At 51.4% G+C, this 63,349-nt stretch overlaps 7 protein-coding genes across 19 annotated transcripts; 3 read left to right on the plus strand and 4 right to left on the minus strand.

The window, feature by feature from the left end:
• Positions 1-6,405: 6,405 nt before the first annotated feature.
• Positions 6,406-9,348, plus strand: ZFAND2B (zinc finger AN1-type containing 2B). 4 transcript variants are annotated; one of them, XM_061205110.1, is made up of 10 exons: positions 6,406-6,484; positions 6,610-6,682; positions 6,953-7,047; positions 7,275-7,406; positions 7,535-7,686; positions 7,939-8,034; positions 8,110-8,170; positions 8,256-8,323; positions 8,657-8,729; positions 8,950-9,348. In XM_061205110.1, the coding sequence occupies exons 2-10, from the start codon at positions 6,628-6,630 to the stop codon at positions 8,992-8,994; spliced, it is 777 nt and encodes a 258-aa protein (XP_061061093.1). In that variant the 5' UTR covers positions 6,406-6,484; positions 6,610-6,627; the 3' UTR covers positions 8,995-9,348. The 4 variants fall into 4 exon arrangements, with proteins under 4 accessions (XP_061061093.1, XP_061061103.1, XP_061061119.1 ...); XM_061205120.1 differs by having other exon boundaries at positions 9,054-9,348; XM_061205136.1 differs by having other exon boundaries at positions 7,328-7,406.
• A 120-nt stretch (positions 9,349-9,468) lies between these two features.
• Positions 9,469-16,753, minus strand: ABCB6 (ATP binding cassette subfamily B member 6 (Langereis blood group)). Its single transcript, XM_061205148.1, has 19 exons — positions 15,894-16,753; positions 15,433-15,570; positions 14,987-15,173; positions 14,690-14,791; positions 14,339-14,522; positions 13,605-13,726; positions 12,971-13,080; positions 12,723-12,788; positions 12,425-12,550; positions 12,192-12,268; positions 12,040-12,103; positions 11,843-11,928; positions 11,573-11,630; positions 11,253-11,357; positions 10,653-10,827; positions 10,397-10,509; positions 10,061-10,155; positions 9,921-9,989; positions 9,469-9,731 (listed from the first exon to the last, which is right to left on the minus strand). Exons 1-19 carry the CDS (start codon positions 16,440-16,442, stop codon positions 9,623-9,625), a joined length of 2,535 nt encoding a protein of 844 aa, XP_061061131.1. The 5' UTR covers positions 16,443-16,753; the 3' UTR covers positions 9,469-9,622.
• A 369-nt stretch (positions 16,754-17,122) lies between these two features.
• ATG9A (autophagy related 9A) lies at positions 17,123-26,814 on the minus strand. 4 transcript variants are annotated; one of them, XM_061187576.1, is made up of 17 exons: positions 26,644-26,814; positions 26,298-26,366; positions 25,601-25,658; positions 25,054-25,185; positions 24,889-24,932; positions 23,971-24,035; positions 23,011-23,172; positions 22,678-22,819; positions 21,695-22,443; positions 21,461-21,614; positions 21,176-21,355; positions 20,523-20,771; positions 20,143-20,321; positions 19,924-20,041; positions 18,821-19,043; positions 18,478-18,623; positions 17,123-18,193 (listed from the first exon to the last, which is right to left on the minus strand). In XM_061187576.1, the coding sequence occupies exons 4-17, from the start codon at positions 25,154-25,156 to the stop codon at positions 18,188-18,190; spliced, it is 2,520 nt and encodes an 839-aa protein (XP_061043559.1). In that variant the 5' UTR covers positions 25,157-25,185; positions 25,601-25,658; positions 26,298-26,366; positions 26,644-26,814; the 3' UTR covers positions 17,123-18,187. The 4 variants fall into 4 exon arrangements, with proteins under 4 accessions (XP_061043559.1, XP_061043558.1, XP_061043557.1 ...); XM_061187575.1 differs by lacking the exon at positions 26,298-26,366 and having other exon boundaries at positions 25,601-25,655; XM_061187574.1 differs by lacking the exon at positions 26,298-26,366 and having other exon boundaries at positions 26,644-26,813.
• ANKZF1 (ankyrin repeat and zinc finger peptidyl tRNA hydrolase 1) lies at positions 26,793-33,575 on the plus strand. The gene is given in 15 exon segments (XM_061187582.1): positions 26,793-26,844; positions 27,020-27,554; positions 28,457-28,569; positions 28,791-28,893; positions 29,015-29,208; positions 29,604-29,713; positions 29,807-29,954; positions 30,564-30,834; positions 30,999-31,124; positions 31,804-32,100; positions 32,103-32,234; positions 32,343-32,491; positions 32,623-32,784; positions 32,913-32,998; positions 33,226-33,575. Coding segments are annotated over 14 exon segments (2,163 nt in total). The 5' UTR covers positions 26,793-26,844; positions 27,020-27,406; the 3' UTR covers positions 33,350-33,575.
• On the minus strand, positions 31,671-44,080 carry GLB1L (galactosidase beta 1 like). 3 transcript variants are annotated; one of them, XM_061187578.1, is made up of 18 exons: positions 43,860-44,080; positions 42,364-42,490; positions 42,016-42,182; positions 41,610-41,760; positions 41,055-41,115; positions 37,175-37,269; positions 36,902-37,076; positions 36,755-36,813; positions 36,530-36,651; positions 36,380-36,420; positions 36,064-36,182; positions 35,674-35,748; positions 35,465-35,554; positions 35,221-35,334; positions 34,801-34,932; positions 34,098-34,313; positions 32,597-33,934; positions 31,672-32,496 (listed from the first exon to the last, which is right to left on the minus strand). In XM_061187578.1, the coding sequence occupies exons 2-17, from the start codon at positions 42,430-42,432 to the stop codon at positions 33,671-33,673; spliced, it is 1,950 nt and encodes a 649-aa protein (XP_061043561.1). In that variant the 5' UTR covers positions 42,433-42,490; positions 43,860-44,080; the 3' UTR covers positions 31,672-32,496; positions 32,597-33,670. The 3 variants fall into 3 exon arrangements, with proteins under 3 accessions (XP_061043564.1, XP_061043561.1, XP_061043562.1); XM_061187579.1 differs by having other exon boundaries at positions 42,364-42,502; XM_061187581.1 differs by lacking the exon at positions 35,221-35,334 and having other exon boundaries at positions 31,671-32,496.
• Positions 44,081-44,105: 25 nt separating this feature from the next.
• STK16 (serine/threonine kinase 16) lies at positions 44,106-47,548 on the plus strand. Of its 4 annotated transcripts, none has more exons than XM_061187584.1 (8): positions 44,106-44,154; positions 44,521-44,709; positions 45,290-45,509; positions 45,760-45,893; positions 46,067-46,187; positions 46,313-46,408; positions 46,817-46,938; positions 47,052-47,548. In XM_061187584.1, exons 2-8 carry the CDS (start codon positions 44,624-44,626, stop codon positions 47,188-47,190), a joined length of 918 nt encoding a protein of 305 aa, XP_061043567.1. In that variant the 5' UTR covers positions 44,106-44,154; positions 44,521-44,623; the 3' UTR covers positions 47,191-47,548. The 4 variants fall into 4 exon arrangements, with proteins under 4 accessions (XP_061043567.1, XP_061043569.1, XP_061043566.1 ...); XM_061187586.1 differs by lacking the exon at positions 44,106-44,154 and adding an exon at positions 44,201-44,223; XM_061187583.1 differs by lacking the exon at positions 44,106-44,154 and adding an exon at positions 44,248-44,315.
• A 1,455-nt stretch (positions 47,549-49,003) lies between these two features.
• On the minus strand, positions 49,004-52,819 carry LOC133089500 (tubulin alpha-4A chain). 2 transcript variants are annotated; one of them, XM_061187589.1, is made up of 4 exons: positions 52,736-52,819; positions 50,755-50,977; positions 50,295-50,443; positions 49,004-50,048 (listed from the first exon to the last, which is right to left on the minus strand). In XM_061187589.1, exons 1-4 carry the CDS (start codon positions 52,736-52,738, stop codon positions 49,077-49,079), a joined length of 1,347 nt encoding a protein of 448 aa, XP_061043572.1. In that variant the 5' UTR covers positions 52,739-52,819; the 3' UTR covers positions 49,004-49,076. The 2 variants fall into 2 exon arrangements, with proteins under 2 accessions (XP_061043572.1, XP_061043573.1); XM_061187590.1 differs by lacking the exon at positions 52,736-52,819 and adding an exon at positions 51,064-51,084.
• Between the last annotated feature and the right edge of the window lie 10,530 nt (positions 52,820-63,349).

A 63,349-nucleotide genomic window follows, 5' to 3' on the forward strand; every position in this document is an offset into this window, starting at 1 on the left:
AACATTCTGGCTCATGCTCAAGAGAGAACTTCCAAGATTTTATTTTTAGGGTTCTCTAAGCTTTTGGTTATCTGAGCATTTGTGGAGTGGGAGCGGGGAAAGAGGCAGTGTTTCTCTTTGTGTAGTCTGTTCCACACAAGGTTCCAAAAAACTGGAAGCCTACCACTCTAAAGCCATGAATGTAGAGAGGAAAAAAATGAATAAATAAAATTCTTAAAATGAAATGATTATAGTTTAACATGAAAAAATATTTAAAATCAGACAGCTATATATTAAAACAAAATAAAAGGATTTATAAAGCCCTGGAAGTAATTTAAAATTAAAAGCAAGTAAACAAAAATAAATAAAGATAAAAACAAGTAAACAGAATATTAATGCGCAGAATATAATATCACCGTATCAGGAGTCTTTCCAGAGCTGTGAGGGGAGGATCTCTAAAGTTGATTGGGAAACTCAGTGATCATTCCACTGCTACCACCAGAGCCACCATCATATGTTGACGATACACCAGCAAAAAGTTCCATCTGGGTGAATCAAATGTTCACTTTTATTAAGATGAGCTGCCACAACAGGTGTATCACAAAGGAAGCTTTGGGTTGCAAAATGTAGAAAACATTGCTAACAAGGACATTTACTCTCTTACATAACAAGAAGCCAGATGTGGTATCCCCGGGTTGGTTAATTTATCAGTGACCCTGGACCTTTTCCATCTTTCTTCTCTGCCATCTTCAGCATGTTGGCTCTGCTTGGCTCCACTCATGGTCACAAAATAGCTGCCTGAGTGCTAGATGTCACAGGTAATTTCCAGAGCAGAAATATTATAAATTCTCATCCAAATAGACTATATGCACATATAAATCATTCATGAGGGAACTGATAAAGGATACAAAAAATTGGTTCTCTGAGTGTTTTCAGGAAAAAAATGTATACATATCAGAATGAAAAAAATTACTAGGTTAGATACTAAACTGATTAACATTCCACAGGGCTAAAAAATAACTTTTAGGTTAATGTTTCTTCAAGGCTATACAAGAACACCTTATCAATTTCTACAGGTTAATGTTACAGAACTGTAACCTCTGTGCTTTTATCAGTAGTGGATTGTTAATCAAATATACTGTGACAACAGTTATATTCCCAGGAGTATCAGGTGAAGGTCAAGTTGGATTATTAGGAAAACTCTAGCATTATATTAAAAAAAGAATGATCGTCATTTTTTGTCTTATTTATTTTTTAAAAGTCTTTATCTTTTTAGCTCTAATTTATTTATTTATTTTTGGCCACGTGGCTTGTGGGATCTTAGTTTGGGCCCTCGGCAGTGAAAGCCCAGAGTCCTGACTACTGGACCGCTAGAGAATTCCCCATTTTTGTCTTCTTTAAACTTTGGGATAAATTTTTCTTTCAGATACAAATTGTTTTACATGCCTCAACAAAGGGGAAGTTTTGTTGGCTTAGAGAATTTGGTTTTTTTCCCAAACTGAAGGTTGTAGCCCCTTAATGGGATGGTGGATGGAAATCAATGTAGTGTATGGCAACCAGCATTTTTTTAAAATGAAATATAATAGAATATCAAAGTGTATCAAAAATAATAAGGTCAATTCCCTGGTGGCGCAGAGGTTAAGAATCCGCCTGCCAATGCAGGGTACACAGGTTCGAGCCCTGGTCCATGAAGATCCCACATGCCGCGGAGCAACTAAGCCCGTGCGCCACAACTACTGAGCCTGTGCTCTAGAGCCCGCGAGCCACAACTACTGAAGCCCTTGCGCCTAGAGCCCGTGCTCCGCAACAAGAGAAGCCACCGCAATGAGAAGCCCGCGCACCGCAAGGAAGGGTAGCCCCCGCTCGCCACAACTAAAGAAAGCCTGAGCCCAGCAACAAAGACCCAACGCAGCCAAAGATAAATAATAGATAAATTAATTTAAAAAAAAATAAGGTCAAGTATCAGGCATGTATGTGTGTGTTTGCGTGTGTGTGTGTTGGGTTATGAAATGTATTTCCTATTGTGAGTAATGGTTAAAAAGTTTGAAAAACATTGACTTAGACCATTTAAGACTCATCCTAGGAGCTGCAAAGGGACCTATGCAAAAAAAACTACTTGGAAAAAGATGATTAAAATCAGAGTTTTGTCCTCAAGGAGGGAGCTGGGGAATGGCTATTGGGTAGAGTGGGCTACAATCGAAGACTGACCAGGTGGTGCTTGGTCCTGTTGTTCTCATCCTCCAACCCCCTGAGCTAAGAGACATGCCGTACACCATTCTGGCTGCTGTGTGCCTTTAAGTGACCCACCACCTGCTTCATTACTTCAAGCTCAGGACGGCCCAAATACCATAAAAGTCATCCTTTATTTCCTTTTGTGACACTAGTTGTCCCCCAAATATCTGTTCTCCTTCACTGACATAATAATTGAAATTTTATCTGGACACAGAGCCACCCAGCTAAAGACTACATTTCCCAGCTTCCCTGGAGTTGGGTATGATCATGTGACTAAGTTAATGATTTATACAATTATAGCTGGTCTATACAATGTTCACAGAAGTGATGTATGCAAATTCACTGAATGGCGGGGGTGGGGTGGGTGGAGGGTGGAGGGGATGCCTTCTTTTTCTTCTCCCTCATTCTGCTGCCTAGAACAAGGACTCATTTGGTACCACGTAGACAAAGGCAACACCTTAATGATGGTGAAGCAACAAAATAGGAGGTGTCCAAGTCCCCGACAGGTGCTATCATACCAGCCAGCCCTGGATAATTACATAAGCAAGAAATTAAACTTCTTTCTTGTTTATGCCACTGTTTCTGAGTCACTGTTATGGCAGCTTAACCTATATCCTACCCAATACCCTCTCCTTATACATTGTTAGTAGAAAATGGTGCAAGTTTGAAGTGCTAAGGTACATAGACATTTGACACATCTGATTTTAAGGTGTGTGGACTTTAAACCATACTCCCAGACAGTGCCTGTTTGTCTTCATATCTGGGCTCCAAAACCCAGCAGGGTGAGGATTAGATTGAAGGTCAGAGGGAAAACAGTTCTTGCCTGTGACCTGTGCTGCTTAGATTAAACCATATGAAATTGCTGTTTTTGTAAATTAAAAAAAAAAAGTCAACTATTAGCAATTTCATATGTTTAAATCTGACAGAACTGATGCTGGATTCCACAGATATGGAGTCTTGGAACTCACAAATAGCAAGCTCTTCAACAACTGTCCTTTCTGAAGGGCCTAGGCCAAAAGCTGAATCCCTATGGCAGAGGACGCTTAGGTGCATACCCGGATCAAGAGTCTCCTGCATGTCAATAGCCTGACTTCCGGGTGTGATAAGAGAGTCTGACAAAGCCTTGGGAAATATCCTGAATCTAATGGGATAACTTATAACTATCTTAAAAGGGACAAAGTGAAACTAATGAAATAAAGGCAGTAAGCCACAGTTTTGTTGGGGGGTGTAGACTTTGGGAAGAGGCAAAAGAGGTAATGATATGATTTAAACCCATGTGTGTAAGCTACAAAATCAATCTCTTTTTATGGGGCTGGGTCCCATCAGTCATAGTATTGCAGATAACAATCTCTTCCTGTCCCTCAGTCAGTATGACAGTATGGTAGTATGGCAGATGGCAAGCCCATAGCTTGTATGTTACAGATCCAATGGTCTTATGAACACTGATTTTTTTGGCCTCGATTCCAAATTCCCAGGAAAGAATCTGATTGGCCAAATATAGCAGATGCTCCTGGTGCCCTGTGCCTCGTCTGCATGGCACATCTTGGACTTCAGCTGTCGCTGTGGACAGCTCCTATGAGCCCAGATGCCTTCCCACCTCCAAGCTGAGCCAGCTTCAGTATTTCTGCGTCAGGGCTTTTCCCAAAGCCCCTCGTAGCTCAATCAGCTTGCACACAGGTACGGGTTGGCTGTGCAAGGTGGACATGGGGGACTTATCACTCCCAGGAGAAACCCCCAACTTACAGAAGACAGGAGTCAGCCCAGCCTCCTGTCCTTTAGAAGGATGATTCTGAGGTGTATTTTACATGCTTCCTCCTAGGGCTCCCAGTGGAATTGGGAACCACAGTAGTAACCAGTTCAATAACACACTTTATTAGTTTTCCTTCCTTCCCTGTCTCCCTCCTTCCTGCTCTCTTACTCTGGCTAGGATTACCTCCTACATGAATTATCTGCACCCAAATCCTTGTCTCAGGTTATGCTTTTGGGAAACACAAACTTAGATACCCAGTGTGGGTCAGATGACCACTCCCAGACCAATCATCTTTTGCAGAAACATGGCTGCCCAGGGCCTACCCCAGGGTGTGAGGATGGGTGGAGGGAAGGAGCTGACAAAATTTCCCTGCAAGATTGGCCAAAGGTGTCCCATACACTCACTGAATGTTGGGCTGAACTTTTGCATAGAGGTAGGTCGAGGTGTTTCCCACAGATAAAGTCACAATTTTTTCTCTGAGGAAATTTCCTGGTGGTCCAGTGGTTAGGACTCAGTGCTCTCACTACTGAGGGCCTGGGTTCAATCCCTGGTTGGGGAACTAAGATCCCACAAGCCGCATGGCATGTGCAAAAAAAAAAAAAAATTTGTTCTGTGTACTTTATGGTTGCTCTGGGAACAGAATTTCTTTCTTTTCTTTTCTTTTTTTTTTTTTTTACCATTTTATTCTTTCAGTGATATATTGGAAAGTTACTTATTTTAAAATATCTATCTCATATCTAACCTCTATACTGAGCTTTCATTAATTCTAAGCATCATCCCTAGTTCACGCCATCATCTCTTGTCTCTATTATAGCAACAGCCTTCTACCTAGTCTCCCTTCTTCCAATCTGTTCCCCACTGTGAAGCCAGAGTGACTTTCCCAAAATACAAATTGGATCATGTTACTCTTCTGCTTAAAGCTATCTACAGTTTCCTATTATGTTCATGTTAAAATTCTCAACACTAATGTGGCCTCCATGACCTGAGATTTGACCCCAGCTAACTCGCCAGCTTTATCTTCTGCTAAGCTGTCTCTTACACTCTAAGATCCCGATGCTATAAGCTTTTAAAAAGCTCATCTAAAGGATCTTGTTCCCTCTTATCTCCAGGTTTTTGTCCTTGCTGTTTCCTCTGGAATACCATCTCCTTCCACCCCACTCCTTTCTCCCTTGGCCTTCACCTAGCCAACATCTACTCACTCTTCAGGTTTTGGCTTGAATAACACTTGTCAACTCCAGAATGGGTGTACCTGAAATGCACTGCCGTATTGCCTAGTAGATCCTAATCTACGCATGTATCATCCCGTGACAGGCACGTGGGAGGACACTCAGTATATTGTTGAAGGAAGGAAGGAATTGAATGGACTCTCTTGGGTTTTCTGGAAGGACTGTCCAAGCCAGCTTGGTGATTTTCACTCTAGGTGAAGCTGACTCACTTCCCCCAAACATGAGACTCAGGCCTGGCCCATCAGAACAACACATACCCTGGCCCCTGCGCCACAGGTCAGGACTTAGCAGGTAATCCAAGTCAAGGCAATCAGGCCCAGTCAGAGCTGAAATTAGGCCTTCTGCTTGAGGAACCAGGAAAAAATAGTTTTAATTTTCACTAGCCTTAGAGCTGTAAGGATGTAAGAAGCAGACACAGAGGGAAACAGAGCCAAAAGTTGGAGAGGGAGAGGGAGAAGAGAAGAAGGCTAGCTCCTCCTTTCCAGCCGTAGCCTGATTCTATCTCCATTTTGGAGAACACTGTTCAACTCTAAGTTTATTTCACCTGTTTACTTGTCCCCATGCCCAAACTTTTGGGAAAATAAGAGTGCAACCAAGCCCACGCATGAGAGGCCAGAGAGGCATGTGAGAAACAAAATGTGCTGAAACGGAAGGTCTCAACCTGGGGCTCCCTAAGGTAAAGCAGGACATCAATTCAGTGACTCTCTAGCTTCATTCAAGAAATATTTAATAAGCATTCAGCATATTCTAGGCATGTGTTTTTCAAAGTGTAGTACATGGATAATCTGTCAGAATTCTCTCCTACACTTCCTACTAAATCAGAAGCCCTGGGGGCTCAGGAATCTGCATTTTAAAGCAGCTCTGTAGGTGATGTGGATTCACACTTAAGTCTGAAAACCACAGGCACTGAGCTGGGTGCTGGGGCCTAACATTGTCAGCTCGTGGAGAGTAAGTACAGCAGTGGCTGCGAACGAAACGGCTAGTGGGAGAGTGTAGAGTGAGAAGCGGACGAAGGACCCAATTGTGAAAGACCCCAAACCACCCCAGCCCTCCAAGATGTCATCTGTCCTTGCCTTCGCCGGCCCTTTCGCCCTTCGTGGAGGCAGGCCCGCGCCCAAGGGAAACCATCCAGCTCCCAGCCTAACGCAACAGGAGGGGCGGGGCTCGGCTCTTCCGGGACGCTCCCACGCCCCCCGGGGACTGCGCGGGACGTGCCCGCCCTGCGCGACGACGTCAGCGCGCCCGCGCGCGCCAGGGGAGGAGTGGGAGCTGCGGGCCGGGAGGCGCTGACGCTCCGGTAAGCCGGGCTGGGCAGGGGGGGAGGAAGGGGCGGGACAGCGAGTCCCCCGAGAGTGCGGGGTCGCGGTTTGGACCCGGAGCGGGAACCCTAGAGGAGCTCAGCATCGCTTCCTCTCCCACCAGGCCCCGTCCGGTCCGGCGATGGAGTTTCCGGACCTTGGGGCTCACTGTTCGGAGCCGAGCTGTCAGCGCTTGGGTGAGGGGGTGAGGGGGTGAGGGGGTGAGGGGCGGAGCAGGCGGGAGGCGGGGCCGGGCGGAGACGGGCTTGGAACTGCAAGTGGCGGGAAGGGTGGGCTCCCGGGCTGGAAGTGCCCAAGGGGGGCGTGGCTTAGGAGATAGTGGACTAGGTCAGGGGTGCAGTTCACTGCGAGTACGGCGGCGTTTTCGTTTCCTTGAGTGGAAGGCTGAGTGAGCGGGAACGAGGTCGAGGTCCCCCTGGACCTGCAGTCCAACCCACTTCCTGCAGATTTTCTGCCGCTCAAGTGCGACGCCTGCTCGGGCATCTTTTGCGCAGACCACGTGGCCTACGCCCAGCATCACTGTGGATCTGCTTACGAAAAGGTGAGGGGGCGGTCTGAGGGTGAAAGGGGGCGGATGGAGGATGGCATGCAGAATCTCTGGAACCCCTCTGCTTCCCATTTCCTCTCTTTTACTGTCTTTCTGAGGCTCAATGCTGGGAACATTGTTTCCTTTTGCGTTTATGGGGGGCATGTCCAGGTTCTTTCAGGACCAGAGATTTGACTGGTTTGGGAGTAGGCCACAGACCGACCCCTGCTCCCTGGCTGTAGGATATCCAGGTACCTGTATGCCCACTCTGTAATGTGCCTGTCCCTGTGGCCAGAGGGGAGCCCCCTGACCGTGCTGTTGGGGAACACATTGACGGAGACTGCCGCTCTGATCCAGCTCAGCAAAAACGTAAGGTAAGCGTTGGAGGGGTTAACCATGGTCACCTGGGACTACAGATGCCTGGAAGTCTGTACAACTGTTAGGATGGGGTTGAAGGGGGATCAGAGTCTCAGCAGAGACAATCCTCCCTACTCCACCTCAGATCTTCACCAATAAGTGTGAACGCTCTGGCTGCCGGCAGCGGGAAATGATGAAACTGACCTGCGACCACTGTGGCCGAAACTTCTGCATCAAGCACCGTCACCCACTGGACCATGATTGCTCTGGGGAGGGGCACCCCACAAGTAGGGCAGGGTAATTGCAACCAAGTCCTCTACTTGGCTTTGGGACCATCCCATCCTTTTGAAACTGACTCAACCTCTGTCATTATAGTTGGGAAGCGTCAACCTGTCCCCTTTGGCTAGGGAGTCTTTTTATTTCCTTTTGAAGTGCATGTTTTCCAGACCTTGTGGAGGAGTTCCCCTCCAGACTTCCTTGGTCAGGCCAGGGAGGAACATGCAAGCTGACTGTGCCTGGAGGCATGCCAAGAGTGTCTCTTCCCTACAGACTGGCTGCCATCTCCAGAGCACAAAGCCTAGCTTCTTCTACAAAGACCATCCCCAGCCCAAACCAGACCTTGCCTTCATCTACCTCTGCCAGCAGGTAGGCCTGCCTGTTTCTCCTCTTCCTTTTTTCCCTTCACATCTCTGACCTCAGCCTCTTGAATGTCTGCCATAGAGCCACAACTCAGTCTCCATCCCGGACAGCCTCTCCAGTGATTGCTTTGCAAAATGGCTTGGTGAGTTGGGCAGAGGTCAGATGGACAGAAGCAAACCCACAGAGAGTAAAGTCCAAGGCAGCTGGTCTTATTTTTCCTTTTGCAGAGTGAGGATGAGGCTCTGCAACGAGCCCTGGAACTGTCCCTGGCAGAGGCCAAACCCCAGGTCCCAAGGTACCTTCTCTCTGGTGAAAGAGGGTGGGACGTGGGCAAGGGCTCAGTTTGGAGGGAGGTAGGTGGGACCACTCTCATCCAATGCAGGATAACTGTTAGGAACTTGGGCTCAAAATTAAGCTTTTGAACTACAGTATATGACCTTTGATAAGTTCTTTAACCCATTAGAGTCTTAATGCTCTCTATAAAATGGGGACAGTACTAATACCTTATAGAACCCTACCTATGAAAATTGAGATAATACTCAGAAGTGCTCAGCACAGTGATGCCTAACAGATGAGATGCTCACATTTTAGATACTGTCATCCAGCTTAAGCTGTTCCTCCCTCCCAGTTCTCAGGAGGAAGAAGACTTAGCTTTAGCACAAGCACTATCAGCCAGCGAGGCAGAATACCGACAGCGGCAGGTATGAGGACGGGGTAGAGACAGGCCCTGCGCTGGGAGGAAGTAAGGAGTTTACGGGGGGTTGGGGGGTGCTCTTCCAAGTAGTAGAGTTTTGGAATGGTGGTTATCCTTGTGTTTTCAATGTGACTCCAGCCCATGCTGAGCTCTGCAGTGAGGACTGTCCCCCTCATTTCCTTGATGTCGAACCCTGTCTTCCTCTCCTTCCCCTCCCCTTGCTCCAGGCTCAGAGCCGCAGCTTGAAGCCGTCCAACTGCAACCTGTGCTAGGGCCTTGGGCTTGGGGAGGGAGGCTCAGCTGAGGAGGACTGTGGCCCTCGCATCTCTAGGGTCCACAGGGGGAGGAGGCCCAGAGCAGCCTGGAGTGAAGATGAGGAGGAGTGACGTGGAGGCTGCCTTCAGGGAGCATCAGGAGAAACAGCTTGTGGAGCTGAGCCTACAGATGGCTCTGCTGGCCTCTCCAGCTGCATGGGAGAGAACAGCTCTGAACTGTTCCCTGGCCAGACCCCACATGGCCCCCTGCATCTTGACATCCCCCGTATACTGGGGCTCCCCCCACGTGTAGGGGGCTGGGAGGGGGGGCTAGAAAGAATAAAGAATCTTGGCAGTCAGTAAGACACCAAAGTGGTGTGTTTCTTTCTCCTCTCCAACCAAAAACAGAAGAGTCCTGTCAAGAATGCTCACCTGATCTAAGGGTGGAGGCCCACTGCAGTCCCCCACACCAGAAAGTCACAGTGATCCCAGCACAGTCCACACTTTTATTTCGCCCAAAAGTGCTTTTTTGAAAGGCCCCTTTCCTTCACTATAGCTAGCACCAAGACCAGGATGAAATATGGCAGGGAAGAGGGATACAGTGTTATTTCCCTCAGTTATCCTTTGGGAGGGAAGGATACTTTTGTCACCATGCCTTAGTCTGGGGCTTGGTGTCTTCAGAGACTTCTTGTCCCTGCTGCTGCAGCTGCCACATGTCAGCATACACCCCGCCTCGGGACAACAGAGCCTCGTGCCTGGGGCAAGGAGAAAAACATAAGTCCCAGCCAACTATCAGTTTTACCCCAAGAGTCCTTGCCACTAGTCTATGAGATGACAAGGAACTGGTGAGGGAGATCCTTCCAGAAAGCCCTGGGATTCCACAACCTTTTCCTGGGGCCCTCAATTCAGAGGCCCTTCCCTATTCATCCTGCTGTGTCCCTTACCTTCCTCTCTCCACAATGCAGCCATCCTTGATGACGAGGATCTGGTCAGCACTAACCACAGTGGAGAGCCTGAGAGGTCAGAGATCAGTCACCTACCACACCACCAGTGTGGGCCCCGCTGCCTGCTGCCCGTCCCGTACCTGTGTGCCACCACGATGGTGGTGCGGTTGGCGCAGACTTTGGCCAGAGAAGCCTGGATGGCCCTCTCATTAGGTGTATCCAGCGCGGATGTTGCCTACAGAGAGGGACTGGGTAAAACTGCCCCTGCCACCCAAATCCCCAGTGGGAGGAGGATGCAAGCTGCTGGCCAAAGCCTCAGGAATCAAAAAGAACCTTGTTTTGCGCTTGAAAACTGCAAGGTGTTTCTGTGAAACATGGATTTGTGCTGGCTCTCCTAGATGGAGACGGTGCCCAGCAGGAATGGCTGGGGCACGGGTTGGGGAGGAAGGAGGGGAGAAGGCACTCAGGGCCCTCACCTCGTCCAGCAGAACGATGTCTGGAGCCTTGAGAATGGTGCGAGCGATGGCGACACGCTGCTTCTCCCCACCGCTCAGCTTCAGTCCCCGCTCACCCACCTGCGTATCATACCCTGTGGAAATTGCCCACCTCCCTCAAGTCACAGTAATAAACTTGTTTTCTGTGACCAGATGGGCAAGGAAGAGGTGGAACCGAGGTCAGAGGGAGTAACGGGACTGAACTGGGCAGGACGGGGACTCTGCAGGGGAGGCTCACCTTCAGGGAAAGCCATAATGGGGTCATGGATGCCTGCAGCCTGAGCCGCAGCCTTCACCTCATCGTTCCCAGCTGTGATGCGGCCGTAGCGGATATTGTTGGCAATGGTGTCATTGAAGAGGACAGTGTCCTGGGGCACGACTCCAATGTGAGACCGGAGAGAGACCTGGGTCACCTGGGGCCAAAAGACCATATGCTCTGGTCTGTGAGACCCACCCAGGCCTGGAAGGTAGGATGGGATGGTGGGAAGCACATGGGATGAGAGGCCCTGCGTGAGAATCCTGCCTCCACCTCCCCAAACCCTAGCTGTGCGGGCAAATCACTTAACCTGAGTCTGTTTTCCCATCGATAAAGAGAAAATACACTTTCTCTCCCTGCTTCCCTGGGTTGCTGCAGATCTTTGTGCCTCATACAGCACCATACCACTCATTCTCATGACTACTTTCCTTACGTAGGTCGTCTACTGCTAGAAAGGCTGAGGTGTCCCGGCCCAACTTTCTGCAGGGGTGACAGCTCCTCCTCCACTCCCTGGATGCCCAGCACCTGCCATTCTTTCACACACAGGCCCCTAAATTACAGTCTTCTCCCAAGCATCCTTACCTGTGAAATGTTCTGCCCATCTATTCGGATGCAGCCAGAGCTGATGTCATAGAAGCGAAACAGCAGGCGCAAAATTGTGCTCTTCCCTGCTCCTGATGGGCCCACCTGTTGCATGAGAAACAAAGGGAAAACATTCTAAGGCCCATCGGCTTTTAAATCTTTCTCTCCAAGAGGCCACTAATGTCCATGGAGGCTGCTACATTCACTCCAGTAACCTGGCATGACAGTGCTAACTCCACAGCCTTGGTCCCAAGCTACCATGGGCACTAGAATACGGGAAGCTCAAGGAGTCTGGGCCAACTGGCTGGGTCTCCTCTCACCAGGGCCAGTGTCTGTCCAGGCATCACGGTGAAGGACACATCCTGCAGGGTCTCCCGCCTGCAAAGAAGGATGGGCATGCTCAGCAGGCCTGCTGCACTGCCAGGGGCCCCTTCCAACACTAGAGCCACTACTGGGCCCTGCCCCTCTCTTGGTCAGGCTCTCTTCCCAGGTAGTGGTGGGCTGAGAAGCAGGGAGGAGGGGCAGGAAGGCAGTGTGTAAGTGGACACCGGAAAAGGGGGCTGGGGGACAGTGAAAGGGGAGGGGCTCACCCATCGGTGTAGCTGAAGTGCACGTTCTCAAACTCAATCTGGCCCCTCTGAAAGTGAAGGGGCCCTGCTCCAGGAAGGTCCTTCACCTGGGAGAGTGCCACCAATGTGTGCCATTACAGGCCTGGTATTCTCCAGACACGAAAAACACCACGCAGGCTCCCGCTCCCTACAAACCCGGCTCCTGTCTCCTCACTCACTTCTGTCTCCTCTTTTAGCAGGTCAAACATGTTCTCCATGTCAATGAAGTTGGTCTGGATCATCCTGCAAGAAGAATGCTGGCTGGAGCTCCTCTGAGGAGCTGGAGAAATAACAGTGCACCCTGAACAGATGAGGGCCAGGGTCAGGTTACCTGTAGTAGGTGCCAAACCAGTTGAGGGGCATGTACAGCTGGATGATGTAAGTGCCAAACAGCACAAAGTCCCCAACCTGTGGACATCAAGGGAAGAGAACAGAGGCAGAGGAGGCCTGCGGGCTCTCACCCTGCCCACTGGCTATCACCCTGCCTGCTTCCCACCCAGGAACCTGGTGGCCTAAACAAAGACCCCGGTCCCCTCATCCCCAGGCCCAGCACAATTCCCTCACCTGTAGCTTCTGCTCACTGACAAAATATGCACAAAGCAGGGAGCCAGAGAGGAGCCCAAGTCCAATCACCAGGTTCTGGGTCTGATTTAGTAAAACCAGTGAAGCACTTGACTTCCACTCCAAACCCTGGGGCCATGACATGAGAGGAAGGAATATCACATACATGCTAACAGTCACCAAATCCCAACCTGGCCCTGGGCACCTTCAACCTCACAGCCCAAATTTTACTCCTCTCTGTCCTGGCAATTCCACAAGGCCAGGCTGTTGCTCTCAGTAGGCCTCAAAGTAGCATCCTCACCTGATATTTGATGATGGCCTCACGATAGCGTTCCACTTCATAACTCTCCGCATTGTAATACTTCACCTGATGAATTCAAACCACCGCTGTTCCACACGGCCACAGCTTTCAGCTCAATTCCCCATCCCTCCTCCCTAATTGTAAACAGCACACCTCGCACCCCCCAGCTGCTTATCAGCCCCGATGGTCCCAGGCACACTCTTCCACATCTCCGAGCCTCACAACACTGCCACCAAGGCCTCTGTTACCGTCTCAAAGTTTAGCAAAGAGTCCACAGCCCGTGCCCGGGTAGCATTCTCCTGTGTGTTCATAGCACGTCGAAACTTCGTTCTCCACTCAGTGACCACAATGGTCAGGGCTAGAGAGTGACAGGAGGAGGAAGAGGGAGAAGAAGAGAGCAAGACATCACTCCCAGCAGCGGAGACCATGTGCATGTCTGCTGCCGGTCACATGCGCACTAACCCTGTGCTACAGCCCAGGGACCCAGATTCCAAAGGGGAGGGAGTCTTAAGCTCCCTGAGGGAAGGGGCTGTGTCCAAGACCTCATTGCAGGCTGCATAAAGCCTGTGTGAAAACGGTTGTGGTGAACAAATGAACGCAAGCTGCATCCCATTACAAAAATGAGGTTCGTCCTTGACTCGCATCCAAAGCGGGCATCTAATGTGACCAGGATGCCCTTCCCCAGCCCTCCCTCCACCCAGGGTGAGCTGAGGTTCCCTCAGCAGAGGAGGCTCACCCATCACATTGGGGAGCAGCAGGAGGCTATGCGGGTCCACTGATCTACAGCCTCCCAAAGCTGGGTCACCTGAGGGGGGGGCAGGGCTCATGGCCAAGGGAGTCCGTGGATAGTTCAGGGAGGTGGTTTCACCAAGCAGCACTCACCGAGGTAAAGACTCATGCACAGGAACACAATGAGGCCAAACCAGGCATTGAAGAACATGCTGAAGTAGATGATGCCAATGATGATGTCGGCCAGCGTGGGGATAATGTTGAACACCAGGTAGCTAGGAGGTAAAGTCAAGCAACGAAGAAAGGTTTAAGGGCTCGGAGCCAGCAACTCTCCCTAGGGGGTTTCAGCGTAGTGTTTTGTTTTCAACAGCAACAGACTGGAATCAGCCTAATTGCCCCTTAAGAGGGAGATGGCGAAATAAGCCATAGAATGCCCAAATTATAGAATGCTCTGAATCAATTATAATGAATGAGGAAGATCTTCATGTGTGGGTTAGAATACATCTCCCTAACAGTTTGATAATAAGGCCATTCGGAGAAGGACATCTACGTCATGACACCATTCATTTTAGGAAAAACCTCCACGATACCACATTAGTTCTGTGAGTCTGCGTGTATATATGTAAAAAAACGGAAAAAAAAGCAGAACTCAACATACTGAACGGAGTGAGAACCTCTGGAGAAGTGAGCGGAATTCAAAAGAGATTTTCTCTGTGTCTTCTTTATTTGAATTATTACGAGAGCACATGTACATTAATTTTACAATTAAAAAAGAAAAAAGAGGACAGAGGAGCAGCTCCTCAAGCTGGGTCGGTTCTCCTGACAGCCCCGCCACCCCTGCTTCTCCAGACCCACCCTCCCACACTTCCTCTCCATTGGCTTGGCACCTGAGCAGCCCCGTGACACTGGATGTGCCCCGGTCCACGATCCGCAGCACCTCCCCCGTGCGGCGCCCCAGGTGCCAGTGCAGCGAGAGCTCGTGCAGGTGGGAGAAGAGGCGCAGCTCCACCTGCCGCGAGGTGAACTGCTGCACCCGGATCCATAGGAACGTGCGCAGGTTGCTCACGAAGCCTGGGAGAAGCCAGGGGAGGCCTTGGTAGGGCTGAGAAGCCTAATGACGTCATCCCAGCAGCAAGATGTGAAAGGTCTGAGAGCACCAAGGGGCCTGGGGGAGGGACGCCTGTGGGAGAAGGGAGAGGGGCCAATACCAACCAAGGTGAGAGCAGAGTCCCTCATACCTGTACTGCCGGTGCCACCCCCCTGGAGGAACTTGAGGAAGACATAGATGATGACAGTCCAGACCAAGGAGCTCCAAGGTGCCTTCTGGGTCAGCAAGTTCACTATGGAGAAAATGAGTCCGAGCCCACTTATGGACCCTAGAACCCTCTTCAGGAGAAACTGCCCCAGGAATCAGCCACAGCCTCTTTCTGACCACCCAGCTCCCAACTCTGTCCCATTTCCCTAGGCTAGTCCCCTGCACCAACCAGGCCAATGAAAGACCAGAGTGCTGAGCTGACAACCCTTCTCCCCCTCACCTATGTCCCTATAGAAGATGGGGACCAACACGTTCAGTCCCCGGTCCAGCCCCATGAGCCCCAGGCAGATGAGCACAACAAACTGCAGAGCTGGACTCCCCCGAGGCCACAGGTAGCCACTCAGTAGGCGGAGTTTCCTGCCAAGGTCTTGCCAGGTAGACCGTGGTGGCCCCTCTGTTGACTGAACCTAGGATGGTGAAACGCATAGGGGAGGGAAGCTCAGAAATCAAAATGAAGTGCACTAGCCAGAAACCCCCTAGGGAAAATGTATGGGATTACAGCTCCCCGGTAACGGTAACAGACCAACAAGCAATCCCTGATGGGGTCAGAAAAGCTAACAGGGCACAAACTGAGAATTAGGAAAGAAATGGGTTTTTATGGTGGGAAGAAATGATGACAGAGAATGGAATTAAAATAGATCCGAAGTTTCAGAAACTGAGGTGTACCTGGCTCCTGTCTACATCTTGATCCTCTTCATTGACCCGCAAGGTGTAAGACTGGGGACGAAGTCCAGGGGCCCAGAGCCCCAGGACAAAAAGCCCTCCAGAGACCACATACCGCAGCACCCACAGGCTAAACTGAACCTAGAATTAAACATATGTGGGGAGACTATCAACGAAGGCCAGAATCCCATTGTTACTACTTATAACACATCTGGGGACTGGGGTAGGGCACACACCCAGGTCCTCCTCAGGGGCCCAGCATTTAATAGGCTTTAAAAAAAATCCACAGTGACTCAGCACAGCCACTCCCCACCAGCTGGCTATCAGCTCCCAGCAGCGCTGGCCCCTCCTTTCTTCCCTTTCTTAGAGGCATTCGAAAGCATGGAGCCAGTGTGACCAGACATGCCATCTTTCTTCCCAGCGCCCGTTACCCACGCTTCCCCTCCCCCCACGAGGTCACTCACCTGCTGGCTCAAGTTCGCCCTTGCCCACCACCACTGTGGGCTGTTCCATGACACGAGGGCCAAGTTCTCGGCTGCAAAAGCCACAGTCCAGAGGAGCAGGAGACCCGGGCTGTGCGTGAACTTGATCCAGACGCCCATTGCTAGCTTCTGCCGTGCCTGGCTCCGTTCCACCACAAGCAGCCCCAGGCCACAGGCACTGGCCACAGTCCCCAATACAGAAGCCAGCAATAGGTAGCCTGGCAGTGGGGCACCCTGGGCAGTGCCCACCCGGCCAACCAGGCCGGCTAGGGGCAGCGCCACCTGAAGTGTGGCCAGAAGCAACTGCAGCACGTAGGGAGCTACGCGAGGGCCGGCCGCCCAAGACACCGCGTCAGCGCCACCTGGCCGCTCCGGACGTTTGCAGGGAAGAACCGGCACCAAGGCCAGAGCCCCCAGGCCCATCAGCGTCGAGGGTACAAGCGTGAAGAAGAAGCAGGGGCTGAGGCCACCCTTCGCCCAGACCGGACCCGCGGGTCCTTCGGCCTCACAGTAGTTGCCCACAGTCACCATGGCAAAGCGTGGCCGCCGGCCGAGGCTGAGGGGACTGAGGAACGGGAGAACTGGACCGGCCGCTCGGGGCGGGGCGCGGAATCCCGGGTATCTCGGGTCATGGAGCCTCGGGGCGCTAAGCCGCGGGGGTCGCGGGGCAGGGACGAACGTGGACCTGGCCACACCACCCACTCGCTTCGCGCACGCGCTGCCGCCACGCACTCACGCCGGGCACGTACGCCGTCTCCGGCGTCAGCCCCTAGCTCGCGGCCGGGGACCCTCCGGCCAAGTCTGGGCCCACAGGAATGTTCAGCCTCTGCCTCCAGCCGCTCTCTTCCGCAGCAGCCCCGCCCACCAGGGCCGCTCCCAGCCCCTACCCAGGGCCCCATTGGCCGAGTGTCTCCGAAGGGGCGGGGGAATGGTGCACGCTGGGGAAGGCAAAATAGACCAGGCGAGTCGGCATGGTCACGTGCTCAGGGCGGGAAATCTGACCGCACGTCCTGCCGGAGTCCTTGACCTCCACGGAACCAGGGATCGGAAGCTGCCCTCTGCTCGCCCACTAGGTCGGTATATCCAAGCGATTGCATTGGCCAGCTTTCCCACAGGGCCGACCCGGTCCCCAGCCACCTGGGTGGTTCACACACACCCCACACCCCGCTTGCCCCCAGAACCTTGGCCACTCGAGACAACAAGCCGCGACCTGGTCAAAATCCCTTCTTTATTAAGGGTTGTCAAGCTGTACACGGTCCCCACCCCACTCCGCTGTAAGTTCGGGCAGCGTAGTTCACCGCTCACCCGCAGCGGACCGCAGGTGGGCGAGGGGTGGGGCGGAGGGAAGGAGCTGGGTCCCAGCATGCAATGCGGCAGCCCAAAGCGAAGCCGTCCTGTCGCCCCTCCATCCCCCTCTAGGGACAGTGGGATGCAGGCCAGAGCTCTCTTGCTGGTAGACAGCCAGTCGAGGGCACACTTCCAGCTCTGTCCATCCCATGTGCAGGTGGTGGGGGGGTACAATAAGCAGCAATAGGGGCCAGGAAGGCCTCAGTCTCCCGAGGGGCCCATCCTAAAAGTTGGAGAGGGCAGCAAAGAATTTCCATCCTGCTCCTGCAATTTAGAAACTTCCTGCTTAGTGTCAAAAGATAGCATGAGGGGAGCTAGGAGCTAAAGCCGCCACACCAAGACAAAGCAAAAGCTGAACAGAAGGGGAACAAGCGAACAGAACAGGAGCAAGTGGCACACATGCCAGTAATGTGCAGGAAGCAGGGGAGAGGTGAGCAGGCTGCAGCACTGGGAGAGAACTGGGGGTGAGGTAAGGGCCACAGCCTGAGCTGCTCATCTGTTCAGGGTGCGGGGAGGGAGGCTGCAGAGGTTGAGGGTGAGGCCCCACCTCCCCACTCCACAGTTGGCACAGGTTCTCCCTGCTTGGCAGCTTCTGTGATGGGCAGTCCTCTGGAGACTTGCAGGGGTGGGTGCAAAGGTGGCAGTACTGGGGCTGGGCTGGGGACCAGTTTCTAGCACCACACTCTGAGCCAAGGGGTGTCCTGGGGCTGAGGCTAGAGTCCTGTGTGCCCTGGTTCCTAGGCCCCCAATCTCTCTCCTGGGGCTGTGGCGAGCCCAGCATTGGCACCTTCCTTGGCCAGGCACAGACACACAAACACCACACACGTGGGGCCAGGCAACACTCAGAGGAGCCCTCCATGGCAGGCGGATGGGATGGCAGGGCAACGGTGGCCTCCATCCTGGGGCATAGGGACCCTCCTCAGCCTCGTCTATACCTGTGGAGAGAAAAGGGTTGGTAATGGAGATAGTCTTCAGCTATCTGCTTACACAGCAGAAGCCTGGATAAAGGAAACGGAAAACTTGATTCTTGAGGAGGTAAGCAAAGGAAAAATCAAGTCCTGGATTTCACAGCAGGTGAGGGAAGAAAAGGAAGTGTACTTTGGTGGGGAAGTTGCAGTATCTCTGCCCGAGAGGCCCACCTCCCTTCACATGAGAAGCTTTGACCTCAGCCTGGAAGTTACTGCTTCTGGCAGTTGTTTTTGGGTCTTGAAGCCCTTACCTTGTGCACCTGAGGGGGAAGCTCATCCTCTGAGCCCTCTTCAGGCACGGGCTCTGGGTGCCTTGATGCTGACTGCCCATCTTCAGCCCATCCTCCAAGGGGCAGCCTAGAGAAGTGAGAGGGAGCCCGGGGCACTGTTCCAGGATCTAAAGATACAAGTAAATACTCTTAGAATGAACACAAACAGGAACGAGGAGAAGGGTTCTGGGGCTTTTGGGGGTAGGTGGAGGTGCGGGGGAGGGATTAGTCTCCTTGGGTCTGGTCCCTCTGACTTCTTTCGTCCCCTAGAGGCCCCAGAAGGACCACCCTTCCCTGAAGACTCTGTGTCCTTCCCAGTGGATACCTGTGATGCCTCCGTAGCGCCTCTGGAAGCCCCCCTGCAGGGCAGTGGTCTCAGGAGCTCCAGGCCGGGGTGCAGCACAGGGATAGCTGGCGGAGCGGGGGATAGGCTGGGGGCCCCGGGCACCCTCTCCCCCCTCTTCGGGGGCACTCTCCCCACTCTCATCACTCTCCCGGCGGTGCCACACATGCCGCTCAGGTTCAGCCTGGGCCTGCTGCTTGTGGAGCTGAGAAGTGGGGGATTCATTAGTTGGGGACAGAAGAATATCTGTCTGAAATAGCTACCCTCCACCATGGTATCGGCCAGTTCCTATTTATACTGCCTCGCCTAGAATCACTGACCCAGAGTATCTGATGTGTTAATAATGTGTAACATACACATGGTATCTTACAGGTTAAATTCTCAGCAGATCCCTGGAACAAGCCTGTGCATAGATTGTAATAGCTCTCATTTTCCCCAGTCATTTGATTCTGGAACAAATTGGTTGTGAATTGGCAGATCCCTGGAACAAGCCTGTGCATAGATTGTAATAGCTCTCATTTTCCCCAGTCATTTGATTCTGGAACAAATTGGTTGTGAATCTAAGTGCCAGGAACTCTTTTAGGTGCTAGGGATACAGCAGTGAACAAAATAGACAAAAATTCCAACTCCTGTGGGGCTTATATACTTGGGTGAAGTGGGGAAGGATAGATAATAAACAAATAAATAAGGGAAAAATACAATGTCACATGGTGCTAAATGCTATGGAGAGAAAAACAGAACAGGAAGGTTCAGGAGGGAAGGCAAGGGAGGTTTTTACTCAGGGTGGCCAGAGGTAGTCTCATGGGGAAAGAAAGAGCATACTTGAATGAGAAGGAGGGAGCCCTGTGGATATGTCAGGGAAGTAGATTCTTGGCAGGGGAAACCACAAGTGCGGAAAAGCCCTGGGTGAAAGTAAGCTAGGCTAAAAAGGATAGGAAGAGGATATATGTGGGAATGGAGATTGCAGAGCAGGTAAATGGCAGAGAAGAGATTTGAACCCAGGTCTTGCTTCACATCTAAAACCCTCTATTCTGTTTTCAGCTGCCACCTTGGTTCTACGACCCTGCCCCTTCCAGCCCACTCACCTGGTGCATATAGAGGGCATGCAGGCTCATCTCAGTGGATGCATATTCCGACAGCACCAGGCTCTGCAGCTGTCCTTCCCACACACTGCTCCCGGAGCTGGCTGTCCTGGCATCCACCCTGCCCCCCAGCACAGACAGCAGTCATCAACATTTCTGAGACCCACACAAATTGCTGGGGGCTACTGCCATGCCCTCCTCTCATGGCCCACCTCTACTCACCCAGAGCCTGTCATGGTGCTGGGAGCCCGGCCTGTGGGAGCCTGACCAGGCTGCAGAGGGGAGAAGGAGCGCAGGGCAGAGGCGACTTCAGCCCTGTGCCTGGAGCCCTGCAGGTCTCTGGGCAGTGGGGGACCCCGGCAGGATGAGCCAGCTACCACATTTGCAATAAGGCTCAGTGGCTATGAAAGAAAAGGGTGGGTAGAATTCTCAGGGCATAGGGAGGCCTCTGGGTCCCCCAGTATTCTGCACATTAGGACCCAGTAGCACAGACTGGACAGAAGGAAACTGACCCGGTAGGCCCTTCCGCCCCATGCGCACGTCCCATGTCCCAGCTCCTGGAGTCCACTCTTCCTGTCATCTCCCAGTCCCTAGGAACGCACCTCAGACTCAGATTGTAAGGATTGGATGGACGTAAAGAGGGCATTTTCCGGGAGCAGACCCCCTTGGGCAAGGCCTGCAGCTGCTCCGTCCCGCTGAACTTGCTCCTTGAGGAAACCTAGGAAGGCCGTGCTCTCACGTGGTGGCTGCCAGCCGGGGTTGGTGATGGCAAAGTGCATGAGCGACAACTCTGTCTTCCCATCCTCGGCTTGCTGGTACACTGATGCCTCCGTCTGCCCACCGGATAGCCACTGTACAAGGGAGGCTGCAGTGAACAGGACTGTCCCCTTACAGGAACCCTTTTTGTACCTTTCCTGCTAGTGGGGAGGCCTTGCCCCTGGAGGACAGAGACCACAATGCACTGTTGTATCTTGTCCAGGGGCCCTGGTGCCCACCCCACGAGTGGCCACATGCCGGGCTAGCTGCTTGGTTTGTGCCTTTCGGGGAGCTTGGCCAAGGGTGCAAGTTTAAGGCTATAATCGAGCCCAGGCTCCTGTTTACAAAGCAGTGTGTGCCCTGGTACAGCGTTGCCCCCAAGGCAGGGCTGCCTTTTTGTGATTTGTTGGCTCAGAAGGGTGCCTTTTTGCAGTTTGCCCAAAGACACTGTATATGCCAGCATCACCTCTGGCCAACTGCCTCCCTCCTTTCCTAATACCTGGGGGTGCCCATGCTGGCGAACATCCATCTGAGCGAAGGAGCAGGTATCTCCAACACCAACGACCTCCACGGTGAAATTGCGGAAGAAGTCTATAATCTCCAGGGCCCGTGGGCGCAGGCAGAAGATGAGGATGAGGGGTGTGACAATGGGGCTCAGTAACTCCTCCAAGATGAACACCTAAAAGGGAAGGGATCAGGGTCACAAGAGAGCAGGAGAGAGCCCAGCCCTCGCCACCGGGCTATCAGCCAGTCTCTAGCAGGCCCTAACTCCAACTCCACTCACTGCCTTGTACTGGAAGAGCTGGGCAAACTCGTCCCGGGTCTGCGAGCGGTGGGCATTACCCTGCCAGTGGTCAGGCATGTAGTGGATGTGAGCGAGGATCACGCGGAGCAGCTGCTCAGGGCAGAACACCATGTGCTGGTCCGGAATAAAGGACCTAGTGGGATCAGGGTCATGGTGAGACATAAGCCCCCGGGAATGCTAGTTGGCTTGCTCCCACCTGCTCCCCTGGCCCACCTGCACACGGTCACGGTGACCCCCAGGAGCGTGACAGTGGTGAGGACATGTTCCACAGCCAACACGTCTTCGTCGTAGATGGTGAGGGCAATAAGCACAGCCAGGATGGAGCCAGCAAAGAAGGCGCAGTTCTTGGCCAGCAGTGTCAGCAGAGGTGACAAGAAGCAATTCATGTACTTGGATGCGGGCTTGTAGCCTCGGTTGAGGCGGGACTGTAGCTCGTGCTCCAGCTCGTTGAAGTGGCGGAGGTAGCAGCGGCCGTAGAGCGACCAGCAACGTGCTCCCAGGGCCCCTGGCTCCCGCTTCAGTACCTCGGCGTAACTGAAAAAGGCATAGAGGATCTGCCAGATGAGGATGAGGGGGCACAGCAGGAAGTTGGCGATGCCAATCCACAGGATGCGGTTGCTGAGACGCTGGGCCAGCTCGAGCCGTTGTCCCCCACGTTTGTACTCAGCCTTGAGGCTCCATTCATTGAGAAAGAGAGAGCCAGGTCCCCAAAAGAGGATCAGCTCGAAGTTGTACTTGAGGCCCCGAGTGAAGAAGACAACCTCCCCGAGACCGGGCAGGCGGAAGCGCAGAGGCAGGAGGGATTTGTTAACCAGTGCTACCATGTAGTTCTGGAAACGGAGGATGCGGTGGTAGATGTCCAGCTCTGTTAGCTCACGCTTGTGGATGCAGATCTGGTGCTCCTTCTGGGTCTGCACAATCCGGGCCTGTACTTCTTGCCACGTGCAGTATGGAAGCGCAGACTATGGGGCGGGGAAGAGACGAGGGATGGAAGGTGGGGTTGTTGCCTCGGCCTCTTGCCCTGCGTGAGCTGTGAGGCTCAGGGGTCCTCTGAGTGGAGCCTTTAACCGGATGCTCCTTGATCTGCCAAGGACGGGTGAGGCTGCCCGATACCCGGGAATACAACCCCCCCCACTTCCCAAGCTGCAGAAGACGTCCTGGCCTGTGGTTGTAACTGCCCAACTTCCCAGTCTCACCATGGGGATGCGCAGAGCATGCAGGTAGAAGGAGTGGATCTCCCAGTAGCAGCAAATGTTATAGATGAACTTGATGAGCCGGTGAACCCAGAACACACCAGCAATGACGAGGATGGTGATAAGGGAGCCATTTTCCTGAATCCTGGTGGGGAAAAGAAGGGGAGGAGGAGTGGCCCTTGAGGAGCCTTGGCAGACATGCTGCTGTCCTGAAGGATTTGGAGAGGCTGAGCCTGAGCCTGTGTTCTGGGGAATGTTACTGCCTCACACTCCACTCCATTCCCCACCTGCCAGCTGAACAACAGGCTCTGGTGCCCTCTGAACTGCAGCACTTACCTGGCACTACAGACTTGGGCAGGCAAAAAGGCATCTGGCAGAGTAACCTTGACAGGCTCGGTAGGGTGAAGACTGTGGTTCACCATCTTGTTGGCAAATAGGATGTCGTAGTCCACACAGCTGACCAGGAAGGTGGTGAAGGCAACCACAAAGAGGAACTGCCTGGGGAGTTGGGAAGAGAGGGCGCAGTCCGAGAGTCAGAGAGATACCAGTGAAATAACATGGGAAAAAGGAAGAGTCTGGAAGCCCCAGACCAAGATTAGGGAGCAGCTTCTGGGGAAATGGGCTGGAGAACTCCCTGTGGGCTCTCTCTACTGCTTGGCCCCAGGAGACCCAAGCCAGCTCTTATTTTTTGCTCTTAGCTTCAGGCACCACAGAATCAGCCTGCTTTTCTACCTCATAGTAATCTCTGCCGCCACTCGCTGGACTCTTTCAAAGGTCTTAATTTGTGGTCTGTGGTCCCCAGTACCTGATTTCCTTTTGAGATGGTAGTTAGAAGCCCTTTGCGGATTTGAACTCTTTGCTTACGGAGGGAAGGTTTCCCAACCCCTTGACATTTGGCAAAGCCATATGGCTCCTTCCTCCTAGCAGGCTCTCTACTCAGCAGCAGGCCTAAGGTGCAACCAGGGCAGAACATAGACATTTTTCTCAAGTAAGTGGCTGGCATCTCTGACACCTCCTGCCTGAACCATGCCCATTCCACTGGAGCTCTGATGAAATGATCAAGTCTGACTTCTCTTTGTGGAAGAGATAGGACTTGGAAAGCTTTCCCTATAAGCGAGATTAAAAAAGATAAGGCTGTAAAATGGTGTCACACCCAGTCCTTAAACTATAAATGTTTGCAGAGTTTTGAGCCTAGGACTGACTTGCATTGGCGGTTTGGGCCAGGCGTTGAGCTCAAAGAGAGGAAACACTGAAATGTATTCCTTCACCACATCGTCCATCCCTTCTTATACTTACATGAGCTCAAAGATCTCCCCGATGAGCATACAAGTGAAGCCATTCTTCTGGTGTAGATTATAAACGTGTAATTGTTAAGAAAAAGTGGTCTGTATAGACAGCAATTAAGAGCACAGGGACTTCTCTGGTGGCGCAGTGGTTAAGAATCTGCCTGCCAATGCAGGGGACATGAGTTCGATCCCTTGTCCGGGAAGATCCCACATGGAACTAAGCCCGTGCGCCACAACTACTGAGCCTGCGCTCTAGAGCCCGTGAGCCACAACTACTGAAGCCCACACTCCTAGAGCCCGTGCTCCGCAACAAGAGAAGCCACCACAATGAGAAGTACGTGCACCGCAACAAAGAGTAGCCCCTGGTTGCCACAACTAGAGAAAGCCCGCCCAGAAATGAAGACCCAACATAGCATAAAAAAAATTAAAAAAAAAAAAAAAAAAAGTACAGACTTTGGTGTCACATACCTGAGCTGAAGTCCTGGCTCTATGACTTTCAAGCTGTGTGACTTTGGCCAAGTTACTTAACCTCTCTAAGCTTTTGTCTGTAGTGGTGTGTTGGGAATAATAGCACCTGCCTCATAGGATTATTAGGTCTGAGATAGTGCATATAAAGTATTTAACACAGAACTGACACAGAATAAGTCAAATGACATTAATTATTATGGTTATTAGCATACCATCAAAAAGGAGAATCACCCTTAGAGAGAGAGGTTCCTTATAAACTAACACTACAAAATGCAAAGCACGTAGCTCTTGATAAATGTGAGGTATCATTATTTATAATGATCATTATTTCTCTAGCCTCTTTCAGGCTCAAGGTGCCTGAAAAGGATTAGAGCCAAACCCACACTGACTTCTCATCAGGGGCCTGGCTTAGAGAGGGGCTAACGGTCCCAGAGCTCCAACACAGAGACACAAAGGATATTCGAGAGAAGAAGAGGTCAAGGTTTTCGATGTGGTGCCAAGGTGCTGTGGGTACAGAAGCAGAGACGTCAGAGCCCTGAAGAAGTGGAAGCCCCTGCTCCCTCAGTGTTCCTCCACCAATTCTCCCCCCAAGCCCCAGCTCTGGCCGTCATGTCCAAGAACTCACACTTGCTCCCCTCAGGGACGTGCACCAACAGGTCCTCCTCCCCGGGGGGTGAATCGCTGTAGGAGGCCTCTAGGCGCTGGTATTCAGTGTCAAACTGCGCCATCACCACCGCCCCCTGTCCACCTTGTCCACCTGGGGGTAATGAGGAAGGAGAGACCCAGGTTCAGACCCCTGGTGCTGTTCATCTTCTCCCCTGCCTACTAGACCAGAAATGAGTGAGAAGGAATCCTGGGCTTGGTCTCCACTACCAGTCTTCTTGGATCAAAGGCAGAGAAAGCAGTAACCCAAGGAGAGCAGCAAGCTCAGGGCTTGGGAGGCCCTCACTGACCAATGAGGTCAGTCATTCCCAGAGCCTTTATTGAGTGTCTACCGAGGCCTTGCTGGCCTGAAGGCAGATTCTGGCCCTGTGGGGGGTCTGCTTCATCTTCTATTCACTGGAGAGAAGGCGTCCTCCCCCTCCCCTCCTAGAGAAACCTTGGTCTCCCAAGAGACTAGCAGTTTGGAAGCACTTTGTAAACAGAGGTTTGAGATAAGCACATGGCCCTACCAGCTCCATGGGCAGTGTCTGCTCCACTCCAGCCCTCGATGCCCTGGCTCTGCAGCTGCTGGAGGAGAAGGTGTCAGGCCCCGGAGAGTGGGGAGTGGGAACAGAAATAAACCCAACCCTACCACCCCCCCATGCCCCACACTCAGGGGCGGCCAAGCAAGGGGCAGGGAGGCTGCAGTGGGAAAGAGGCACCCTTCCAGCCTAGGGCTATGCGTACTTTCTCTGGTTGTATTATACACGGCCACTCATTCAACTCTAGGGTCCCAAGAAGTGGCTCAATGAACCTGTGGAGACTGAGTCTGTACAGGGCTGGACTGTTTCTCCATGGCCCCACTTCAGCCTCAGAAATTAGATGGACCGTTCAGGGTCCACAAAGCCCCAAACCCAAAAGCCAAGAAGAGAGTCTTTTCTAAAGAGGACCTTTCTGGTCAACTCCTTCCCTTGCTTCCCTAGCCCTAAAGGCCCAGCAGGCAGGCAAAGTTCCTGGATGGGATATACTGATTGGGTCGGTGTAGACCCAGATCCTGGGTGAACTGTGGGTTGCCTTGGTCCTGGAGCCAGGCATGATCTAGGTGGCACTCAACCAGTCAGTGCAGACCCCGAGGCTGTGGAGCCCTGCCCAGCCAGGCCCCGGTGGGATTCCCTGGGTTAGTGAGAACCCTGGGTCCTAAGCTGACCAAGCCCTCAGGGAACTCACCACTTACTGGGTCAGTGTAGACCCAGGGCCCATAGAGCCCCTGCCAGCCGGGCCTGGGCTCAGGGGTTCCTGCGAACGTTGGAGGAATCGATCCAGTCCGACAGCCGATACCCGCAGGTGGGCTGGGTTGCCTCCCTACACCCAGCTGCCACGACCCGAGCCCAGCGCGCCCCCAGATCGCCCGGCCCCCGGCCAAGGGCTCGGCTCCCAACAGCGGACAACCCTGCGCGCGGCCCCGTCGCTCGCGCGCGCCCCCGTCCGCGCGCCCCCGCTATCAAAACATTCCGGCTGCGCGCCCCCGCCCCGCCCGCGGCGCCCCTTCCCTGGTTACTCGCAGCGAGCTCACTTAGGGCTCCGAGGGCACCCCTGGCCAGGCCCGACCCGGGCCGTGAGATTTCGGTATCCGGTCTCGCGTTTCACCTCACGGACGGCGACCCGGGTGATTTCAGGGGCTCCGTCGGCTCCGCTGGGCTCAGCCCGACCCGGAGCAGTAGGCCCGGCGTCTGCCACTCACTGTCACCCGCAGTTAGCCTGACCAATGAACATGGTGGGTGGAGACACGACGGCCAATCTCGGCGTCTGGGGCGGGACTAAAGGCTAGAGGCGGGCCTTGGAAGTCAGGGGACCAATTGTGCGCTCTACGTGGGGCGGGGTTCGGGTGCGGGCGACGCCTTTTGTCCTCTTCGCTGCCCCGTAGTGACGAGATTGTTGTGCTTTTGCAGAAATCCGTGCTTCGAACTATAGACGGCTGTGTCACTCCGCTCCCCGGGACCTTTGGGGCAGCTTCTGAGGGCGGGGACGAGTTCACGCGGTTTAGTCACTGCTGGAGGTCGTCGCACGGGTCATGAGGAGCGGTTGGTTAAGGAACGTCAGTGATTTTACTTCTGTTGGACTGGATTTGGTTGCTGAATGCGCCCCCATTTCACTCTTGTGTGGTCTGAGACTGGGTGGTGTGAGAAAGCGGGCTGGGGTGACGTATTAACCCCTGGCACCACGGTGAGGGCCGTGGTGCCTTGCGGCGTGGGGGAGACCAAGTCATGCTGGCGGGAGACGCGGCATAGGATCTTGCTTTGGGGAGCTCTGTTTCTTAACCGCCTTTCTGCTCAGCCATGTCGCCGGCTCCAGCTGCAGCCCAGGCGTCTGTGTCGGTCTCCCTGTTTGACCTCAAGGCGGATACTCCGGTCCTTCAGGGCCTGCGCCTGGTGAGCCACGCTCCCGGGGAGGCTCTGGCCCAGGCTCTGCAGACTTCGTGTCCAGGTATCTGGGAAGGTTTGGGGTGGACCCGTGAGGGACGTGACAGGGCTCTTTGGAGCTTATTGCTCCTTCAGGGAACACATTCTTATTGGTGTTTCCCAGCTTAGGAGCCCTTGTTGACATCTCCTTCTACTGGATAAAATTTATCAACCCCCAACTGCAGAGTGTTTGTTTTTTACTTTTCCATTTAAGCTGAAGTTTGTGTATATGTTTCTTAACTGTTATGAATTTAAGGCAACATTTGTACGTGTAAAATTAAAGTCTATATTTTGGTCAAAAAAAAAAAAATTCACTCGATCTCTGGATTTCTAGAACAGGCTCCTGAATTGTCTCCAAACAAATCTCTTGCCATTGTTTATGCCTCATGACATTACCACCACTGCCTGCAAAAACACTTCAAAATTCCTTGACATAGTCTAAATTTAACTATTCCAATCAAATCATTCCTTCTTGCTGAATATAAAACAACTTACTCTTGGTTTCATACAGCTTTAGTTTGGCTGTTTCTCTTGTACCTTTTAAAAAAACAAACTGCACACTGTAATTGGAAATATAAGCTAAAAAAGTGGCACTTGGGAAGTGATTTTTGCACAGTTAAAAAGAATTTTAACCTTACCAGAAATCATTTTCTAGGATTTCTCTAAACAATCCCTTTGGTTAATTTACATACAATGTTTGATTTATATTCATTTTACGTACATTTTTTCAGAAGCATATTTATTGTATAAAGTGATTGCTGTGCTATTCGTTTCATTATTACTAGATTGTAAATTCCTTGAAGGCAAGGACATGCCATCTCTTTCTTTTGTATCCTCCTCTGCTTTGTATATCAGACACTGAATGTAATCCTAGATACCGTGGATTTGGGCTCCTTTTCTACCTCTGTTTACCCTCCCCTTATTTAGGTTCAGGGGAGAGAATAAGCCCAGAAAGAAAACCACTCCAGGGTCCTCTGGATATTTCAGAGAAGTTGTTTTGTTCAACCTGTGACCAGACCTTCCAGAACCACCAGGAACAGGTAAAAGACCAGGTACAGAGCTAAATGGTGGAAGCAAAGGTGTAATGGTGGGTGGGGAGAGGTAGACATTTGTCTTTAATTAATAAAGTTCCATGTTTTAACTAAGAAAGTTAGTGTTACCTGGTCATACTTCCTGGATTTCTGTTAGAGGTCTTGGATACCATAAAAGGCCAGGCTGGGGCATGCTTCCACACTGTGCTTCCTTCTTTGCCTCCTACTAGAGGGAACATTATAAGCTTGACTGGCATCAGTTTAACCTAAAGCAGCATCTCAAGGACAAGCCTCTCCTGTCTGCCCTGGACTTTGAAAAGCAGAGCTCCACAGGTGATGACTGTTGGGAGACCTGTGTGGGGATAGGTCATGGGGATGGAGAAAGACCCTAGTTTAGGAGCTTGAGGAAAGGTCAAAGATGGGGCACCAAACTTGCGTTATCTCATGTTCTCAGGAGATCTTTCCAGCATCTCAGGATCAGAAGACTCGGACTTAGCCAGTGAGGAGGACTTGCAGATACTGGATGAGGAGAGGGCTGAGTTTGAGAAGCCTAACCGACCCCGAGGCTTCCACCCCCATCGGGTTCTTTTCCAAAATACCTAGGGCCAGTTTCTTTATGCCTACTGCTGTGTCCTAGGCCCTCGCCAGGCAAGTGCCAGCACAGGTTGTGTGGTCAGCTCCAGCCTTCTGTACACTCAGCCTAGATTTTCCCTCAGCACAGTCCATGTCTCACTTCTTTCCTTCCTTCCTGTTGGGAGTGGGTATCACACTTGACAGCACAGTCTTGGATTGAACTGGCTGGAACCTTAGAAGGGTCAAGTGTAATGGAATTAAGTTTGGAAATAGACCAATCTAGGTTTGAATTGTGGTTCTACCACTTGATCTTGACTACCTCCACAAGCCTCAAATTTTCTTATTTGTAAAATGGAGACAAATAAGTTGTATTAAAAGAGATGATGCATGTGAAGCACTTAGCATTGGCACTTATTTCTTGCTGTCAGTAAGTGCCACAGATATGTTTGTGCTGCTCCTCCGTCATCCAGGTGCCCCCAGAAGAAGAACTGCTGCTACAGAACCTGCAAAGTGGAGGTCCCAGGGACTGCGTGGTGCTCATGGCTGCCGCTGGGCACTTTGCTGGTGCTGTTTTCCAAGGGTGAGAGGGTGCTGCATGGGGTAAGGATGGAATGGATCCTGGTAGCCTGGGAGTACCAGCTGGTTTCCAGTACTGAGTCTGTGCTGTCTACAGACAAGAAGTGTTGACACACAAAACCTTTCACCGCTACACAGTGCGGGCCAAGTGGGGCACAGCCCAGGGGCTTCGGGATGCCCGGGGTGCGGCTTCCTGCTCTGCTGGAGCCAACCTGAGGCGCTACAGTGAAGCCATGCTATATAAGGTGAGTTAAGTGTCCAGATCTGGTGCTCCTCTAATCCACACTTTTTCCCTCTCAACTGATTAAACGTTACAGTAGGGAGGCTGGTTCCTGTATCCTCCGTCTTGGTTATTTTTGGGTAGATGAAGGTAGAATGGGGTGAATGCCCAGGAGTCTTAGTCCTGTCATTCTCCCTCCATTATCTTCTTTCTTTCTTTTTGGCTGCATTGGGTCTTCATTGCTGCGCGCGGGCTTTCTCTAGTTGCGGCGAGTGGGGGCTACTCTTCGTTGCGGTACGCGGGCTTCTCATTGCGGTGGCTTCTCTTGTTTCAGAACACGGGCTCTAGGCATATGGGCTTCAGTAGTTGTGGCACGAGTGCTCTAGAGTGCAGCCTCAGTAGTTGTGGTGCACGGGCTTATTTGCTCCGCGGCATGTGGGATCTTCCCGGACCAGGGCTCGAACCCGTGTCCCCTGCATTGGCAAGCGGATTCTTAACCACTGTGCCACCAGGGAAGCCCCCTCCATTATCTTCTACCTCCCATTCCCTACACATGATCTGTGGGTCATTTTTTGGTTGGAGATTTAAAAGTAGCAAGTGAAGAGATGCAGGGCTGAGTTACTTTCTTCTCTAGGATGTTCGTGACCTGCTGGCAGGGCCAGACTGGGCTAAGGTGCTGGAGAAGGCTGGGACGATACTGATGCGTGCACCCCACTCTGGCCGGTCCTTGTTCTTTGGAGGCCGTGAGGCTCCCCTGCAACGTGGGGATCCCCGACTTTGGGTTATCCCCCTCGCTACCCGCAGACCCACCTTCCAAGAGCTACAGCGTGTGCTCCATAAGCTGACCACCTTGCATGTCCATGATGAGCCTTCTGTCCAGATCCCCAGACTCCCTAGACCTTCCCGTACCTCCCAGCCCAAGCCTCGGCTTCTCATTTGTGCATCCAGATGATTTTCTAGCCCTCGTACTGCAGTCCGATGGCATCTTCATTGAGAGAAACCTGGGCTGTCTTCTCAGCTAAATTTGAGAACCATCTTTTGTTTTATGGCAGGAGAAGACCCCCGGGAGACAGGTTGGATTTACCTCAGACACACTGGAAGACAATGAGAGAAAGGAAGCCCATTGAGGAAGAAAGAAAGGTCCGCAGTGATGAAAATGAGGCACTCGGGCGGAATGAGGAAGCTCCCAAACAGGGTCTGAGCACCATCTGGCAATTGTCAAATCTCTCTCGGGGTCTGTCCTAGAACTGCAGTGGTAAATCCCCTACTTTCATAACTTATTCACTTCGCTATTTATAGGTAAACCCTTATATACTACACACACACTCACACAGGTCTGTTTATAGGTGGGGTATGTGGTAGCAATTACACGTTTTGTGACTCTTCCAAATCTATCATCTCTTTTGTTCATTGATGTATCCCTAGTACTTTGAAAAGTCTTAGCATGAAGTTGATGCTTGAATGTGTGTTGTGTGGATCTTACATAATTTACCTGTCTTCTTGGATGCTCTGGTTTGGGCTAAGGGCTGCTTGCCTCGCTGCAGACCACTGGCCTGCATGGCTGTCCCTGCTCGCGCTTTCCTCTGTTGGGCACCACCCTAAGGCTGTCCTGGGAGTGTCCAGGGACTCTTGTCCCTGCGTAGCTTCTTCTGGGCCTGTCCTTATCTGGGCTGCGAGCCTCATTTCTGCATGTGATACTAATGGCTTCAGCTCTTGATGGGCTACTTTATCTTGGGTGACAAAATACAAACAATTTTATTTCAAGTGATCTGGATTATCTCTCTATATACATTCTTATGCATCTGGGGCAGCCCACAACCTTCTACCCTCTGCTTATTCCTTAGATGGATCTAACATAGCAAATTTTTCCCTAGGTTCAGAGTCAGAGGGAGAGGATGGCTCCCAGGTAGAGTTGGAGCTAGTAGAGGTGACACTGGGGACGCTGGTTCTTCGTGAATTTGAGGTATTGCCCAAGCAGAGGAGGAGAAAAAGGAATAAGAGGGAGAGAAACCAAGACCTGGAGGCTGGGGCGCAAATGACTCTTTCCCAGCAACCTCAAGAAGATGAGGCCTTTTCAGAGTCAGCCCCTTTGGGGCCTTCCCCAGATGAGGCCAAGTCCCCTGGTCAGCCAGAGCTCTGGGATGTGCTTTTGACTGCTTGCCGAGCTGGAGATGGGGAATGCTGAAGCTCCGGCTAGCTGCCAGCCCCCTAGACCCTGGAGTTCTGTCTCTGCTCAGTGCCCCCTTGGGCTCTGGTGGCTTCACCCTCCTGCACGCAGCTGCCGCAGCTGGGAGAGGCTCAGTAAGTAGTAAGGGCCCTTGTGCCGACCCCTCCTGACGATGATCTTGGCACCAGCTACTTGGCAGTATTTCCCCTGGTCTGCTTGGGTGATGTTGGGAGGAGCAGGAGGCAGGTGATGTTGAACTCATTTTTTGGGTTTTCGCACCTAGGGACTCTCGGACCCAGCCACCGTACACACTTGCAGCTGACAAATCAACACGTAATGAGTTCTGGAGGTTCATGGAGAAGAATCCAGACGCTTATGATTACAGCAAAGCTCAGGTCAGCTGGAAGAGGAAGCAGCAGAGTGGGAAGGCATCAGAGATCCTGGCTAGATCTTTTCTGTTTTCTTACAGTTTTACCAAGGATAGTTTGTATAGGTCTTACCTTATACCTTCCCGGAAATCCTCCAGGTGCCAGGGCCACTGACAGCCCTGGAGGGGCTGCAGGCCATTCGGAAAAGGGAGCAGAAGGCAGCCCGGCGGCACCAGGAAGAGCGGCAGCGGAAGCGGCAGGCGCAGAAGCGGGAGCAGGAAGAGCAGCGGAGATTTGCTGCCCTCAGCGACTGAGGGAAGGTGAGGCTGGAGGTTCTTTCTTCCCCAGCAACGCTTCCTTAGAGGTCTGATCAGTGTGCAGCATCACTTCTTGGGTACCCTCTGCACCACTGGGGCCTTGTCCTTAACACAACTTTTCTTCCCCTCAGGGAGCTCTGGCTGCAGAGCGCCGACTGGCTGCCCAGTTGGGAGCCCCTACCCCTCAGGTCCCCGACCCTGCCATCATCAACGTTCGGTAAGTAAAGGGGGTGGGCGTGAGTGGGTAGGTTGTGATGAGTTAGAGGCCATTCTGTACAAGTAGAATGCATGCCCGCTCAGTGTTCAGAAAGGCTTTTGAGGGGATTTGAGATGCTCTGGGAACCTTTGGAATAAAAACAGAAGTGGCAGGAGGAGGGATAGGGAAGGCTTGGATTAGAAAGTTTCTGGGATACCTCTCCAGCCATTTTTCTTCCTCTTGTTCAGACGCCGCTGGAGCTGTGGGACATCCCTCCAAGGCCTCACATTCCCTTTCACTACTTTGACTTCTTTCCGCTCCACACGCTGCCTCCAGGATCATCGCTGTCGGGCTGGGAAGCCCTCTTCCTGATCTCTTACAGCTCCACCTGGGGCCAGCTCTAGGCTCTGAGAGGGCACATACACACTGGCCCTAGGTTTCTTCTTCCCCACGAAACCAGAGAGTATTTGGAAGATTGGCGTGAGGGACATTGAGGAACCAGGGCAAAGACAGGGCCATAGAGGTGTGTGGAGCTGGTACTGTCTCTGGAATTTTAATCACAATAAAGTTTGGCAAGGAAACTGCACTTGTACTTACATTCAGACCTGTGGCCTTTGTTTCCTTATGGTCACCATGGCTAGCACCAAGGGATCCTGCCCACTCCATGTCCCAGGTCCAAGGGTTACCTTTCTTTCAGTGCCCACTTAACTCCATCGGTTCAGAGGCACTTTCAGCTGAGAGGGAATAGATGTATGTCTTATGCATAGTGCTATTGAGGATAGGCCTATCCAGGAATTGGATTTGGGGCTGAAGAGGCACATTTTCTAGCTCCAGCAACGTGATTTTGTTGAGGGCTCCCCTAGGAAACAGCAGGGGTCTTGGCACGTAGAGGGTCTGTTGTGGCCCCCTCTTTGTCCAGTAGCGGCCCAAGTTAAACCCATTGATCCAGACTTGGCCCTGGGGAGGAGGAAGGAGAGGAATATAAAGGATCAGCTCTCAAAGGGGTAGAATTATCCCCTTTGGGGTTTCTAATCAGAGAAATAATTTCTGCTCTCCCTCCTTCCATGATTTTCCTCTCTTACCACCGTACTCCCCAGCCCCCCCTCACCGTCAGCAATACCTTGGTCCATCCAGGTAGAAAGAGAAATGTGTCCCCGCCTGAGTCTAAAATTGGGAAGGTTGTAGAGTAGAAGATGGGGCCAGAGGGAGTTTGAGGATGTGAGCTTTTCAGCAACTGGTTGGGAAACCACCACTTTACAAGATTATCAACTTTCAGAGGGAACATCAGCCACTGGGTAAGGACTGTTTGCCCCAGAATTGGTGGCTCCAATAGGCCCTGTGAAGAAGGCAAATGAAAATTCATCATTCTCTAAGTTCTAAGGCCAAACTATCCCTACTCAAGCCCTGGGATGCAACTAGTGGCCATGTCCAGATCCCCACAAGCTGCTACTTTGCTGCCTAAGCCCTAAGGACATAGCTCTTGTTTATCTTCCATTAGGCCCCTATCTTTCCAAGGGAGTTCGGTCAATAAGAATATTGGGGGTAGGGAATTCCCTGGTGGTCCAGTGGTTAAGACTCTGCACTCCCAATGCAGGGGGCCTGGGTTCAATCCCTGGTCAGGGAACTAGATCCCGCATGCCACAACTAAAGATTCTGCATGCTGCAACTAAAAAAGATCCCGCGTGCCGCAACAAAGATCCCACATGCAGCAAGTAAGGCCTGGCGCAGCCAAATAAATAAATAATTAATTAATTAATTAAATTTAAAAAATGAAATTTAAAAAAAAGAGTATGGGGGCAAGGGAGTGGTCATAGCTAGCTCACCTTGAAGTCACTGCTGTTAGACCCGAAACTGAGCCTCCCCATGTTCTCCAGCAAGACATCCAGTTTGGCCCCCTTTTTCCCCGTCAAAAATAGGTTGCGTTTCATATTTCGTTCCAAAACACCCTGAAACACCTGTGGATAAGAGTATCTGTGAAAGGGAGGAGCTCAGCATCTAGCCTGTGGCCACCACACAGGAAGCCACATTAGGACACTGATTTAGAGGGCAAAGAGAATGTAGCCCTTCTGTCACTTATCCATTCATAATGGAAGCTTATCCTTAGTCAAACGCTTCCTCATCCCAGCTTATCCCCTCAAATGTGAGCAGGCAGTGGGAAAAGGTAGATATGGGAAATTTAAGACTAAAGTGTGCTGGGGAGGAGAGGAAATGGGCTCAGAGATAGCCTGGTATTAGGTTCTCACCCCATCCACCATCACGTAGGCACGGTCATGGACTCCATTGTTTGGCACCCAGAATTGTGTTGGCTCAGAAACAGTATGGGTCAGATAGGTCCGGTACAACATATACCCATGGTCCTGGGTGTGTAAGAATAAGTTTATAAGCTGTGCTGAGAGATAAGAAAGGATACTGTGGGGAAGATGCATAGCTGAGGGAACCCTTGGTATAGCTGTTGCCATACCCACTGGATGGGGGATTATGCTTTACCTGGTTGACAGCCTCAAAGGTCATTGGCAGGATTGAATGGATGGGCCCTTGGGGGCATAGGAAGTCTAGGAAAGCCAGCAAATTCCCATCCTATTAGAATAAGGGGAAAGTATCAAAATATGAGGGAACTTTCAGAATAGAGGGTAGGACAGGCTGGGCTATTTAGAGAATAAAGGGGTAGAATTAGAGAGTAATGGGGAGAAGCTTACCAGGTGTAGGCTCAAAGGTCCAAGCATCATCTTGGGGCTGGGGGGAGGTAAAGGTCCCAAGGGAACTTCCTGGAACTGAGCCCAAATTCTCTCAGGAGCCATAGGAAAACCACACAAAGAACCCCTATTCCAAGACCCTAATGCAGGGTTCTTAACTGGGGGTCCAGGGAAGGGCTTCAGGGGTCATGAAGATTCTGTAATTTTACACATATTTGTGTGTATCTCCCCAGGTAATCCCATTTGGGTGGGTGAGAAATGCTGCCATAGGGTGCTCAGAGGGCTCTCTGGCCCAGACAACAACCACTGATTTATGGGATCCCTTTACAATTTGGGTACTCCCTCCCCCCAAATTAATAAAAGCCTTTGTTGCTTAATGAAGTGGTAGGGCACCTTGCTGATGACATTTCGAATAGCAAAAAGCTTAGGTGTGGGGTCCCCTGCTTCAGATATGGGTGCATCGTAGTCATAGCTGGTAGTAATTGGAAGAAAGCGTCCCTTCTCATCAGCACCTGGTCAAACCAATTTAATTAATTCAATATATCTTTCAGGTGATAGGCACTAAGCAAAGAAATGCATGCAGAGGATTTTGCTATCAGAAGGGGCAGCAGTAGCCATATCCAGCTTCTAGAATCCTAATCTGTGCAGCCCGCAGATTCTAATTCCTTGCTGCCTCCCTGCTGCCACCCCAGGGATCATCTGGACTCACCATTCCAGTATCCAAAGTTGGTGCCTCCATGGAACATGTACCTAAAGTGGGGGAGAGCAGGGGGAAAGGTAAAAGCTGACCCACTGAATCTTAACCTTCATCCCCGGCACCCAGTTACAGATTCATGCTGGCCCCGGTGTCTCCAGTTACATGTTCACACTGGCTCCCAACTTTAGCATGTTCTCTAATCCTTTGGTTACAGCTGGTACGGAGCGTGTGGAGTGATTCTGGCCCCAGTAATCCAGCCAGCCTGTGTAGTACTCAGAGTTCACCTACAGCGTGAAGTGAAAGGAGCTGTGAGCCAGATGGGAACCAAGCTCAACCCATTTCCCACGCTGACACCTGCTTTGATTGCCCTCCCCTCTGGCTCCTCACCAATGGCCCGCGGGGTTCATACTTCCGAAGCAGGGCAAAGATTTTGGTCATGTTGTCAGCTGCAGAAAGGAGGCAAAGGTGAAAGATAAGCAACGTGGAACAGGTGCCCCTTCCCCAGACTTCACTCCGAACCCTTGCTCAGGAGACCTGGGCCAAAATCTATAGTGGTATAGAGTCCCTGGAGGGAGCCACATTTGAGGCCTTCAGGGCCATCTGTGGTGAAGAGCAAGATCTTGTCTCCAAGCAGTGCACGGAAGAGCCCAGCCAGGTGTCTCATGTAGCTCATGTCGCAGGCCCTGTAGCTACCGTATTCATTCTCCACCTGCCAGGGGAAAGGAAAAGTGGAGGTCAGCTATGAGGTGGAGAAATTAAGGACACGGGCACCTCCTTCCCCTAACCCAGTCAACTTTCCACTTGTACCTGAATGCTAATGATGTTGCCCCCATTGTGGTAGAGCCATGGATGTATCTTGGGCAGCAAGACCTTGAACCAGGAGTCCACTGCGGCAAGGAAGTCTAAAGGAAGGGGCAGTGCTCTGCTCATCAGGGCACCACCACCTCTGCAGCCCCCACCCCTAGCATCAGTGCTAGCAACTTCAGTGCTGCCTGAACTCTGGGCTGCACTTTGCATCCCGCTTGTCCACAGCTGTGTCTGGGAAGCAGTGACTTGTCAGAAGAATCTCTGAACCCTAAGCACTTGTATAGTTGCATGGCAATGAAATTTGAGCATAGGAAACAGCAGTATTTCTTGTAAATTCATTTTTTAAATGTAAGAAAAATGTTAAAACACATCACATGGAGCTGTTATTATGTAATCATATATACTTGAGATTGCTATGAAGTAGCATGGGAGTTTACAAAAGTGTAGAATCTCTGACCTACACCCTGATGTAACTGACAGTCCAGGAGATTTAAGTCATCAAATGAAAGATCATTATATTAGGTATCATGCCTTAAATTCTCAACTCTTATTGGTGATTTCTGTTGACTCACCCTCAGAAGACTCATGCATGACCTCTGCCTCCTTACCTAAGCAACTCCAACTCAGGCTTCAGGTCTTAAATTTCACTTCCCCAAGAAAACCTCTGATATCCTAGATGAGGGTAGATCCCCCTGTTACACACTCTCACATCAACTCCTACTTCCCTTTCGAGTGCTTAACAAATTATAATTAAGCATTTATTTCTGTAATTATTTCCTGTTGGTCTCCCCCACTAGTGAGCAGGAACCTTGTCTGTCAGGTTCATTTGCTGCATCCCTGTCATTGAAGACAATGCTTAGCAGATAGCGGACTCTCAAAGGTGGAGTCAACGAAAGATATTTTAGAGGGTATTTTTATATTCTTAAAATATTTAATTCCTTTACATTTTGTGTTCTGTATAAAGGAGGCCCAGGTTGTTTTGCCTCCTTTAATCCAAGCATACATTAACTCTCATTCAACAGGTATTTATGGGTGCTCACTATGCACTAAGCAGTGTTCTAGGTGTTAGGGATACAGAATGGAACAAAATGGACAAAGATCTCTGTCCTTGTGGAATTTCCTTTCCAGTGAGGGAGGCAGTGAATTAAATAATCAGGTAAAATATGTAGTGTGTTAATGCCAAGGAGAAAAAATTAAGCAGGGAAGGAGGATATAAAATGGTGGGGCGAAGGGAGCTTAAATTTTAGAGGGTGGCCCAGGGAAGGCGTCAGCGAGGTCATTCTGCAGGAAGATAGAGGCAGTACCACGTGCAAAGGCCTCAAGACAGGAACAGCAGAGAAGGCAGCATGAACAATGGGGAGAAGAGTGGATGTCAGGGAGGTGACGGGGCCAATTAGGTAGGACCTAATAGACCATTTTAAGGAATCCATGGTTCGTATTCTGAATGAGTTGAGAACCTATTGGAGAGGTTTAGACAGAGAAATGACATGATCTAAAATATATATTTAAACATATTTAAAGAGGATCACACTGACTGCTGAATTAAGAATAGACTACATGGGGGAGGAGCAAAGAAGGGAAACCAGTTAGGAAGGTATTAAAGTAGTCCAGCTGAGAGGTGGTTTGGACCAGGGTGGTGGCAATGGGAGCAATGAAAAGTAATTGAATTCAATATATTTTGAGGGTGAAGCTCACAGGATTTTCTGATGGACTGAATGAGGAGCCTGAGAGAAAGACAGGTGTGAAAAATTCCACCACAGTGTTTAGCCTGATCAGTTGGAAAATGGACTTGCCATTAACTGAGACAGGGAGAGTGTATGAATAGCTGGTTTGGAAGGAACTTAGTTGTATCAGTATGCCTTTTAGACCTCCAAATGCAGAAGTCAAGTAGGCAGTTGGATATATGTTTTTGGAAGCCGAGGGAAGGTCCTGACTGGAGATACATATTTCAGAATCATTAGCTATCAGATGGAATTTAAAGCCATGCAAATCGATGAGATCATAAAGGGAGTAAATATATATGGAAAAGAGAAGTGTCCAAGGACTGAGCCCTGACACACCCCAGCATTTAGTGGAAAGGGAAATGGAGAAGGATCAGTAAGAGACTGAGAAGGACTGGTCGGAAAGATTGTAGGGGGAGGGGCAGGGACCAAATAAGTGTGGTATCATGGAAACGGTGAGAAGAGTATTTCAAAGGACAAAGTGATCAACTGGGCTGAATGCTGCTGACTGGTCAAGGGGGATAAGATCTGCGACATCACCATGGATTCAGCAATGAAGAGGTCACTGGTTTTCTTGAGAAAAAGAGATTGCATGTTGTTTTTCCATCAATACTTTATCATTTAAAATGTATTTCATAGTCAATTGAGTTTCAGAAATGCTATAAGTGGCATAAAGCTCTCCAGCACCCTAAGAAGTGAAACAGCACTTGGAGAGTCCCCAGCAGATATAAGGAATTTTGACCTTTTTAAAACAGTAAACTTTTTAAAAGGTGTAAAGCAGATAGAATTATTCCCTGCTCTAATGACTTCCTACTTGCACCTGAAATGAAATCCAAACACCTTGAAATATTGGGCATCTCATCTTTTCTTTCTCACGCTCTTTCCCTAGGTGATGTCTCAGTACGCATGGATTTAAATGCCATCTTTACACCGATGACTCCCAAATTTATACCTCTAGCTCAGATCTCCTCCTAAGCTCCACATTCACACATACTATTGCTTACTTAATATCCTCCCTTGAGTGATAAAAATTTAACATGACCAGAACAGAACCATTTTTTCTTCCCCAAAAGTTGTTCTTTTGCCACCCCTTGTCTTCTCTATCTTCCCTAAGTCAATAAACGGCACCACCATCTTGACTGGCCAGAAACTTGATTCCTTTCTTTCCTCATCCTACCCACACTGCCCCCACCCCTCCCCCTCTCATCAAAATCTGTCAGTAGAGTCCTGGTGATTTTTATCTCCAACCTATAGCTCAGTTCTGCCCTCTTCTTTGTATTTCCACCACTATCACAGTCCAGAAGCCATCATCTCTCTCTTCAGCTACAATCATAGTCTCCCAGTTAAGTTTCTCCACCTCTACCCTTGCTCCCCTCAATCCATTTTCCACATCTAGGCTAACGTAATCTAAAAACAAATCAGATAATTCTGGTTAAACTCTTTCAATGACTTTCTACTATGCTTATAATAAAATGCAAACCCCTTACAGTGGCCTGTAAGATCCTGCATTAACAGTCCCTGTCTATCTACAATTTCTTGTCATACTACTCTCCCTTACCCACTGTGCTCCAGCCATGCTGGCCTCAACCATGCCATGTTCTTTCCTATCTCTGGGCCTTAAAAGACACCATATCCGGGAACTCCCTGGCGGTCCAGTGGTTAGGACTTCACACTTTCACTGCTGAGGGCCCATTCAATCCCTGGTCTGGGAACTAAGATCCTACAAGTCCTGAGGTGCGGCCAAAAATAAATGAATTAATTAATTATAAAAAAATACGTCATTCCCTCTACCTGGTCGTTCTCACCTCACTCTTCATATGACCGGTGCTTTCCCTTCCCTAGAGTAACTGAAATGTCATCTTCTCAGGAAAGCCTTTTCTGGCCTTCCTACCCAAAAGAGGCCCTGTTATTCACTATCTCAACTCCTTGTCTATTTTCTTGTGTAGTATTTTTAAATAATCTTATAAGTTTGGGGTTTTTTAAAATTAATGTTTCTCCCAGACTGGGTCTGTCTGGTCCCCCAGTTCCTAGCATTCTGCTGCGCATGATGAAAACAGTAAATATTTGAATGAATGATCTCTGTTTTGGGCACTCAAATGACCCATTTTGTTGTTGTCCTTTGCTTTTTTCTGTGTCAAGTCTTTTTTTTCTCAACTCACCTGGATCTGAGGTTCTCAGATGAATTTTAGGTTTTCGAAGCAACCAGGCTGGGAGACCCCCCTGAGACAAACATAAGGAAAACAGAGAAGTGAGTGGGGGACTTCCCTGGTGGCACAGTGGTTAAGAATCCGCCTGCCAATGCAGGTGACATGGGTTCGAGCCCTGGTCTGGGAAGATCCCACATGCTGAAGAGCAGCTAAGCCCGTGCACCACAACTACTGAGCCCGCATGCCACAACTACTGAAGCCCGTGCGCCTAGAGCCAGTGCTCCACAACAAGAGAAGCCATTGCAATGAGAAGCCCGCACACCACAAAGAAAAGTAGCCCCGCTCACTGCAACTAGAGAAAGCCCGTGCAGCAACGAAGACCCAACGCAGCCCCCCCAAAAAAAAAAGAAGTGACTGGGCTTTGTTGTCTGGGAGTGGAGTAGGGGAGATAAGAAGGGAGGAAGTTGAGTATAGTGATGGAAGTGGCCCTAGAGTGGGGGCAGATGCGAGTAGTCTGGGAACCGCACTTGGGAGGCTTTGCTTCTGTCCATTCTCCAACTAACTCACCATCTCCCACTCTGCACAGATGTAAGGTCCTGGTCTCAGTATGACCAACAGGTTCGCTAAAGTTGCCTCTTTCAGAAATGCAAAGAGGTCACGGCTGCCATTAAATTTATAGACCCCAGGCTCCGGCTCGTGGTAGTTCCAGGGCACATAACTGAGAAAGGAAGAGGTTAACAAGGGCCCAAGGCAGGGAGATGCCGGGGAGGCCTATGGGCTCAGGCCTTGCAGGGAATCTCCAGGAAGCTGTTGGAAGGAGGTCCTGGCCCACCCTTTCCCACCCTTGGCTGGGAGGCCCTGGAGCTAGAACCCCTCTCATACGCAGCCAGTCTTCCTGTCCTGATCCCCTTCTTAAGGGGGTGGTAGGAAGAGTAAATCCCACCCTTCCATGGCTCTCGGGAGCACTTCTTACAACTGTACGGCGTTGAGGCCACTCATTCGCATCTTGAAAAGCCGGTCTGCCCAAAGCACCCGCGGTACCCGAAAGTAGTGCAGGCTGCCAGACACGTAGCGGAACGGGGCCCCGTCCAGGAGGAACCTGTCATGATCCGGATCCACTACAAACGACCGAGTGTCTGCCTGCAAGGGGAGAGACGGTGCTCAGCTGTGATCTGGAGTCGGGGGTCAGCGTCTGCCAAGAGCAGAGGAGATGGAACTAGCCCTTCCCAGTATTCTGTTGTTTTCACTTTCGTTCTCTCCTCCGCCAGATCTGATCCCGTCTCCCCGCACCCAGCCGGCTGGTTCGATACTCTCATCCTACCTGGGGCAGCAGCAGCGTCAGGAGTGGCAGCAGCAGGGAGGGAAGGCAGAGCAGCTTCTTGGGAGCCATGGCGCTTTCGGGGCTCTTCTAGTCAGAGACGGTCGTCCGACCTTCACGTGGCGGATTCCTGGGAGGGAACCTCAGCGAGCAAGTGGGCGGAGACCACCTCAAGTTGCCAGGCGAATTAGTCTGGGCTTTGTCTACAGCCTGCAGCTACCCGCTACTCTACTAGTTTGTAAAATCCTCTACATCTTGCTACTCAAAGTGCAGTTCATGAGCCAGCTTCACCAGCCTCACCTGGGGGCTTGTTAGAAATGCAGAGTCTCAGATCCTACCTCAAACCTATAGAATCAGATTTTGTATTTTGACAAGTTTTCCAGGTGCTCCTAAGCAAACTCAAGATTGAGAAGCAGGGACTTCCCTGGTGGTCCAGTGGGTAAGACTCTGTGCTCCCAATGCACTAGATCCCGCATGCCACAACTAAGAGCCCACATGCCACAACTAAGAGCCCATATGCCGCAACTAAGACCAGCGCAGCCAAATAAATAAAGATTGAGAAGCAGTGCTCTACTACACTGAGCCCCCTGAAGGTGGGGAGAGTCTTATCCATCCTGAATCCTCTGCTTCTATCACAGGGCCCGGCACATAGCAGGTTAAATCTAGATGAATGTCAGAAACAGGTTCAGAACCAAGGGAAACCAGAGGAAAGGGGGTGGGGGGGGACCAGATTACAAGAGGGATCTTTTTCCTGGAGAGTCCTGTCCTGCTTCAACAAAAGAGACCATCTAGGCCATCCTATTTTCTTTGGATGTGCACCCCTTTCCAATTTATCCCTGCCCGCTTAGGCAAGAGACGTCAAGGACAACTGCTTTGTTCCAAGGCTTGGGAATTTGTGAATTTCCATTACTCCTGCCTTCACAGTCCCAAGCCTGGGATGTGAGGACCAGGATAATATTATTATTATTATTAATTTCTGCTTATTGACACTGCTGAGGGCTATGTGTCAAATACTGTGCTAAGCACTTTACCTCTCATTTAATCTTCAAACAACTCCATGAGGCAGATGATTATCATTCCCATTTTACTGATGAGGAGATTGAAGGATACAAATATTAAGTAGCCTGTTCAAGGTCACACAACTAGTTTAGTAGAGCTGGGATTTCAACAAGGCAGTCTGGCCTCACAGTTCATGCACTTAACCTTAGGTACTATTATACCTATCTTACAGTGAGGGAAAGTGAGCCTCCCAGAGGTTAAGTAACTTGTCCAGGTCACACAGCTAATAGGCTATTAAGACAGGATTCAGACCCTAGTCTGTCAAGAGCCTGAGCTCTTAACCACTGAGACTACGGTAATGTGATACAAGCCAGAGCCCTCAAGGTTGTACTGATCAGAGCTCCAGGGGTCCAGGCCGCCAGCACCCGCCCCTCTCAGCATCCACCTCGGGCTGGACCGTAGTTGGCTACCCAGTGCGCGGGAAGTATGACGCCTCCTACCTCTGGCATTGGGAGATGGAGGTCCTGGAGGGCCTCGGGCCGAGCCCGGCTTTGCTCCCCTTCGGCGTAGATGCCTGCGTCTTGACCCCTACTGAAGGCCAGGTGTGGAACCCTCACTCGGGTCCTGGGACCCGTCCTCCCCCAGGCCTAGCCAGCCCCGGGCTTCTCAGCTCCACGCCCAGACATCGTCTGTGTGCGCAGCGGTTGCTAGGATACTGCGGGCCGTTACACAGGCGCGTACTGATGACGTAACAGCTGTTTCCGGTCCCTGGCGCTTCCCTCCAGCCAAAGCCAGGTGAGTGGGGAGTCCAGGCTGGTCCACCCTGGGCTCTGCGCGCCGAGACTGGGGTGGGCTCTGCAAGTGGTGGGTCCGGGCCTCGCACCGCCCCCCCCCCGGAACCACCCCATGACCTGCCTTTGCGGCCCAACGGGCGTGGGAGTGGGAGCCGCCTAAAGGTGGGCCGGGGTTGGAGGAAGTGGCCTGGGAGTCGCCGCGGGGCCTGAGGCTTTTAGGCACCTGACCCAAGCCTTCTTGGAGCCGGCGTTGCCAGGGCCCGTTTTCTCTAGGTTCCGAGATCTGGGCCTGAGCGCTCCACTTTGCCACTTTAGGGGTCTTCTGGATTGTGCCCGGCCCGCGACCCTGCCGTTCTTTTCCTTCCAGCATGATCCGCTGGACCCCAGCGACTTGCCTGAAAGAGACCACTCAACCTGGACGAACCCTTTGGCAGCCCCAGACCGTCCTTGAGGAGGATGACTGAGACAATATGGGCCACGCACTTTGTGTCTGCTCTCGGGGAACTGTCATCATTGACAATAAGCGCTACCTCTTCATCCAGAAACTGGGGGAGGGGTGAGTGTTTGGAAATCATTTAACTAGTCCCTAGGGTTATGATGTTTGAAGGCCAGCAGTCTGCACATGATAGGGGCACAAAAGTTTTATCCCTAGCCTCTGATTCACCTGACAGAGCCCAGCTACGTGGTGGTCAAGAAAGTGGATCGTGGAGCCAGGCTTCCTAGATTCACCATGTATGGCCTTGATAAGCCATAGTTTCATCTGCCTGTTGGAGCTAATTATGCTTTACTTGCAGGGCTGTGAGGACTAAACCAGATACTGCGTATCAAATGTCTCCCCTACGGCCTGGTTCATAGCACTTGATAAATGTTGACTATTATTTATTTAATATTTATTGAGCATCTGTCATGTGCGGAGCCCTGCATTAAGATCATAGCACCTAAAAGGTGACTCTGTCCCTGGTCTTGAGCTCAAAGTGTAATAATCTTCAGACTTCTTTTTAGAGTCACACTTTGGGAGGGTTGCTACTAAATGGGAAAGACACCACCCCACCCCACCCTTCTCCCCAGGGAATTCCTCTGGGTCCAAGCAGTGTGGGAGATGACCATGGTCCTTCACTGACCCCTTTGGCCCACAGTGGGTTCAGCTATGTGGACCTAGTGGAGGGGTTACATGATGGACAGTTCTACGCCCTGAAGCGAATCCTGTGTCATGAGCAGCAGGACCGGGAGGAGGCCCAACGAGAAGCAGACATGCATCGCCTCTTCCATCACCCCAACATCCTTCGCCTTGTGGCTTATTGTCTGAGGGAGCGAGGCACTAAACATGAGGCCTGGCTGCTGCTACCCTTCTTCAAGGTCAGAAAGTCTCCGGGCTGTGGAGGGGGTTGCAACAGAGCCACCTGCCAAGGGCTGTGTGAGCAGTCAAGCACGTTGGGAAGCAGAGACCATGTTCTAGTTTGACTACTTCAGATTTGGGGTTTAAGGAACCCAGATGGGGCTGTGGGGTGTGTGGTGAAATGGTTGATAGGCTTTGACATAGGGAAGGACTCAGGCTCAAGGAGCGGAGGCTAAAAAAACAGAAACCGTGGGGAAACTTGTTTTGCAGAGAGGTACGCTATGGGACGAGATAGAAAAGCTGAAGGACAAAGGCAACTTCTTGACTGAAGAGCAAATCCTTCGGCTGCTGCTGAGTATCTGCAGAGGCCTTGAGGCTATTCATGCCAAGGGTTATGCCCACAGGTCAGTGGGAGGCTCCTGTGTACCTGCTGGGCAGAAAGGAAGAGCCTCATCAAGAGAAATGAGAGGTCTCTGCGCTCCTCCCAAGGAACAGCCCCCATGATTCTTTTGCCCCCCCCTAGGATTCCAGCCTTCCTGTCCAAGGACGCTCATGGTTCATTTCCACTTTCCTGCAGGGACCTGAAACCCACCAATATCTTGCTTGGAGATGAGGGGCAGCCAGTTTTAATGGACTTGGGTTCCATGAGTCAAGCATGCATCCACGTGGAGGGCTCCCGCCAGGCTCTGGCCCTCCAGGTAAGAGTCTCTAGGTTCCTTTGCCCACCTGTTCCCCATCCTCAACCCCTTCTGGTGCATGCCCCAATTTGGTCACATGACCATGACCTGTGCCCCCCTTTTGAGCTCTGGGGCCACTGTTCCAGGACTGGGCAGCCCAGCGGTGCACCATCTCCTACCGGGCCCCGGAGCTCTTTTCCGTGCAGAGCCACTGTGTCATCGATGAGCGGACTGATGTCTGGGTGAGGAGCATGTGGGTGGGATCTGGGTGGGGAGGAGTGCTGCTCTGTACCTACTGTGGAGTAGAGGAACAGGTCTTTGGTATCTCACGCATGGGGCCCGAGGAACCATGTATGTCCTCATCCCCCCTCGACTTTCTTCCTGGAAACTGTCACTGACACTGTACTCAGTTGCTCAGGAAGTGGTATAATCCCGCCCTTTGAACAGGGTGAGTACAGCTAACTGTCAGGGCTGAAGGAAGTGGCTAAGCACAGGGTGCAGAGGCCTCCAGCTAACTCGCAGTTTCTCTGGGCCCTGGTGGTGTCATGTGACTGAAGTCCGCATATTGTAGTTTCCTTTCACTACAGAATTAAGCGGAGCGATATCACCTCCATTGGTCCCCTTCCAGGGAATAACCAAGTTATGCTTAGTCCCTAGGCTGTGTGCTATATGCCATGATGTTTGGGGAAGGCCCTTATGACATGGTGTTCCAGAAGGGTGACAGTGTGGCCCTTGCTGTGCAGAACCAACTAAGCATCCCGCAGAGCCCCAGGTGAGCAATGAAGGGGGCAGCAAGCAGTTCAGACTCCTCCCAGCCGTTTGCGGGGCTGGAGCTGTAGCACAGGGGATGGCTGCTCTCATCACCCTGCCCTCCTCCTTCTACAGGCATTCTTCAGCCTTGCGGCAGCTGCTGACCTTAATGATGACTGTGGACCCCCAGCAGCGCCCTCACATTCCTTTCCTCCTGAGTCAGTTGGAGGCACTGCAGCCCCTGGCTCAGAGCCAGCACACTACCCAAATCTGAACAAACCAGTGGCCATGTTGAGAAGGTGGCCCCTGTGCCTTGGGAAGAAGCTCCCATCCCTTAGTGGAATCTCCATCCCTTCTAACCAGGACAGCTCTCTTGTAGTTGGGGGCAGCTGGGGGGTGGGGACAGTCAGCTCAGTCTTCTGTCTCTGATTCTGCTCTCTTACGCCCAAGAGCAACAACTGGACTGGAGGCCTGACTGGGTAGCGGTGGGTGAGGGTGGGGAATGGGGAAAGGGGAACTGATAGAATCTGGTAAAGGCTCTGAGCAGGACTGCTGAGCTTACATCATGATCTGCCTCCAAATCTGGGAGCAGGAAAATGTATGAATAGAAGAATAAAGTGAAAGTAGCTTGGTGTGATCTTAGTTTCATTGTGCCTGGAGTGAGAGAAGAGGTGCAGGGGGCCAAAAGTCTGGTTGCCATTTCCAAGGGAGAGCCTGGAGAGAAGAGGGACTGGTGTTGCGTCAGGAATGGCGTGACTTCATCATTCCACGTACGGAGGCAGGTGTGCCTACCTTAGATCTGGCTGGTTGGTGGGGGGCAGTTCTTCTCCTAGCTTGTCTTATTCAAAAACTTCAAGATGCTCTGGTTTGAGCTGGCTTCTGTGCCAAGAACTGTGACCAGGGCCGCCTTAAGCACCCTCAACTCGCACTTTCATTTCTTCATTCCCAGGGCTGGGTAGCTTAGTCAGAGCAGCCCAGCTGGTTTTCCAGGCAAGGGCTTCTGGGTGGAGACACCTGAGGAGTCTTTGGGACAGCTACATAACTCGTCTCCAGCTTCTGCCTGGGGGAAGGGGAGTGGAGGTGGCAGCCATTTTGGCCCCGAATCTCTCCCAGATGGTTCTAGTTCACACATGGTTAATGATTAATGAGGCCAGTGTGGTGTGGCAGTATCCAGCTGCCACTTCCTGCCTACGCTGCTGAGTAAACAGGGGCCCTGCCCTTGCTGGGCTTGAAACCTGTTCCCCCGGGAAGAGCACTGTGTCCCTGAATCACCAGGGAGGGAAGGCAAGGGCAGGGTTCGCATCTCCTGCTCCTGAGATTGAAGCTTCTTCCCCGCACTGTGCCCACCCCCAACTGCTGACGTCAGTGTGGGTCCTGGGGTGCCTATTAGCAAAGTTGAAGTTTTCCCCAGGGCCCTGGCAGGAGGCTCCCACCAGCTAGCACAGAGGCTGAGGCCAGAAAGAAAGCACAAACAGAGGGGAAATGACCTGACTTTTAATGGCACAACCCTAGGCCCCAGCAAAGCAGCAAGACCAACAGTAAGCTTTGCAAAGCTGCTAGGAGGTGCAGTGACACAAACAACTCTAGGAGATCTCCCTTGTTCCCTCCCATCCCCCAAGCTTACGACTAGGCTCCATGCCCAGGAACTCTGAGCCAGCTCAGCCCCACTCCCAAGCCCTTATAACGCACAGAGGTACCTGGGCCAAGCTTGCTTCCAGAGTCAGTGAATGCAGAGCAGCAGGAAGAATAGGGTAGCCGTCTAACTCTCAAATACAGAAACTGCTGGGCTTAAACTCCTACTTGGAAAGGAAGTGAAGCCTCAGATCCTTTAACAGCTCATGGCTGGACAGACAGGTCCAAGATTTGGTCCTCGTCTCCCCCCTATCCTGGGCACCTCTAGGATCATACACGGGGTCATGTTTCCTGGGCCTGGCAAGGAAGGTCTTTCCTTCCTGGCCTGAAGGTCTCACTTTCAGCCATGGAAGGGAAAAAGTCATGAGCAGCACATAGTGAGGGCAGCAGCAGAAGCAGCAGCAGCACAAAAGGGGAAGGCAGCAGAAGCTTAATCACTCACAGAGGGGACAAGAAACCGTGCAAGGAGACTGTTTATTTCGAAAGGATTTTGCAATAAACATAGCGAGTGGACTCCAGGCAGCTGTTCTATTCTTCTCCCTCATCCTCGTCCTCGTAGGAGTCGATGCCTACTTCCTCGTAATCCTTCTCCAGGGCAGCCATATCCTCCCGGGCCTCGGAGAACTCACCCTCCTCCATGCCCTCGCCCACGTACCAGTGCACAAACGCCCTCTTGGCATACATCAGGTCGAACTTGTGGTCCAGGCGGGCCCAGGCCTCAGCGATGGCGGTCGTGTTGCTCAGCATGCACACGGCACGCTGCACCTTGGCCAGATCACCCCCGGGCACCACAGTGGGGGGCTGGTAGTTGATGCCAACCTTGAAGCCCGTGGGGCACCAGTCCACGAACTGAATACTGCGCTTGGTCTTGATGGCAGCGATGGCGGCGTTGACATCCTTGGGCACCACGTCTCCACGGTACAGCAGGCAGCAGGCCATGTACTTGCCGTGACGGGGATCACACTTCACCATCTGGTTGGCAGGCTCGAAGCAGGCATTGGTGATCTCTGCCACCGACAGCTGCTCGTGGTAGGCTTTCTCTGCAGAGATGACTGGCGCATAGGTGGCCAGGGGGAAGTGGATGCGAGGGTAGGGCACCAGGTTGGTCTGGAACTCTGTCAGGTCCACGTTGAGGGCCCCGTCGAAGCGCAGGGAGGCCGTGATGGAGGAGACGATTTGGCTGATGAGGCGGTTGAGGTTGGTGTAAGTCGGGCGCTCGATGTCTAGGTTACGGCGGCAGATGTCATAGATGGCTTCATTGTCCACCATGAAGGCACAGTCTGAGTGCTCCAGGGTGGTGTGGGTGGTCAGGATGGAGTTATAGGGCTCCACCACGGCTGTGGACACCTGTGGGGCTGGGTAGATGGAGAACTCCAGCTTGGATTTCTTGCCATAGTCAACAGAGAGCCGCTCCATCAGGAGTGAGGTGAAGCCAGAGCCAGTGCCCCCTCCAAAGCTGTGGAACACCAGGAAGCCCTGAAGTCCTGTGCACTGATCAGACTGAAAGGCAAGAAAGTAAAGAGCAATATGGGCAGGGAAGGGGCCTGAGGAACTCTTACCTTCTGGCTTCACAAAAGCCTAAAATTTCTCAGGAGTCAAGGCAAAGACTAATGAGTATCCCATAGCTGCAGCATGCTCTGGGGCATGTACAATTAGAGATGACACCATGAAATGGATCCGGGAAAAAATGTTTCTGACCATTAGCATCCTCTCAAACGCTCCCTTCCTTCCATCCCAAGTTCTCACCAGCTTGCGGATCCGGTCCAGTACAGGGTCAATGATTTCCTTGCCAATGGTATAGTGACCACGAGCGTAGTTGTTAGCGGCATCCTCTTTCCCAGTAATGAGCTGCTCGGGGTGGAAGAGCTGTCGGTATGGGCCATTTCGGATCTCATCTGGAAGGGCATAAACCACATCATTAGGGCAGAAACCACAAGGCTGTGCTCAGCACGTACCTCCCTCCCCCAGCCTGGTAACTGTGGTCAGATGTATGGAAGAGCTCATCCTTCTGCCAGCCTGAGATACCAGTGTGTGAGGGAAACCCAGACCTGCTGCTCAGGCCAGCCTGCAATCAGCTTGCCTTCTTTAGCTTCCAGCAGGGCAAGGGGTTTTTAGGGCCAGGAAAGCCAGGTCTACACACCCTCTCTCCAGAGAGAAGCTTAGAGTCACTTTCCATCCCCTCAATTCCACCCTCTCTTCCTCTCACCGATTACGGTGGGCTCCAAATCCACAAAAACTGCCCGGGGCACATGCTTTCCAGCGCCGGTTTCACAGAAGAAGGTGGTGAAGGAGTCGTCCCCTCCACCAATGGTCTTGTCACTGGGCATCTGCCCATCTGGCTGAATCCCATGTTCCAGACAGTAGAGCTCCCAGCAGGCATTGCCCATCTGAACACCTGCCTGCCCCACATGGACTGAGATGCATTCACGCTGAAGGATAAAGAGAGGGGACATGGCATAAGCTCCACATACATAAGTCCTTACCTCATGAGCCTCTCTCCCACCCTATCACCTACCAGTTAGGATCACTCAGTTGGCAAAAGTGGAGGCTTGGGGCTGGGCAGAGGTCAAAGAGGCTGGCAGCCTGCCCAGGCTCCCCTGCATAGGACTTTCCAACTGGAGGCACCCAGTAGGACAGGCCAGTCCCTCAGCCTACTTCTCCATGGGGACCTTGTCAAGTAAGAGCTGTGGCTCCACATGACCCTGCCACATTCATAGGACACTCAGGGAGGACGGAGAGGGCAAGTGCGTATGAGACAGGCAGACACTGCAGTAACTGAGACAAGGACAAGCGATTTTTCAGCTGTTCCCAATCCCTACCCTCACAAATCAGCTTCTCAAGAGCCTGAGGAGGGACAGAAGGTTTTCCAGAGCTATGAATTTATAGCTAGAGGTCCCCTGCTTGATTAGTTCTTTGCTCTGAGGATGGAACAACTAGAATTTCGTATAACCCTCTCCCCCTTTCATTCTTGCGGGCTGCAGAGGTGTCTCAGCCTTCCAGCCAGGCGTCAACTGACCACGCTGGCCAGCAGGATGCCCTCCCCCCACCACCTTTCAAGCCCGTCTGGCTGCGCTCGTCACCTCCACCCCCACACCCTGGGTGTCTTCACCACCTTCGTCCACTGCGGAGCCCTCACCGAGACCGCAGAGAGCAAAAGACGGCAGGCGCAGGCAATACGGGTTGTGGGTACTGGGGCACTCGCTGCCCTAGGCTCATCCCTGCCAGTGTGAAATTAACCTCTGAAGAGCCAAAGTGGTGCCACGCAGGGCCGGCGCAGCCTCCCTTTTCGACACCGAAATGGCGGGGTGACGGTTTCCAAATACCCAGAAAAGGAAGCGGAACCTGCGGTGAGGCCCTAGAGGTAACCGCCTTGCCCTGGGCAGGGTGAGCGCCATCCTGCACCCTCGCCCTGCATTCGCCCCCCCTTCTAGATTCTTTCCAGTTACATCCCGGCGGAAAGCGAGGATTGGATTTCGGTCCCGGTCCCTGGGCTATAAATACCACCCCCCTACACACACCTCTTTCCCCTCCCCCCAACCTGGCCCCGGCCGCGCTCTCGCTCAGCGCCAGCTGTCTCTGCCCGTCCCTGCACCCTGATTCCGGTTGGAGAGAATCCGGCTCGCCAGACTAGGCTGAACCCCATTCTCGCCACCCCTCCAGGATCAGAAGAGGGGTGCTGAGTCACAGGGGGCTGTGGGTAGGAGGGATACACACACAGTCGGAGGAAAGGGGGATGCTGCACCAAGTAATCTGACCCCCTCCACCTTCTTGCGCCAAGCACGTGTTTGGTCAGCTCCGGGGACCGGGAAGTGAGGCGGAGGTCAGCCGAGCGGGTCTCCCTCGCCGGCGGAAAGGACTGGGTACGGGACCGCGTGACTCCCCTCAGGAGAATTAGGGCACAAATGCTTGGTGGAGCAGGAGGGGATTCCAGAAGGACTTCTCTCTGCTCGTGAAGAATCCCACCCCACTCCACTCCCTTCCCCAGCCTCCGAAAGTGGACAACGTGGCTCAGCCAAAGTCACCGGGAGGCGGTGGGGTGGGGGAAATGCACACCCCCCCCCCACCCCCCGCCAACTCCTCGAGACCAGGAACTTCGGATGGAGGGCTCCGAGCATCCCGGGAGGGAGGTTCCCCGAAGAAGAGGGGCAATTAAGGCACGGGCGAGATGCCGGCGGGGCCGCACTCACCATGGTGAGTCCAGGCGGTGGGTCTCACGTAGAGTCCGGGTGACGGGTCTCAGTGAGAACTGCGCTAGCTGCAGTGCCGCACCGCTCTTATACGCGGGGGGCGGGCCCACGCGCTCCGACCGCCCACTAGGAGCTGGGCGGCCCAGAGGCCACGCCCCCAAAGGTAGGCGGCCCGGAGGGGTGGAGCCAGGGCGAGTCCCCTCCCCCTGGCGTGCCCCAGTCCCTCACCTGTCCCGCGTGGGTTAGGAGTAGCGACCGGAGCTTTAACTCTTCGCTCCGGGTTTTGAGCCGACACTCAGAGCTCCCGAGCTCCGCTGTTGGGACGCAGGGTGCAGTGCCAGGACGAGTCTCGCCTGTACCTGCGTCATGGGGGCGCCTGTGGCTCAGGTGTTCTGACTTAGGCCGCGTGCTGTAGAGGCTGTTTTTCCGAAGTGGCTGTAGCCAGCCTTCGCCGGTGCCCTCCCCGACCCGCCTCCCTGGAGGCTCCGGCCGACTGCCTGGCTCTGGCCTGCCCCCCAGGAACCCCTTGCAGCCGCAAGCGGCCTGCTGGTCCCCGGCCGGGACGGCTGGCCTTCGCCAACGCCCGTGGGCGGCCGAGGACCAGGAGCTGCACAGCCTGAGCCCCAGGTTGCCGATCCCTTAGGCTGCTCCGCAGAGCCGAGCCCCACAGTCTGTCTGCGAGGGCCGACGCCCGGAATCTCCTGTGGCTCGCCGGCTACCCGCCGGTCAGTGGCCCCGTCATCAGCGCCGTCACTATTAGCCGGCCCTCGCCATCGTCACCTGCCCGTTTTCCTGCTGCCAGAACCGCCTGAGCTCTGGACCGAAGCCCTCAGTACCTGGATTCGCATCTTGACTGCCCTATGTGACCTTGGGCAAGTGACTTAACCTCACTGAGTCCTTGGCATTTTCACCGGTGAAAGGAGACAATAATTCCACCCCCAGAAAGCATTGTTGTGAGGTATCATAACGTTTGTTGACTCCAAAGAGGAAAAAAGAAAATGGAGATTCCGATATCATGGCTGATTTTGACTTCCCCACCCTCTTCTGTCCCTAAGCCATAGGCAGGATCTGCGACCTGCATCTCAATGCCCTCAGAGCTCAGGTGGAGGTCTCAGCTGAAGCTATTCCTTCTTTTTACGTTTCATTTCCATTTCTTGCAAGAATGGGCTTTTCAATCTACTTCTGCTTTCACTTGCATGCCTTACATTTTCTATCTGTCTCCCTTCACTGGGGAAATCATCAGAAGTGCCCTATGTGCCTATCGGCACATCATTAAGAAACCTGTCTCCTAGGCTAGTCACTTAGAAAGGATTCACCTGCCTCTCCTATCATAGTGTTTCCTAGGGCCAGGGCTGCCTGACAAAACAACACAGCAGGATAAAATAACTAGCAATGGCAACTTTCTACCAACAAAATAGCTAATTGACACCTTACTTAGGCAAGGCATGGAAAGGAATACAGTGATATATGACAAGGTCTCTTTTCCCAGTAGACTAACCATATGGTTGGGAGAACAAGACTCATTCATAAAAAAGAAAACTGGCAAGGGCATACAATGAGGCTGCTTTGGGAAATGGGGTCATGGTCTCTACAGAGCAAGGAGCCTTGGTGATTACAGAACACACGGCCTCTTGCAGACCTTCCCTGGCTCTCTTTTTTCCTTGTCCACCCCAACCCCAGCAGAATGAATATTTTAAGAGGATTGCGCTATCTTAGGCAAAATCCAAAACCTATTTGCCCTTCGGGTTCAGCTTCTTTCTTTGTAAAACTGGGATAATAACTTCGGATTGTGAGGACCAGATGAACTGAGGGATGTGTACATACACAGCAAAGCACCGTGTATGCAGTTGTCTGGACTCTTAGAGCATTTTATTCATTTATTTTAGTGTGTGTAGCACATCACGCTGCAGTTATTCTTGTACATGTCCATCTTATTAGATAGCGACCTTGTTGAAGGTAAGGATTGTGTCTTATTCACTTTTGTGTCCGTAGCTCCTAGTATGGCGCTTAGCATGTGGTAAGGATTTGCTAAGTGTGTGTCAGGTGAATTTTTTCACTACAGAGATGGGACTAAAATTAAGGTGAAACTCTAAGAAGTCAGAAGTTTCAAATTAGCAGCCTGGAGGCCAAATTCCCCCACAGTGTTAACCCCCATAGCGTTTAGAATATGAAAAAAATCAGGAATTGTCTTTGGGGCATCCCCAAAGACCACCCCTATGTTGGGAGACTTGCCAGATGGACTCACAGGACTCAGCATAAACTTGTACTCACAGCTAAGGTTTATTACAGTGATGTAGGAACAATACACAACTGGATAATAAGGGGAAAAGACACAAGCGGAGTCTGAAGGAATCTATGCCCTCTCCCCCCCATAAGGGCTCACACAGTGTACTCTTCCTCCAAAATGAAAATGGGACAACGTTTCCCTGCGGTGTTTCTGCCCAAGAAAGCCCGTTAGAGACTCAGCACCCAAGGTTTTTAGTGGGGGCTGGTCGCATAGGCACCTCTGCCTTGCACTTACCAAAATTCCAGACTCTTTAGAAGAAAAGCAGGTGTTCAGCATAAATCATATCGTTTACACACACCATCTAGGCACAACAAACCATCCTTATCAGTTAGCTGTTGACTGGGTGCACTCTAAGAGCCAAGTTCCCAGATGCCAGCCAAGGGCCAACCTTGCGAGCAGGCCTTTCTAAGTCTCAGTTCTGCTATGTTAACTCTTTTCTGCATGATCGTGTAAAAATCCAGATTTCTAGCTTATCTTGATAAGAATTGGAAGATATGGCTATTCAAGGCCTGCATTCCCATTTAGCAATTGTGATAGGCAGAACAGCTCCCCACCGAGATGTCCACATCCTAATCCCTGGAATCTGTGACTATGTTACCTTACATGGCAAAAGACTCTGTGGATGTGATTAGGGTAAAGGTCTTGAGATGGGAGACTATTCTGGATTTCCTGGGTGGGCCCAATGTAATCACAAGAGTCCTTATAAATGGAAGAGGGAGGCAGGAGAGTCAGAGTCAGGGAAGGAGAGGTCAGAAGCAGAGGTCAGAGTGATGGCTTCTAAGATGAAAGGAGGCCATGGTAAGGAATGTGGGCAGCCTCCAGAAGATTGAAAAGGCAAGGAACATATTCTCCTCTAGAGTCTTTAGAAGGAAGACAGTCATGCCAACACCTTGAGTTTATCCCTAAACAGGTTTCCAATTCCAGTGTGCGGGGCGGGGGGCTTCCCCACACACCACCAAGCAGTTCTCAGACACCAGCAGGGTGTTCAAGAATACAACTCAATTCTGCCACTTTCTGCCTGGAGATAGCATCAGATTTCCCGATTAAGGGTTTAAGTCCTACAAGACTGTCACCCACTCCCCACTTCAGATGCCAGTCGCTAGCCCAGGTTGTTGCCTGTGCTTCTGACCCACCAGCTACATATTGGAAGTTCCAACAGCCCCCGCCAACTCAGGATACCAATCACAAGTCCAGGTTGTTACCTGTCTTTCTGACTGACCAGCTGTAAATTAGAGGTTACCATTACTTCTTCCTTGGGTTCAATTAATTTGCTAGAGAGGCTCACCGAGTTCAGAGAAACATTCTACCTACTAGATCACTGGTTTATTATAAAAGGATATAAGCCAGGAGCAGCCACATGGAAGAGATGCAGAGGGCAAGGTACGGGGAAAGGGCATGAGCTTCCATAGCGCCAGGAGCACCACTCTCCCAGCACCTCCATGTGTTCACCATCCTGGAAGGTTTCCAAACCCCATCCTTTTGAGTTTGGATGGAGGCTTCATTACATAAGCACGACTGATTAAATCATTGACCACTGGTAATTGAACTCAATCTCCAGCTGCCCGCCCCTCCCGGGAGGTCAGAAGCGGGTGGTGGGACTGAAATTTCTAACCCTCTAATCACTCAGTTGGCTCCACTGGCAAGCAGCCCCCCTCCTTAGGTGGGTCCAAAAGTCACCTCATTAACATAACAAAAGACACCTTGATCACTCTCAACACTTAGGGAATTCTCAGGGTTTTGGGAACTGTGAGCTGGGAGGAGTAGACAAAGACCAAATAATATATAAGAAATATATTTTGGTCATCTGAGTAACCATATATATTTTTTTCTTATAAATCATAATACTGCAATCCCTATAAGACCTATTTTGGACTTCTGACCTCCAGAACTGTGAGATAATAAATTTGCGTTGTTTTAAGCTATTAAGTTTGTAGCAATTTCTTACAGCCTCCATAGGAAGCCAATAGGCAACAAATGCAGCTGGGTGGCGGCTACTCTCTTAGGATGGGCACCAAGCTGCTCCAGTTCAGGCAGCCCTCATCACTCTGTGTCTCCCTGACACAGAAGACCAGTGCCTGTTGCCATTTAACATCATATGCTCAACCCACATCACACATTTACATTACTCTGGCCCCTGTAGCAAGGAGTTCACAACCACTGAGCAGGCCTCCTGGCAGGAAAAATGGAGCAGACAAGGTTTCAGGGAGACATGCCCAAGGCGTGTTAGTGGAACATAGATTCTGCTTCTGATTGTGCATGTGTGTTTGAGTGCGCACGCTCATGTGTGTATGTGCATGGCTGTGAGCATGTATGTATCTTCTCAGGGTATATACAGATCCCCTGAATTAGGGCCATAAACTCCGGGTAGGTGTGCAGGTAACAGTCCATATTACCAGATGGAAAACTCTTAGACATTCACATACATGTACAGAATCTAGGAAGACGATGCCAGGCACTTCTTCACTCTTCCTCATGATGCATTGCTTAGTCCATTTACCCTACATGGATGTCCATTCTCTCTTTGGATCGCTCTCCCTCTTCACCATGACCATTGTTATCTCTGTCTTTTCTAACTCCTTCTCAGAGTCTCAACACAACCTTGGAGCAGTGCAGCAAGGTCATCAAAGTTTAAAATGTCTCCATTGATTCCATCTGGGAGAGGTGGAGCTGAACCTTGGTGCACATCCTCCATTTTTTCAGATGGAGCATCTACCAGCTGTCCTCCTCCTCACAGAACCATCTTTCCAAAGGAATATCTCCACGTCTTCTCTCCTTCTTGCTGTCCACGCAGACCTGGTTCACATGCTCCACTTAGATGTTCTTGCCAAGGTCTCTAGTGACCTCCATCTTGCCAAAGCCAAAGGTCACGTCTCTCTCTTCATCATTCTCAGCCTCTCAGCAGTATTTGACATAGCCTATCCTTCCCTTATAGTGTTTCGTAGTTGAAGCACTTCCTTCTTGGCTTCGATGACACCTCCCCTCCTGGTTTCTGTTCTGGCCACTCCTTTTTGGTGGTCTTTGATGGTTTACCTCTAAAGGGTATTCCCCATAGCTCAGTCCCAGGCTCTCCATGTGCTTTTCTCCCTGAAGGAGCAATCGTTGAAGGTGGGTGATGAGTATATGGGGTTTTATTATGTTATCTCTACTTTGGGGTATATTTTTAAATGTCCTTAATAAAAAGTGATTGTAACATATCTAGGGTTACTCAAAAAAGAATACCTAGAGTATATACATTGCCAAACTGAAGTGCAAGAATAGAACAAAAAGAAAGACATATCACCTATATGCTGCTGGCTCTCAAATGTATACCTCCATTTTGGACCTCTCCTCTAAACTTCAGATTCACATGACTATTTGCCTTCTTGACATCATACCTTGAAAGCACATTAGACATCTCAACATAACACATTCAAAGTAGAACTCTCAGTATACTACCCTCATCCCACTCCCTGCCAAACCTGCTTCTATCCTAGGCTTCCGAGTCTGAGTCAACAACATCACCTTCCACCCAATTGCTTAGGTAAAAACCTAGGATCATCCTGCATTCCTCTTTCCCTCTCTCCTTCCCCTCTTTTATTAGTGAGAATGTTTTAGCTTCAAATAATGGAAAGCCTAACTACCAGCAGCTTAAACAATGGGTATATTTATTATCCCACAAGAAATCTTGAGTATAGGGCGGTTCCAGGGTTGATTCAGTGATGTCACCAATAAGTCCGGTATTTCCAGCTTTCTGCTCTGGCATCCTCAATGGGCTGGCGAAATCTTCTCTCCTAATCACAGGATGGCCGCAGCAGCTCCAAGTATTATGCCCTCATATGACACCATCCTAAGGCGGGAAAGGGGGTTGGTTTCCTCCCACATCTCTTTTTATCAGGGAGAAAAACCTTTCCTTAAGTCACCCTAGCAGACTTTCCCTTATATCTCACTGGCCCTGGGCCCAAACTAGTCACTGGAAGGAGGCAATGGAACTACTATGAATGGTTTGGACTAACCTATACTTAGCCCTAGGTCTAGGGAAAGGCCATCCTCCATGACCAAGTGGAAGGGTGAATAATTATACAAAATTAGGACCATGCCAGCAAAGAAGAAGTGGAGGCAGGGGTCAGGTGAGTCCGTTGGTGAGGTCTGCACACCCCAGATTAGCATGTCCTGTCACTTTACTTCAAACCCAGCTACTTCCCCCATCCCCACTCTAGTCCAAGCCACCAGCCCCTCATTTCTGGATGTCTGCCATAGCCTCCTAACCAGCTTCCTTCTCCTACTCTTGAACCCCTATAATGCATTCTCCACATAGCAGCTGCAATAATCTCTCTAAAACAAAACACAAAGTAGGCAATGAGGCTTGCTTAAAACCCTCCCAATACACTTGTAATAAAAGCCATTCTCCTTGCCAGGCCCCTTTACCTCTGTGACCTCATCTTGCATAGCCCCCTCCCTCCCTCCTTCAGTTTCCTTATATACACCAGGCTTGCTCCTTTGCACTTGCTATTCTCTCTGCCTGGACCACTACAATCCAGATCTTGGTGTGGCCATCTCCTTATCGCTCAGTTCAAATACCACCTTCTTAGAGAGTGGCTTCTTCTCAGTAGTAGTCCCCCACCTCTTTCTGGGCCATTATCCTGTTTTGTTTTCTTCACGTGTTCATTGCTATCTGAAATTCTCTTGTTTGTTTAGTTATTATGTCTTCCACAAAAATATAAACTCCTTAAAAGCACAAACTCTTGGGGTTTCCCTGGTGGTGCAGTGGTTAAGAATCCGCCTGCCAATGCAGGGGAGCATTGGAGCCCTGATCCAGGAAGATCCCACATGCCGCGGAGCAACTAAGCCTGTGAGCCACAACTACGGAGCCTGCGCTCTAGAGCCCGTGAGCCACAACTACTGAGCCTGCGTGCCTCAACTAATGAAGCCCACGCACCTAGAGCCCGTGCTCCGCAACAAGAGAAGCCACCACAATGAGAAGTCCGAGCACCACAATGAAGAGTAGCCACCACTCGCCGCAACTAGAGAAAGCCCGCGCGCAGCAACAAAGACCCAACGCAGCCAAAAATGATAAATAAATAAATAAATTAATTAATTAATTAAATAAAATTAAAAAAAAAAGCACAGACTCTTTTTGCTACCACTGTATCTCTGGCATCTGGAACAGTGCTTGGCACATAGCAGACACTCAATAAATATTTGTTGAAGGAATGAAGAGTATTGATTACCTCTCATTTTATAACTTAGATACATTAACATGCTCTCAAAAAATCTCAGTCTCTTTACTCTGTTTTACATAAGACCCCTCCCACTGCCTGCCTTTAGGATAATTTTCTTTCCAGAATTAGTGTTGTCTAGGTTGTCTCTGAGATGTCCAACTTCAAAGACCAGTTGGGAGAAGTTGGAGTGCTAGCAGAAGACTTTTGGGCCCAGTGGGCCCCAAATCCATTCATCTGGATAATAATTCCTGAGGTCTATGGCTTCATGGATCAACCCAGGGTAGACTGGGCTTCCTTACCTTTGAAGCGTTGGTTGGCTGTGTCTTCTCTCCAGGCATCTTGGCCTCTTAGTTCCAGGTAGGAGAGAGAAGACTTCAGTCCATAGCCAAAACCAGAGTTAACCATCTTAATATTCTGGGTCACACCCTTGTATGCTGTGGTGAGAAGGGCTCTGGAGAAAGCCCCAACCTCAGGATAACTCTCTCACCATTTGCCACATTGACTGAAAATTCACATTAGCATCTTCTTCCTGGATAGGGTTGCTAGAAAAAAATTCTTTTATTTGCTAAATTTAGCATTCCTATTCCTGGTCACGGTGCTGGCTGGAAGTGTGACTGGAGAGAGGTAATGTGGTTTCCAGGCAGCATTAGGGTCCATTTGAGGTTAGTGGTCATGCATTTGAAGTCAGATCAGTCAGTATGGTTCTGGGTTTTTCTACAGCCACTGTTTAGCTGGGTCAGTGCAGGCACAGAACTGGTGAAGAAATGGATTTAACCAGGGTTGTGGTTTAGTCAAACGAGGAAACTGAAGCTAGACGGAGGTGAGGGAGTTGAAGGATATGCAAGGGAGTAATGACCACTGACCATAGAATTTTTTTTTTTTTTTTTGGCTGCATTGGGTCTTCGTTGCTGCGCATGGGCTTTTCTCTAGTTGCGGTGAGTGGGGGCTACTCTTCGTTGCAGTGCGCGGGCTTCTCATTGTCATGGCTTCTCTTGTTGCAGAGCACGGGCTCTAGGCATGTGGGCTTCAGTAGTTGTGGCACACGGGCTCAGCAGTTGTGGCTCGTGGGCTCTAGAGTGCAGGCTCAGTAGTTGTGGCACATGGGCTTAGTTGCTCCGCGGCATGTGGGAATCTTCCCAGACCAGGGCTCGAACCCGTGTCCCCTGCATTGGCAGGCGGATTGTTAACCACTGCGTCACGAGGGAAGCCCCATAGAATTTAGGATGGGAAGAAAGAAAATAAAAACGCAGCAGGGGGGCTTCCCACATGCCGCAGAGCAGCTAAGCCTGTGCACCACAACTACTGAGCCGGCGCTCTAGAGCCCACGAGCCAAAACTACTGAAGCCCGCGTACCTAGAGCCCATGCTCCACAACAAGAGAAGCCACTGCAATGAGAAGCCCACGCACCGCAACGAAGTGTAGCCCCCACTCACCGCAAGTAGAGAAAGCCTGCGAGCAGCAATGAAGACCCAACGCAGCCAAAAATAAAATAAATAAAAATAAATAAATTTATTAAAAAAAAAAAAAACGCAGCAGGGGGATGAGGGACATCGAAAACTCTGCCATGTGGAAAGGGGAGAGTCACTGAGCCTGAGTCCCAGAAGAATCTTAATTCCACCACTAATTAACTCCCACGTGACCTTGGGCAAAACACAAGAGGCTGCAATTTCCTTTTCTTCCTCTGGGAGTGGAGGCCTCACCTTGCTTACCTCACAAAGTTGTTGAGGGACTCAAAGGAGATAAGGGGTGAAGCTGCCTTAATAACTACAGAGCAGGATACAAATGTGAGAGAGTAACATTTTTATCTCATAATTTTGTCCAAGGCCATATGGTGACTCCTGTGGGGAAATAAGGCCAGGCTGGAACAGCAAAGACTTGGATTGGAATAGGGAGAGACACTTAGGAATAGCCCTGAAGATGCTCAGCATCTTGCTTTGCCTGTGGAGAACAACAGCAATTCTGGACTAAACATGTAAGAAAGTTTATCTTGCTTAATCTCACAATACTACCTCTCCCCATTCTGCAGATGAGAAAACTGAGGCAAAGGAAGTTAGTTAAGTGCTAGAGATGGGGCTAACCTGAGCTCTAGTTCCCTCTGTTCTGTGATATTCTGAGTTTCCACCCAGAAGGCCCTGAGTTGACCTCTTGCCCTAGGACTCATCATTTCTGGTCCACTGCAGACTTTTCTTAGCCCCGCCTACTCCTCTTCCAATCCTCACCAACCTTGGGAGTGAGGGCGATGCTGGAGCTCAGGGGGCTTGACTTCTAAATCCCCTCTCACCTGTGAGGGTCAGGCTGCACCACCAGGAAATGGAGTTGTGTGACTGAGCAACAGACACCGTGTACCCAGCGACCTGGATACCTGTGTGGGGCTACCAGCAGGCCCCTCCTCTGCCTGCCCCATCTTGCTCCCCCGCTTAGGCCCAGGCCCAGCGCCTGCCGGCTGCACGGTAACCACGTCAACAGGCCTGCCTCTTGGGGCCGTTTCTAACAACGTTCCCGCCCCCCATCTCCCCGAGAGCAGACCAGAGAGGATAAGGAGGCCGGCAGCTGTGGATCCGTCACAGACCTGTCCCTGCCTTCCATCTTGCAGCAGACAGACAGACAGATGACCCCAGCCAGCCCCCAGCCAGGCAGCATGGTAAGCAGAGGTGGGGCTGAGCGTGCAAATGAGGGTCCCATGGTCCGGGTGTTCATGGGGTTACAGCGTGTGGGCAGGTCAGGTGGGGGAGAGGGAGAGAAGCTTCCAGATGTGAGTGCAGCCCCCCAGATGTGCTGGTATGTTCAGGGGATAGAGAGGGACAGGCCATGGTAACTAGGACATGGTCTGAGTCTGAGGGGCTGCTGAAGGGCTCTGAATTTAGGGGTAGGCGGAGTGGGGTAAGCAGGACAGGGGCAGAAAGTGCAGGCACTTTCCTACAAACCTTGGGCCCCTGCTGGCCTCTGGTCCCACCTCCCGGCTGTAAGGACACATCCTCATAGTCCTGTCCTTCTGCTGTGCCTTGGTCTGACCCCTCATTTCAGCTACATATCAGTGGGGAGAGGGAGGGTGCTGTGTATGGGCCTCATTTGATATCTTTTACCCGGCTCCCCGACAGGCAGGATAGAAGGGCAGTTAGGAGTGTGGTT

This window comes from Eubalaena glacialis, chromosome 1, assembly GCF_028564815.1.
Source record: "Eubalaena glacialis isolate mEubGla1 chromosome 1, mEubGla1.1.hap2.+ XY, whole genome shotgun sequence".
Taxonomy (NCBI): domain Eukaryota; kingdom Metazoa; phylum Chordata; class Mammalia; order Artiodactyla; family Balaenidae; genus Eubalaena; species Eubalaena glacialis.

Bases quoted from the DNA above. Each gene is read 5' to 3' on its own strand.
- LOC133089500 (XM_061187589.1), bottom strand. The intron at 50,444-50,754 runs GTGAGAGGAAGA...ATGCCCTTCCAG, and splicing joins TTTGGAGCCCACCGTAATCG to ATGAGATCCGAAATGGCCCA. The intron at 50,049-50,294 runs GTGAGAACTTGG...CTTGCCTTTCAG, and splicing joins TGGACCGGATCCGCAAGCTG to TCTGATCAGTGCACAGGACT.
- STK16 (XM_061187584.1), top strand. From the start codon at position 44,624: ATGGGCCACGCACTTTGTGTCTGCTCTCGGGGAACTGTCATCATTGAC. The intron at 46,188-46,312 runs GTAAGAGTCTCT...CCACTGTTCCAG, and splicing joins GCCAGGCTCTGGCCCTCCAG to GACTGGGCAGCCCAGCGGTG. The intron at 46,939-47,051 runs GTGAGCAATGAA...CTCCTTCTACAG, and splicing joins AGCATCCCGCAGAGCCCCAG to GCATTCTTCAGCCTTGCGGC.
- ABCB6 (XM_061205148.1), bottom strand. From the start codon at position 16,442: ATGGTGACTGTGGGCAACTACTGTGAGGCCGAAGGACCCGCGGGTCCG. The intron at 15,174-15,432 runs GTACACCTCAGT...TCACCATCCTAG, and splicing joins AAGATGTAGACAGGAGCCAG to GTTCAGTCAACAGAGGGGCC. The intron at 12,789-12,970 runs GTAACAGAGGCC...TGAATTCATCAG, and splicing joins CTTTGCTAAACTTTGAGACG to GTGAAGTATTACAATGCGGA.
- ZFAND2B (XM_061205110.1), top strand. From the start codon at position 6,628: ATGGAGTTTCCGGACCTTGGGGCTCACTGTTCGGAGCCGAGCTGTCAG. The intron at 7,048-7,274 runs GTGAGGGGGCGG...CCCTGGCTGTAG, and splicing joins GTGGATCTGCTTACGAAAAG to GATATCCAGGTACCTGTATG. The intron at 8,730-8,949 runs GTATGAGGACGG...CCCTTGCTCCAG, and splicing joins CAGAATACCGACAGCGGCAG to GCTCAGAGCCGCAGCTTGAA.
- ATG9A (XM_061187577.1), bottom strand. From the start codon at position 25,156: ATGGCGCAGTTTGACACTGAATACCAGCGCCTAGAGGCCTCCTACAGC. The intron at 23,173-23,970 runs GTAAGTATAAGA...CCAACTCCCCAG, and splicing joins GGGGAGATCTTTGAGCTCAT to GCAGTTCCTCTTTGTGGTTG. The intron at 20,322-20,522 runs GTGCGTTCCTAG...TTTCTTTCATAG, and splicing joins CCTTACAATCTGAGTCTGAG to CCACTGAGCCTTATTGCAAA.
- GLB1L (XM_061187578.1), bottom strand. From the start codon at position 42,432: ATGGCTCCCAAGAAGCTGCTCTGCCTTCCCTCCCTGCTGCTGCCACTC. The intron at 36,814-36,901 runs GTCTCCTGAGCA...TCCTTTCTGCAG, and splicing joins CACTATAGATTTTGGCCCAG to CTGACAACATGACCAAAATC. The intron at 35,749-36,063 runs GTGCCCTACCAC...ATTTGGGCTCAG, and splicing joins TTCGAAATGTCATCAGCAAG to TTCCAGGAAGTTCCCTTGGG.